Raw genomic sequence first — 60,948 nt, 5'->3', positions numbered from 1 at the left:
CGGGCGTGAGCCCGGGGCGGGAGGGTGCAGGTCTGACTCGGCGGGGGGGGGGGCGGTTGGGGGCCGGGGCCGCTGCGCTGCAGCGTGGGCTGTGCCCTCTGTGCCTGGGGGGGGGCTGCGCCCTCTGTGCCTGGGGGGGGGGCGGGGGGCTGCGCCCTCTGTGCCTGGGGTGGGGGCGGGGGGCTGCGCCCTCTGTGCCTGGGGGGGGGCGGGGGGCTGCGCCCTCTGTGCCTGGGGGGGGGGGGGGGCTGTGCCCTCTGTGCCTGGGGGGGGGGGGGGGGGCTGTGCCCTCTGTGCCTGGGGGGGGGCTGCGCCCTCTGTGCCTGGGGGGGGGGCGGGGGGCTGCGCCCTCTGTGCCTGGGGGGGGGGTGGGGGCTGCGCCCTCTGTGCCTGGGGGGGGGGGGGGGGGCTGCGCCCTCTGTGCCTGGGGGGGGGGGGGGGGGGCTGTGCCCTCTGTGCCTGGGGGGGGGCTGCGCCCTCTGTGCCTGGGGGGGGGGCGGGAGGCTGCGCCCTCTGTGTCTGGGGGGGGGGGTGGGGGCTGCGCCCTCTGTGCCTGGGGGGGGGGGGGGGCTGCGCCCTCTGTGCCTGGGGGGGGGGCGGGGGGCTGCGCCCTCTGTGCCTGGGGGGGGGCGGGGGGCCTGGGGGGGGGGGGCTGCGCCCTCTGTGCCTGGTGGGGGGGGGGGGGGCTGTGCCCTGCCCGAGAGCCCGAGCACCGTCGCGGCCGCGCCGCTTTGGGGAAGCCAAAGCATAGGCTGCAACGACAGCCTGCTGTCCCAGCGTCGCAGGGGAGAGGGCAGGGGCAGGGGTACGGGGGCTGCCTTCCCCAGGGGCACCGGGCAGCGCCGCGGGGGCCGCTTTCCTCACAGCTGAAAGGTGGCCTGCTACCGAGCGGCTACCGAGCGCTCCGTGGAGAGCGGGACGGGACGGGACAGGGAGGGGGGCGGCGAGGGCTGCACCTCCAGGGCGCTGCTCCCGGCGCCTCCTCCGCAACCTCAGGAGCCCCCCGGGCGGCCCCCGGGTACGGGGCCCTGCGGGACGCGGATGCGGCGGGAGAGGCCGCTTCTGCCCTACCCTCGCCCACCCCGTCCCTCGCCCCTTCCTGCGGCGGGAGGCGGGCGCGGCCGGGTGAGTCAGCGCCGCGCCGCGCCGCGGGGGCTGGGGGGGCGCCGGGGCGGGGAGGGCCCGCCCGGCCCTACAAAACCCAGCCCGCGCCGCCGCCCGCCCCAGCCGCCGCCAGAGCCGCCCTGCGCGCCCCGGCCAGGTGAGCCCTCGCCGAACGCGCCGGCCCCGCCAGCGCGGCACGGAGCGGGGGGAGGTGGCGGCCCCGCGGGGCCGGGCCGGGGGTGCGGGCGGGCGGGCGGGTGTCGGGCCGCGGTAGCCGCTTGCGGGGCGGGCGGGAGCGGAGCGCGGCTGCGGAGCGGGGCGGTGGCTGGGCGCGGCCGCCGCCCTCCCGCGCCCCGGGCCCGTCTCCTCTCCTCTCCCGTCGGCGCTACCCGCCCGCTGCTCCGCTGCGCCGGGCTCCACGTGGAACCGGCGGCCTCCACGGGCGAGGCTCCCCCCCGGAGAGCTTCGAGCGCCCCGCACCAACGCTGGGTGTGGCGGCAGCGCTCAGAGAAGAGGAACCGGTGCCAGATTGGGTCAGACTTCCCCAAATACTCATTTCTTTTTCCTCGTTAAGGTACGCAAAGGCGCGGCTGGATTGACGATGACAGCGTAAATTCGCTTTCCGGCCCGGAGCCTCGCAGCGCGGCGGGCTGCGCCGGGCAGGCTGGCCGGCCGCTGAAGGCGGTGCTCGCCCAGCTCTGGCGAGGCTGGAGTGACCCCCGCGGGCGCGGCGGGGCCCGGGGCCCGCCCGAACCGGGCTCGGCCCGGGCAGCGGCCCCTTCCCTTCTCCCCCAGGGCGTGGCCGCGGCTGCGGGCGCCGCCGCAGAGGCAGGCGCTGGCAGGGCAGAGGAGAAGCCCTTGTGCGGGCAGCGTTCGGGTAGCTGATGCTCCCCCGAGGGCTGCCTTTGCTCTCCCCCGCGGCGTGCCGGGGAGCCCTGTGCGGTTCCTTGCTCGCGGAGCCAGGCTTTGGCACGGCTCTCCCACCCTGCCCCGGCCATGAGCGGAATTGCTGGGATCCTGCTGCTGCCTTCTGGACTGTGAGTCCGCTTGGACACCGCTTCCTCCTCCTCGAGTGAGGAGGGGAGGTAGGGCAAAGGAATGTTGCCGTGTGTTCCAACTGGAAGGAAAGTAACGTGATGTCAGGATAGTCATGCAGACTTGAGTTGTGTTCTTACGCGTGGCAGCTTTAATTTTGTTTAATGTTAGTTGTTCTTATGTTCATATTCAAATGCTGTATCCGCACAGAGATGTGCAGACCCCAACACACAGGTCAACAGTGAAACAATCTTTTGGAATCTCTGTGCCTTTGAGTGATCCATCCCTATGTGTGCCTTCTGTTGGTGGAGCTAGTTGTGATAAGCAGCCCTAGCGAGTATAGGTTCTATTGGCTAATGTATAGAATGGTTTGCCTTGATTTAAAAAAAAAAAAAAAAAAAGAGGTTTTCCTGTAAAGTCTCAGAAGTAAGAATAACTTGAATTTGAAGAAATAAAAGTCCCTAATTTTGTATGTGGGTAGTATCTTCCTGAAATGGAACATCTCCTAGGTTATTAGCAGTGTCTGTGGAAGAGAATGGTTAAAGTACGTTTGTGGCAGCATGGTTTAATGGGTTTTGAAATCCTGTTCTTTAAAGCTGATTTTTTTTTTTTTTCCCAGTAGTGGCTTTCAATGATCTGTTAAACCTTATCGGGTGATTTGGGGAGATACAGCCTGGCTTATTTGTACTTGCAGTTAGCACTGTATATAAATGAATGATTTTGAGTCCTTATTTCATTTACATCAGATATTGCAGATCTTCCTCACTCTCCCTCATCTCCTCTGCTGCCAGCCCTTGCCCTAGTTTTTGGAGACCTGACACAAATGTGCTCCAAGTGAAAGAGTTTCCATTCTCTCATTCTGGGGATGCCGTTTCCTTGGCTCAGATGTCTGGGAACACCCTTTGCTCAATCTCTGTCCACAAGAGTATAAGAAGTGCTTCTTAAAATGCTAACTCTGCTTATTGAGCAATGTAGTTGTTTGTGCATACCTGACACTTTTTTTCCATGGATCACGTGGGGTTTTTTCTGCTGTAATGTAGGTGAGCTGCCCCTGGGAATCAAGATATGGGGCTACTTTTAAACACACACTCTTCTGTCACCAAACAGTTACGGGGTAAGGTCCTGAGTATAGACTAGGCCCAATATAAGGACAGATTTGCAAATCAGTGATTACTGTGGGGGTCGAGGTCAAAACAGATGCTATCTCTTTTAGTCGAATAAGATTATGATTCGGGATTACGTAATGTGGATTTAGGAGGAAAACTGGTTGTAGAAACTTGCCTTAAGGTATTCAAGTATTAGTTTACAGCTGGAAGGTAGAAGTTGATTCTTTTCCAGTGTGAGGAAGAACAAGTTAGTGCAAGTATTTACTATTTACATGTTAAAACCCACTCAAAACTTGTCAAAACTACATCAGATAAAATCAGTCCATCGGAGAACGGTGAGAGTCTGTTCTCCGATATGAATGCCTAACAAAGCAGGGTGTGACAAGAGATGTGTTTGTTCTCGGAGTGAAGGACTTTCTCTGCAAAGATTCTTGCAAAAAATCCCATTTTTTTCTTTTGCCAGCTTGCTGCTGATGGGCGGTCGGTTGCTATAGCATTGTTGTGTGCTGATGATATGAACCTCCCAGTTCCAGCTTTACGTGAGGGTGTGTTATTTCTGTTCCCGGACTCTGTTCAAGTTTTTTGTTCCAACAAGCCTGACTCAATGTGGTTTTTTAAGTGATTTAGAAACAGGAGTCTTGCAAAAAGCTGTCCAGTGATTGTTTTGTGAAACTTTATTTGATTATACTGCAGTCGCTTTGCTTTAGCTTTCACTGGTGTTTTTTAGTTCTCTGTGACAAGCAAGACTAAAGGACTTAAGTTGCTCATCTTTGGTCTTGGTTGTAATACTGTCAGATTACAAAGGACCCATTGTTAGGTACTTCATTTTATTAAGAGTAAACATAAGAATATCATAACTCAGTAATATATCGTCCCCCTCTAACCAGCATGGTTAATAGTGCCAGTAGCAGGTAGCTGCTTATTACAACTTCTGCAGCCTATCTTTAAAGGGCTGGTTGGATTTTTGCTCTGAAAAAGATTTATTCTCAAATAAGTTGATGCATGACTGTGTTTTTTGTTCTGTCTTATTTTTCCTCCCCCAGGGTCTTAATTTTTCCTTGAAGTAAAGTTGCTTTCATTACTTATACCTAGGTTGCTTCGGAAGATGAAAGGTTTACTTTCTGTATTGTAAGTGAGGAAAGGTGCGATTACAGCAGTTACGCTACAGAAGGCATGTAATTGCATTTCTGCATTTTATTCTCGTAACACTTGCTATATCTGCTAAAAGTAAGGATTTCTCTGCTTTTCTCTTGATGTACAGGAGGTTTACAAGAGCTAAAACAAAAAATAAACACTTGTTCTAGAGTTCTAACCAGATCTCCGTTATTAAGAAACTATTTCAAACTTTGTGCTGGTTCTCTGAGCTCTTGGTTTCAGATTGATCATTGAGTGGAGAGGAGTTTGGTTTGTCTGGGAAATTTGCCTGGGCGGCTACCGCTGCTTGCCTGAGAAAGCCCCAATACCATCAGAAGAATGACTGATGGGGGATTAAAAAAAAAATCTGAAAACCAGTTGAAAGTTCATACCCAGGACTGGCTGCACAATAGCTGGGAGTTGGCTCAGAGGGCATGGTATCTGGAAGCTGGAGTGGGGGAACCGGTGACAGCGTGGAAGTGAAGGGATTGGTACCCAGTGAGGCTGAAAATTTTGGTTCCAGGCTCAGTTATCAGTTAGTGGCATGTCTTGAGTTGTTGCTGTCCTTTTTCTCCTGCCTCTCGTCAAGCCAACTCTTTTCCCTGTTTGATAATGCTCTCTACAGCTTGATTGTAGAGTTCCTGAGAAACAAGCTTTCATTTCAACAGGCAAAATAATGTTTGCTGCAGGTGCCAACCTGGATGACTAGAAGGCAATGTGAGTGGCAATGTCTGTCCTTTCAGTAGGGGCATTTGAGAGCAGAGTTTTGCGAATGATCAAGCCTCTTATAATAAGCCAGAGGCAATATTTCTTTGGAAAAAACTTCCTCCTTAGTTGAGAGACCCTTCCAGTAAAACAGTAATACAGCTCTGGCAAACTTCCCTGACCAGAAACCAGAGTTGGAAAAAAGCAAGGCATTATAACATAAGCATGTAACGTCAATGTTCATTTCTGCATTGTGTATAATCTATCTCAGGGTTGGGGTTTTCCCTATTTTTCTTTACATATGCTAGCAAGTTGTTACGCAGGCTCTGGCAATGGAGCAACGATACTGGTTATCTCGCCTCAATGGCTCTTACTTTTGGAGCGATCATTTTCAAGAGAGTCCTTGTTAGCTAGCGTCTGACAATCATGTTACTAACTGGTGTTTGTAGCTTGTCCTGTGATTCTTATTACTGGGGAGCCACTACAAAACCATATGGTTTTAGAGGCATTTGTGGCCTGTGTCCAGGATTGAAGATTGAACAGCATTATCATTTTAGAAAATGTCTGCATTAATATAAATAGTTTCAATGCATTCCATGAGTACTTGAGGAATTGAGCATCTGATTTAAATGCTACTACTTGTTGCTGCTTTTTGGTTTTGAGCTGGACCAGGCTATAATGATTCTGCACCATTTTCCTGGCACTGAGCTGTAGCCTGTTTCTAAGGTAGAGATTCTCCAGTTCCTAAGTTTAAGTATTTAAAATGCAGAAGAAATGTTGCTTTTCAAGGAGTAAAGATAAATTTTTATTGTACAATAGAATGAAGACCTCTCACTGTTGCATTATTAATGGTGGTGTGGCTTGGAAACGCTTAAATCTGCGTTCTTGCTTGGGATTAGCAGATTCATTGGACTATGTCACTTCCAGTGGTGCAGTGTTTCAGGACTATATAACATGCTGAGGTAATTGTAAATATATTTAAGTCCGCTTGTGTTTTTTTTTTTTTTCTCTTCCTCCAGCATTCTTTCAAGATGTCTACTGTCCATGAAATTTTAAGCAAGCTCAGCCTTGAAGGAGATGTAAGTATTATTATCTAAACAAGGAAAGTTTGGTTTTTTTATTTAAATGCCACATCTTGTGTCTTTTACAGGACTCTGTACCAACAGTTGTACTGAGCTGCACAGTTTACAAGATTCTACACATCTCTTCTACATAAACTTACATTGATTAAAAACCTAGTCAGCAGTGATCAGTTTTCAGCCGCAAAGCAGCTGTAAACAATAGGACAATTATATGAGGTGACTAGATTTAATGACAGTTCTTCTAACTGGCCAGCAGCATGAGCAGTATGTTGGGCCATATGAACGAGATCGCAGGACAAACTGAATGGCTAGTTTGCATCTGTGGTCCCTCTTTCTTCCAAAGCAACAAGTGACTTAAGGATGATAAGAGAAGATGGAAATGTGTTCAGTTTTGCTGATATCTACTGAGTTTTCTCTTCTTTTTCTTTTTTTCAATTAAAAATGGAGAACATTACTTAATGGGAATTAAAATACTGGGGATCTTATTCCTGTAATGGTTGTCACCAAAACCATACTACCTCTTGAAAAAACTTATTTTCTCAAACTTCTTTTCTCATTTTCTGTTTTGAAAAGCGTAGAGAATCTTGGTTTTGATTGTGTATTTTCCACCACATCTGCACTTGCTTGATAGTTCTATTGAAATACCGGAAAGCCACACTCCCTTTGTTTAATTTCTTATGTTGCAACATTAGATGGTAGGATTACCAGTGTAGTGTCAGGATATCATGCCATGAATTTGTGGTTCTGCGATTGTCACTGAAGAGGAAGTGAATCCTGTCCATGCATTATTTCACCATGTTGCTTATAAACTTGCTGTACTTGTACATTTTATAGCTGGTAACTCCGGATCTGAGCCCAGTACAAGCAAACTTTTTGCCTGCTTTTGTTACTTGTTATGAAATAAATTATACCATATGATCTTTGTGAAAGAGCTGTTGCAAAGAACTGGCTAGTGCACTGTAGGTAAGTAGCAAAGCTGATTTTATACTGCAAAAGCAGTCAGCTCTTCAGATTTCTTGGCTGTGTTTGTTTCAATGGAGAATTACTTTTGGAATAATATTTGAGCAATCTGTTCTCAAGGGCAGAAATGTTTCTTCCATGATGCTTGTGAGTAGTTGCAAAAGTCAAATTTGAGTACTGTTCCATGCCAGCATTTTCATCAGAAATCCTGCCATAGAGAGGAAGAAATATCAAGCAGCTACTTTGTTCTGTAGATCCTAAGTTGGAAGGCAGAATTATTGAGGAGCTAGTTTGCATAAAGAATTTGCCCAGTTCCCCTAAACAATGATTCAGTAAGTTACCTGATGTTAAACACAGTATTTCAACCACCCATTTTTCTCAAAAAAAAGTTTTTAGCCATGAGGGTATAGAATGGTTGCAGCTGAACCCAAGTCCTGTCTTGTGCAATAAGGAATTTCTGTGTTCTGCATCAGTGGTATAGTGAGTGATTTGTTTCAAGACAAACTGGCCCACTTGCTTCAGCGTGGTATTATCTTCACCTTTCTTTAAGGAAAGGAGGGAGTTGAGCTGAAGTTAACTTATGCTTGCAGTTTCTGCATCTGTCCACAAGAGAGTATAGAAAGATTCTGTAACAACGATCTTGCTGTTATGCTTCATCATGTGCTCCACCTTTGCACTGAGAATTGGAAGCCTATATTTTAGTCAAGACTTTATAGGGTACTTGCCAGATGGTGTCAAGTTACTCAGTTTTCAAATGTGACTGATGATTTTTTTGAGGACATGGAATACTGAGATGTAGATATCTTGAAAGGGTCCTGGTGTTGTCTCACAACAACATGTGAGACAACACTGGGGTTTTTTTTAGAAGAAATTAAGCCTCTTCAGCTTTCCTGTTAGTGATATATGCTTCTCCCTCAAGATTGAATTCATCAAGCTTGGAGAAAGTACACCAGTTGGAGGACCTCTGAAGCATGATAGATATGTGGAGGAGCAAAAAAAAAAACCTTTCTCTGCTTTAGTCTGGCCCAGACTGCTTGTGCAGTTACACACTAGCTGGACTTTTACTGCCACATTCCGGAAAATTTTGTATTTAACTAAATGGAAAGTCAGTTGGAAAAACTCTTGTCTGAAAACATACAGTACAGGTACTGTGGCACAGTAGTGTACAAGAGTAATTTGAGACCATGTAGTCTGGAATTTAAGTGGTTGTTTTTCATAGGCAGAATAACCACCCTGAAAAGACTTGTGTCTGTTCCACTGAAGTACTGAAGACAGTCACCTGAGAGAGTAAAGCATAATCTTTGTGGATGCTGAATTTGAAGGTGGTCCATTTACTGGTAGAGTAGCCAGCAGAAGGTTTCTGTCTGTCTTGGGTATAGATACGTACATGGTGCTTCCTGGGTCTTTTCATCAGTGTCAGGGGATCTGAATCCAACTTGTTGCATGCATTGGGTGGAAGGACAGAGGAAAAGATGGCTCCCAAATTGCAAATATGCTATGTATTTTCTCAGTGTATGATACCATCTCACAGTAAAATACTCTGTCCAAATGACTCGGAAAATACTCAGAGCTGGGTGGAAGGAGGGGTACCCAACTCTGCTAAGCTCACCAGGTGACTTGCTTCAGATTATCCAGTAGTGCTGGTTAATTAGATAGAAGTGCCACATGATTGTGTATACTAATGGGCTTTGGTTTAGGAATCTTTCAGGCACACAGATTTCTCTGAGTCTGCATTGCACATCTCCATTTACTGTTTCTGTTAGCAATTTGATCTGCTAACAGGAAAGGCTGTGCTTTGTGGTGTGGCTGTGGGCCAAACTGGGGCCACTTTGCTAGATAGAGCTGGTGGTAAGAGACGAAAGAATGGGTCAGTTTATTGGTGCTTTTTTGATTTCCCATCTGCACAGCATAACACAGACTGTCTGAAGAAGGCACAGGGGTTGTTGCCAGAAGAATCTGTTCAGGACAGTATGACCTCTACAGGATAGAGTCAAATGTAGTCAAAAACCGTGGAATTTTTTAGTTTAAATTTGTCCTCCTTTTAACAATTTGCATGTAAAAAGATCCTCCAGGGATATTAAGATAGCTTAGTCCTGTTTATGAACCTGGCTTTCTGTTGGAGTTATGTACTGAAACAAAAGTTTCTGGTGATCTTTACCAAGAAAGCTTAGTCGTTCATTCACGTAGGAAACAGCTATGGCAATTTCAGTTGTTAGTCACTACACTTTTCTGCCAGAGATTTAGGTTTCTAAATTGAACTAGAATGGGATTTTTGAACTGGTGGGATTTGTGAGTATTTCTCATGTATTTATATGAAAACCTGTGGTTTAGTTTAACCTGCCTATGGGAGGTGATGCAAGCTAAACTGTTAGCTTACACTGAAGCAGCTGAGGAGAGGTGAATCTCTGTTCTGGTGACTTCCTGTTTGAAGCTATAATCCTCAGGAGAGGACAACAATAAACAGCTGATAAAATCTAGTAACTTCTAAAATGTTACCCAAATCTAAAATGTAATCTGAAGTAAAGTATTGGCTTCAAATCTCAAATATGTCAGACTTTCACAGCAGATACTTAAACGTTCTTTGAATTAGCTTTCTGTAGTCAATTTCTTTCAGATCTCACCAGAAAACTCCAGAGTTTAGAAGACTGAGGTTTAGCAAGTAAACTTGGAATGTGTTAGGGTTTTGCTGCAGTAGTATATAATATCTACTTGTATATCTTCTTTATTATAATAAGCATGGCTGTGAGTGGATTTCTGGACAATACACATCAGGAGAACAGAGTTCGGTGGCTCTTAGCGGAATTCCATTTTCACAGATACCCAATGGTAGTTCTTGTATTTAAAAATTTGGCTAAACACCAGTTAACCAAGAGGCATGTGTTTTATTAACTGCAGTGAGGACAGGACTACATGATTTAACTTTGAGATTGTTTTTCTTCTAGCATTCTCTCCCACCAAGTGCATATGCCACAGTTAAGGCCTACTCAAATTTTGATGCTGACCGGGATGCTGCAGCCCTAGAAACAGCCATCAAGACCAAAGGTGAGGAACGTGGGCTGTGGCTTTGATTCTACTTGTCAAATAGAATGCTGGTGTGGAAAAAAAAAAAAAAAAAAAAAAAAAAAAATACTGTGTCTCAAGACCAATGTTTTAATATCCTTAATCTAGGATACCTATTTTAGGAAGCGTTGAATTTCTCAGACCTCGCTGATGAAATCTTGACTGAGTTAGATTTTGAACTCTGTAAATGCATGCTTTGAATATGCTTTTGAAGTTTGTAGCCAAGAGTTGCTGAGGTTATCACTGAAAATGTCCACTTTTTTTATCTTGACTCATCAGTACTTCAAATTCTACTACTTTTCTGCCACTGAGAATGAAGTGTCAACTTCTGTGGCAGTGATTTGGGACCAAGCTCTGAATCATGAATTTCTACTGGATTATTGGATTGGACATTTCTTCTACCTTTCAGCTCTCCAGACAGCTGAATAGGGATGGTTTGAACACTTTTCTCCTGGGTTTTCAAGTAAATGCTCATGTATCTTGTATTAGTTTGGGGTCAAAGAAAGTCCTAGAAAGAACAGAATCCGTTTTCTGAAATGATGTTGCAGTATTTCAGGAGCAGGGCAATGTGAGAGTCCACTGCTTCTCTGAGCCAGGCTCTCAGGTAGGCTTCCATCTCCTTATATCAGTGCCAGGATCCACCACTTCCACTGACTGGTAGGAGACCATGATGCAGCAGGGGAGAGATGCAGCTGAATGGAGAAGCCTGGTATATTGAAACAATTGGGATTACAGGGAATACGAACTACAACTCTGGAGTAACACCTTGGTGGTACTCCCAAGGCAGTGATCCTCTGCCCTTGTCCTGCTCTAACAAAGAAAGGATGTGCCACACTTTCCAGACTTCCTGCAGGCCAGGGAAGCAACAGCTGGGCGTAGCTGGAACTGCCAAGTCTTCTGCCTACGTGTTAGGAGAGGGAGAAATTTAAAAGCCAAACAGTTTCTCATCAGAAAGAAATGCAGAGTCGTCCATCACAGCCAACAAAGCATGTTTGACTTGCTGTAAAATGTAAAGTATTGCCCCTCCCTAACAAGCATGAGGCTTCTTTTCTCCAGATTTCTTAATTTAACTGGAGAAATCCCTTGTCTGCTCATTAAAGTAGGTTCAGTGCTGATTTTGAATCATTTTGAGGTTTGTTCTTATTTTAAAAAATCCTCTTGCAAGAGAGGAGTAAGTGTCATCGTGTTTGGCAGAAGATGCTTTGTGTGTATGTAGAGTTTTGTCTAGACTTAATAATTTTTTACAGCTCTGATTATAGGGCAAATCTAAACATGTCAAATATACCGTCAGACTTTCAGGATAGGTACAAATTTACACATTTTAACACTCAACCTGTTAATTAATGCAAAAGTAAATTGCAATATCCTAGGCAGTACAAAAGCTTTTCCAGTCAGGAAAGTCAAGCTCATGCCATTTTTTTCACTTTCTTCCAGCAAAGATAAGCAGTTTGCTGAGTTTGGTTTTGGAAACATTTTGTCAGAGAGATGATTCCCGACCCTCTGAACAAATAACAGGGAAACTTAATCATGGACCTGCATGTTTATGGGATTGATCTTATCTCTGCTTATTAGCTTGTTATCCAGGAGCTTTTTTGGGAAGGTGGCTTTAAAGGGGAGAATCACTACAGTTTTAATACTGAATCTTCCACCATAAAGACTCTCTCAAAGGAACTGTTCCTGGGAGAAATAAAGAACAAGAGTGTTAGGACCCTTCTTCCAGGTACTGTTTCCTTGCACTTTGAATGCTTGGTTACAGTATATTTTCATTTGCTAAAATGTGAACTCTCTAAAACATACATGGGTTTTTTCCAAATGAGAAGTCTGAATCAGCCAGACAAGAACTGGTTTTCTACAAATAGCGATGTAAACAGCTACACAGGGAAATTACATTTAAAAATATTTCTGGGAAACATCTTCATAGGTTTTGAGCTAAAAATATAACACTCACAATGAACAAACAGTACATACCTACAGCAGCTACCCTTTTCCTAGGAATTATCACATTTTCTGGCAATTAGTTTGCATTGTATGCAGAAGGTAGAAAAAAGCAATGTAAGTTATCACAGAATTGTAAAGAGTAATATGACATGTTCATCTTGTTTTAAGACAGTGAGAAAGATAAAACAGGTTATAAATACATACGCAAGCATTTTTTGTGGTTGAGGTGGTCAGTTTCAAAAAAACACGGACATAAGAACCAAGCATTTGGGGGGCTTTTTACAGGATAAAGGACTCCTGGTAACTGAAACCCATGCCTTCTATTTGTTTTGAAAAATCTAGGTCTTTACATGCTATAATGGGCCTGTATTTCACAATCATCAAAGTACTCTTTCAAATTGTATCCTTTATAGCAGGACTATGGAAATTATGTCCTCTGGAGTCTTATCTCTGGGAAAAATCATTTGGGTATACCTTCTGCATTTTTATATAAACAATATGCAAGTATGGTATTTGCGGTCCGGGTGAGCCAATTTTGAAAAGTTACCATCTAATTAATTATCCAGCTGTTTCCCAGTAATGCAAACTCCCTGAATCAGAGTTGTGAATCTTTGTTTTGGTGATTGTAAAATGGGTAAAAATTATTTTACTGGCTACAAAACAGCCATATATTCATTTTAGGGCAAAGATCTGGGGTAGAGTGTCTGACTCTTCTGCTCTATATAATACGTAAATATTCCAGCATTCATTCACACTCTTCAGGGTAATTTCTCAGAGGTTAGCCATGTATTTACCTACTGGGGGATCTGTGAGAAATACTGTGATGTGTTTATTGGGGCTTAGATCTATCTGCAAAAACTACTGCACAAATGTATTGCCCAGCCCTTTGCTGGGCTTTGAGTGGAGTTGAATTAAATGCAGGGGGATTATTTATATCCAACAGCCTAGAAAGGGACATGTACAGAAATGGCTCTATATGATATAAAACCAGTTTGTAGTTAGCGGTAGTTCAACCTAGACTTTGCATAATGCAAATAGGTTGTTACAGTTCTGACTTGCTCCTTTTATAATAAATGTCATTGCTATGCCAGTTTCATTTTTCTGCTATTTAGTTTTTCTGTAGCAAGTTCATCTAGTGCCTTAGCATGTCCTTTGTAAAGGTTGGCTTTTTGCTGTATAGGACAAGAGGCTGTTTAATTTCTGTATAATGCTTCATTGTGCCCTGTGTATAGATTAGTTCAAGTATATGAGCCTAACTAGAAGAAACTAACTAACTAGAAGAGTACTAACAGAGCATACGTTAGGTTTCCTTTTAATCCTTTGTAGGAAGGAAGCCTGCTGAAGTGTCTGTTTTCTGTTCCAGAGTTATTCCCTAGCATTGTGACTTCATGAGTCTCAAATTCTTTGTTAATAATTTTATTGTCAGACTAGGTTGTGAATAGTTAATTACTTGCAACCTAAACTGCAACCTTTTATTGAGGTCTCATGGTATACTTTTTTATTCCATGACTGGCAGAATTCAAACACAGGTTTGTTGTAGGAAAGTGCTTAGAACATATATCTATCATAAATTCATTATATCCAGAAACTGCTAAAACGGTGATGAGGTGTAAACCGTAACAGGGGTCTTCTGTAAGATTGAATTCACTGTTTATATAGTATATCCAACATGCCCATACCTTTTAACAGAGTTTTTAATGTTATGAAGTAAAAGTTCAGAGGAAATCTGCTGGCATGCTGCTGGGGGAGGATAGTGTCTGAAATCCACCAAACTGCACCAGTCGCATATTCTGAATATTAATAGTATCAGTAGACAAATATTTCATTGCAACATGGTCTGGGTTTGGTGAAATCTTGCTAAGCAAAATAGCAGAGCTGAAATTATGGCCTTATTTTATCCAGTTTTTTCCCTTTGACTCCACTGGGGTCAGGGTTTTATCCAAGGAAAATAAGACACTGCAGGTCATGAGCTCAGTCAAATAGTCCTGGGACTGTGTTGTTACCAGATACACAATGGTCTTGAAGTTTCACAAGGGGTAATCATGTACATCTCCCACTAATAATATGAGGCCAGCTGCAATCCCACTTCATTCATTCATGTAGACTGATGATCTCTGTAGTACCTAAATGCTGTTAGGACAGAAATAGCTTCTGGTATTCTGTCCATGCTGTCTTTGAAAATGAAGTTTAAGAGAACAGACTTCCAGTAAATGATCTGAATGAATGTATGCCAGGTCTTGCAAAATGAAAGTACATTAGCTCTGTTCTCACCTTGTCCTAGAAAGTTAAGTGACTGTCCATATCATCCATTTCGTTCAGGACAATGCTGGTGCTGTTGTTTTGGCCCATGGCTTTTAAACTAAAAAATTAAAAACTCTTTAAGTGATCATTTTGGTTATATCAATTTCCTCTTTTTTTGCTGATTGAGCCGTAACACTGTGATCTTACCAATGCAACAGATTGCCTCTTTTAGAATGAGAGTTGTCATTAATCAGAGGGGTTTGGTTTTTTTTTTTAAGATCTACTTCCCCCACCCCACCCCCGCCATCAAATACATTTCCATCTGCAAGGAATTTTTTTGTTTTTAAAAAAATTGTGAGCCACAATGTCTAATTTTCAGTTGCCCATTGATAGAAATGCACTGATAAAATCTGCTCAGCCAGAATAAATTTGGAAGTAAACTTTTGTTTTGTTACCCTGAAACTTCCAGAGATTTTAGTGAACAGCAAAGAAAAATGTTTGAGCTGCTCTCCTGCTCCACCCCACCTCAGCAGATGTGAGTCAGCATCCTGTCCATGCAGCATGATTCCCAAGTGTGAAGTACAAGCACTTATTTTCCATTAAATGCCAGAGCAATGAGTTAACTTCATATTTCCATCCACAAAGCATATGAATAAGAAATTTGGATGCAGTAATTTCTGGGCTACTAATCTATCACAATTGTGATAATACTTGAAAATGTCATTTGCCATTTTTGAATGCCAAGAATGGTTTAAATTTAGAATTTATTAGAAAGCTTAAGACATTGGCTTATGCTATGGCCCTGCATCGGCCGAAAGGCCCGATGTCTGCATGTCTGTCTGTGGCCGTTTCTGGACTGGGAGAATTTGTTTTCTTTTGTAAAATGGGAATGCTTTAAAATGTGCAGGAGTAGATTATGGCTGAAATGTACATCCAGCACGTTTTCAAACCAAAATTTGTAACTAAGACATATGGTGCTTTCCAGGGCCTTTTGACATTTGCAGGCCAGGCTTGTGTGAATAATAGCACTGATGTAGGTCTGCCTCAGCGTGAGCTAAGGACATGAGGCTATCAAGTACAGTATTGCATCATGAAAAATGTGGTGAAGAAGGAGAAAGGAATTTTGGATTTGACTCATCATTTTAGATTCTGTATCTAAGGGCTAAAAGGTCTTTTGAAATGTTCACACTTCCTATGGTTAATATTGTAGTATCTGTTGCAGTCCTTCATTTCAAGTTGCTGTGAGATTGCTTTGGGTAATAAGGAAAATAAATGTAGGTGGATTCTGGCAGGGATCTGAGTCCTGCTGGTAGCTGCCGATTCAGTCCTTACTTTCTGGTTTTTTTATCAAAAAATGATCATTTACACTGGTGTGTGTGCAAATGTGAAGGAAGCTATTCATAATACTTGTAGTAAACGGGAAGACCTGAGTTGAAACTCTGGGCTTGTTTTGACCTCTAGATTAGAGCCACCTATTTGCTTCAAGACCTGGCATGCAACTCACCAGAAAAAATAACTAGTTATACATTATCTTTCTGTTGCAGAAGATTATGCACTGTATTAGATGTGCATTATTTAGAAATAGTTTTGCCTCTTCCAAGCTTCATCCAGTCAGTCTGGAAATAGTCCAAAACAAATGGTTACACAGCATAGCTATAGGTTAGCTTGATATTTGAGCATAACAATGAGAGCTGTTCTAGCTGTCTCCTCTGTCCATCCATTTATAAGCTATGAGGACTTTATTATCTGAACATTACTTCCAGCTGTGCTGTTATTCTCCACCCGTGCTTGAATGGCATGTCTAGACGGCTTTGGTTAACCAACAATGCACATGAAATACAAATGGACGTTTTACCTAGGGGCTGAATTCAGTGATACAGACACAAATGTGCATTGGAGAATTGGGGAAGGGGGCTCAAATTCTTTCACTTGTGTCTTTTTACAAAGCATTCTAAAAAGAGATTATAATTGTCCTACAAAAAACATAGTTGTGTTTGCTATCTTAAACAGAGAGAGAAAATTAAATTAAAAATGAAATTTTACTTGAGCACACTAATGTGTCCTCACCCAGGCCTTTGGAAATTTCAACCACCTACCATTTGATTAAGTACACCTGGCCTGACCTTTTCAGTTCTGTTTAGATACATTCAGTGTCAGTGTGCCACACTGTTTTTCCTATTTGTTGCTCCAACTCTCTTGTTTTGTTTGTTTGTTTTTTTCTTTCCCCTGGCCACTCTGTATCTGTTACTAACAGTTCTTCTGTTTTACCTTGTGGCAGGGGGGCTTGCATTTCTGAACATTTTCCTTTGAGTTGTGGAGACTGGCTTCTTGCAAGGGCACTTTCTATAAGCTCTCATAGTAAGAGGAAGTACTTAATATAACTTTAATGCTTAATTAAGGGAGTATAAATACAGCTTGTTTGGCTTTTTTCTGTTGATGTGGGTGAACAAAGAGTAGTTGTCCTTGCAGAGAGTGCTTTGAGAGGCATGGATGTTTGCAGGGCATGGTAATTGTATGTCCATTGGGCTAGAGCCCTATCACAGGATACTGAGATAAGTCAGATGCTCCGGGTTCATCTCAAGAAGCTCAAGAGCCTCCAGTCCAACCGGGTTCTGGGATATCTTTTGAGTTGCCAAGACCAACTGCAGATGAGAATTGTGATCAGGAGAAGAAAGAATGCAAGTTCAGGAGAATCCAGTTTGAAAGCAGCAAGTGGGGAAAACGAGAGGGAATCTGAAGTGCAAGTTAGTAGCAGGAGGCAGGAGCAAGTGGAAAAGTCACAAGATGCTGCCTGCATTGGAAAAACAGAGTAGCAAGTAGCTGTGTCTAGGAAATAACATCTGGAAATCCTGCTTCCTGTACAACCTAAAAGCTTTTTCTCTATATGCACTGACCTGCATTGATGACCCCTACAGGATCTAAAGCTGTGGCGTACATTAGGTTCTATTGACAGCCAGAGTATCTGACCCTAGGTGAATGCTTTGGCTTTTAACTTTAAATAAGTCTTAACGATCTCCTTGCATTCAGCCTGCACTTGCATTTAAGTGCATGGATTTGGAAAACTTCACTTAAAACTAAACTTTTACTGATATGTAGTTCACTTACTTAAAAGATAGGTAGGGTGTTTGAGCATCCATGTCCTCTAGGCATGCTAGTTAAAACACAGCATGGATCTTCGAGTGATGATTTCAAAAAAAGTGGCACATACATAGTTCTTCCAGTGTCAAAAAACCCTTCTGTCTTCTGAGCCTCCGAGCTGCTGAGAGAATGAAATATACTGCTTTGTTTTCCCATTTTTATGTTTGGAGTGATTGTTAAGTGAATGTGGGTTAAATAGAAAAATATACCTGCTTTATTAAGAAGGCTTAATTGAAAACACTCTACTGAAGTGACAGGGCAGGCTTTAGTAAGTACAAGTTCAAGTCAGTTTTAAAGCCTGTGTTCTTGAGCAACTTTTTGCAGAATACTGAGTGACTGAACAGAAGTACACAGACACACAAGTGAAGCAGAAAACAGAAGTAGCAAAGCTGGTCACACACTAGACTTTGTTGAGGTGTGTACATGCTTGTGTACACAAAGGTCTGCATCACATCAAAAATTTGGGCTGTAATTTGTTGCCCTTTCTCCAAGGCCAGGACATGACATATACTAACTAATGAGAGCTGTTGAGGTCTGCTCCAGCCAGCACATACACTATGTTTTGGGTGTTGGAGAACATATTAATACAAAGAGAACAGTAACAAGAAAGCCTCTTTAACTCTTTGTCTTATGTCTTTGTAGGTGTGGATGAAGTCACCATCATCAACATCCTGACAAACCGCAGCAATGAACAGAGGCAGGATATTGCTTTCGCCTATCAGAGAAGAACTAAAAAGGTAGCAAAATATGAAGAAATACCAAGTATTGAATATTTTTCTTGCGGATAGTTAGATTTTTCAGGGCTTGTGTGTTTCACAGTTAACTGGGTGTAAACTGGAGATACATATTGTTTGGTTTATTTTTTCACTGAAATTAAAGATGCATCTACTTTGTCCACGCTGTCACAGTTTAGGACTGGCGGGACTTCCAAATTTGTTGAGTATGCACAACTGGGACTGAAATCTGTTGGAGATGGTGGTTTCCTAGCACCTCCAGAAATCATGATGGGTAACATGCCAGCCAGCCAGCCACAGGATTCCCTGGTGAAATACGCTAAACAATAGCAAAGAGCCATTGACATGAAATGCCTCAGTTTGAAGGAAAAGATGAAAGGCAGATGCTTTAGGGGACTGGTTTTGGTTTGGGTTTGGCTTTTTTTTTTTTAAGACAGCTCAGCATAAGGAAAGTATTCTGTTTCTGTTCACAGAGCTAGCTTAAATGAGAAAAGGCTGCAGTCCGTTGTGCTACGAATGGTGCAGATATGGAACAAAGTGATATAAGAGTTGAATTATCACTAGATATTATCCTGTCAGAAATACCTTAGGTACTGATCTATTGATGGAGAGAAGTCTGTAAAATGTGTGCAGAATTCTGCATAATGGGTCTTGCTATCTGGAAAGCAAGAGCTGTTCTTTTGACTTTTGAAGTTTTCAGAATCTTACCATAATTGAAGTATTATGCCCATGAAAAAGAGGAAACTTGTATAGAGTTAGGAATGATGAATGTATCTCTTTCAGGTTTGCCAGACCCCAAATGGTAGTCCTCCAATAGCAGCCCAGAATGCTCATCTGAAACCAAATGTAAATCTAGAGTTAAATTTTGGAAATTCACCAACTTTTATGCATGGCTAATATAGGCACATGCATAAGCATGCACAAGTTGGATGCATACATGTGTGCACACGTCTGCACCCTGGCAGTCACGCCCTGTGGGCACTGGGAGAATTGTGCATATAAGTGGACCATAGTAGTGAAATGTGTCACTTAAAGCTTTGTTAAAAGTTTTGCATGACCACAAAAAAAGCACAGTCAAGAAAATCTGCGACTTTGTTTCTCTTTCACCTTTTTTCCTTGCTGTGACCCAAGAGCAAACTGAATTTATCAAGTGTAACAAGTGCCAAAGAGTAAAACAGTCTGTAGAAACCACGCAGTGAAACAAGTGAATGGCAGGAGATGAGGAAGTGGGATATGAAAAGATGTGTAGGTATGCCTTCTAGGGACAGTATCTCATGATTTTCTTTGGCAATGGGTTGTGCAGATTTCTTTGGCTGTGTGTTGTGTTGTATTAGACTACTTGTTTTGTGTGTTGCAGGATTTCTCAGTAGATCATTATAATTTTAAAAAGTCACAGATCTACCTCTATTTTCATTCCTTTGAGTTGAGCTGTGTCTAATGGAAACTCTTGGTAATCTTGAGGAATGGTGTTTGATCCATGCAATCTTTCCCCATCACCAGTATTAATGGAGCTACCAATGAATACTGGGGGTTCTGCATGTGTGTCTTCATATGTGTCTGTCAGTCATAACTGCCACCAATAATCTCTAACTTTGAAATGAACTGATAATATCCAGATGTTCATTTGGAACACTTACTAAAACCTTTTCTCTTTGCTATTTATAAATTAATGATATCTGTCAGTTATCTGCCTCCCACTTCTCTCTTAGAGCACTCCTAGCCATGGCAAAGAATGGTGGAGGGGAGACCCTGCTTTTCTGGCAGGGGGAGAAGACCTCATTTCTCCAGAAGCCTGCTAATATGAGGGCAGGTGCTTGGTGCAGTTTGAAGTGTTTTGTTGGAGTTATTTTGGTAAATCCTGCTGTATTGATTTATATTTCCTTCAGCCTTCACACCAAAGTGCAAAGATCACAAACGCTTCACTCAGCTAATTGGAATTCATGTTGTCTTAAAATTTATTATAGAGATATGCAGTATCTTTGCTGTTTCAGCTGATGTCTGAAGAACCTGTTTTTCACACAAATAAATGATGGAACATTGTATCCAAAACTGAGTTATTGTACTAAAATGTTCCTTAAACTAAAGCAGTTAACTGCCTAAAACCCCCATTCACTATGTTCGTCAATCCATGCAGTAAGTGCATACAGTATTAGCATATATTAGTGCCCTGGGTTAAATGGGACTCTGGAAACGAACTAAGTGTCTTGGCACTTTACCTCTCTGCTACAAACTTCTCTGCAATTTTACTGAGGTCACTTTATCTACCCCCTTTTCCCCTGTCCCTCAAGCTCACAAATTGTTAGTGTAGAAAGCAGCAACTGAAATGCAGCGATTCTCTTCTGAATGCTACAGACTTAACTTCAGCTTAGGGAATACGTTGATCTGCGTGAACACTGGGCTTGATCCCAGGGATTTCAACTTTGTAACTACACTACAAGGAAGCTCATAATTAGCATTGTTCACGTTGCATCTGAAACCCGTAAAAGAGGACATGCCTCTGACTTTATTTGCTACAGATTTGCATGCATCCTGTGAATGGAACATACCTAACAGTTTCTTTCTCTAGGATTGATTGACAATTATCAATAGAGACTTTGGTACACTCTCCTGATAGTTTCCTTGAAGACAGGGATGATTTTTCTGTGCTCAGGGATGATTTTTTTCTCTTCCACTAGCTGTTTGGGAACTGGGCCTGTACAGTGGAATAACTGTGCAGTCAATTTTCCAGTGTCTCAGCTAGTAAAGGGCTGGGATAATAGGAAAAACACAAATAATACAGTGCTACTGGGAAAACTGTGGGAGTATGATGTAGAAGCACTGACCGCAGGGAGTCAAACTCAGATCCATCTGTGCTTATTAGCTCCAATAAAGTGTCAGTGCTTCAGGACTGGAGTGGAGCTGTTCAGATGCGTCTGCACTATGCTTCCCAGCACTTTGTCAGCCACCAGTGGATTTCTTATTTTCAAAGGATGAGAAAAAATTCCTTTGCCCTAATTTCTTTCTTAGGCTTTCGCAAAAGAAGAGCGCTTTATGTTCTGTTTCCTTGTCAATTGTGTAAGAAACACTTGCAGGCTTGGAGGCTTAAAGCACAACAGGCTAAATTCTCTGGAGACCAGAAGTGAGCTTTAATTTTTCCTATTCCATCATCCCTCTTTTTTTACAGGAACTTTCTGCAGCACTCAAGTCTGCTTTATCGGGTCATTTGGAGGCAGTGATCTTGGGCTTGCTGAAGACACCAGCACAGTATGATGCCTCTGAATTGAAAGCTGCCATGAAGGTAAACAAGCTTTGAAATTTAAGTATGTTAGTCTGATGTTGCTGTCTCAAGAATGAGTATGGACTTCATATCCAAAGCCACAGTTTTCAAATGTGTCCACTGATGATTATATTTTTTTTTAGTACTACAATTTAAGTATCCAGCTGCTAGGCATCCAAAATGAGAGAAATTCTGGAACCATGTGATTTTTCAACTGTTAATTAAATCTTCTCTTTAAGGAAAAAAAATTTTCATCAGGTCAGGAATAACTGATAGGCTACTCTGGCTGGTTGCTGCTTTGCTGACTGCTCTTAAAAACAATATACAGGTTCATAGTGCAAGAAAACATTAAGAGAGCAGCTGTTAGGTGGAGCCATTAAATCCTTTGCTAGCATTTATAGGCTCAAACAGTAGTTTCCAGTTACTGGGTCATATCACTGATCTCGAAAGAGCATCTTGTACCAGACCTGCCTCCGTGTAGAACACGAGGAGCAGGAGGAGGAAGATGGGGTGTCAAAAGCAGTCTTTGGAGACACAGCGCAGCATTGAGTCACTGTGTTCAGTCCCCTACAATCACAGGCAAGGATGGAACAGATTGCTGGTTTAGAAATAACCACTCTGCAGGCCGCTGAAACAAGACTGAGAGGTGCTCATGCCACCTTTCTAAGCAAACTAAGGTTTGGGAATTTGTATTTATAATCATTGCTTAAATTCTGAATGTTCTTGATCTTTTGGGTTGTTGGGGTTTTTTTAATAATTAAAAAAACAAGTGTTAAAATATGTCTGTTGAAATTCAGAACAAAACAAACAAACAAAAAATTAATTAATTTCTCCAGACTATGAAAAAGGAGTTAAAAAACAAACAAGTGAACAAAACCACCCCTTCCATTCCCCTCACCCCCCCCCAAAAAGACCTCAAATCCCCAAACCCAAAAAAACCCAACAGTATGGAGGTGGTAACTCTTCAATTATCGGCCAAATCCCTTCTTTGACTAATCAGATGCTGCCCTCTTCTGGTTTAAGTAGAGGCTATCCATAATTTACTGTGAACCAGATTACTTTGATTTGGATTTTTTTGTTGGATTTGGTTTGTTTTGGTTTTTTTTTTTTTTTTTTTTTAAAATGTCTTACATCTTATGTATTTAGGATGACCATATACTTATAATAGCATTTATGCTGTATTGACAGCCCAAAGACCAAGCCATTACCTCAGAGTAGCCACAAATGTAGAATATTCTATTCTTTTCATAGGTCAGCTATTCCCAACTCCCAAGCACCTAGACTAATGTTCTGAATTTGCCAGAGCTTAAGTTTGACTTGATACATAGAGTGTAGTAAGCTATGACATGAGAATCAAAGCTGGGTAAAGCGAAGTTATCATTGAGGAGTTAATTATTTTTCTGGTACACATTCTTATGAAATACTTAAAAAATATTTAGAAAATCTTAAATTTTTTTAGGCTTCATTTCTTCCCCAGATACCTGTTAGAATCATTCTGTGGAAAGCTTTCCTAATTCTCTTAGCTGTGAGCTGTTTTTATAAAATTGCTTGGTTTTAGTCCTCTTTCTTTTTTTCCTTCAGTAGAGATGCTTTTTCCAAGAGGGTAGTTCTCTACATAATTACCTCCATTTTCCACATGTGAAAGACTGCAGCATGAGAAGTTTTCCCGAGATGTTACCCAGCAGACTCCTCTTGGAGTCCTGTGGAAACCATGCCCATTTTTGCCACATACAAAATGACATTCTGTTACAGATGGGCTTAACAAACAGCATCCTAACAGGAGGCATAAGAGGGTTTTTTCTGTCTGCTGGTGATGCTGGAAGATGAGGGTAATGAGATTAGCATGAACATACTTCATTGGTAGGTAAGAAACAAAACAGAATGAAAAAATCACCAGTGGAGTCTATTTCTTAAAAAGTTTCTTTTCAAATTATGGAGGCATCTGGCTGCCAGATGGCTTTACCAACTAGTAACACAGACATCCTTAGTACTCACTGGAGAGAGAGGCATCCTCAGCTCATCCAAGTTAGTCTTCTGAGCATGCCCTTCAATTTCTTGTCTTTCTCCAGGAGCAAGAATATTGCAGTGTTGTTAGCAATTTTTAGTATTTTCTTTTTAATTTGGCTGTTTATCTATACAAAATAATTGAACAAGGCTTAGAGCACATTGATCAAGCCACATTATTTTCGAGTATCTGAGTTACTCTAAGGTTTAACTAATAGCTGATACATTTTGATGTAGTTTGCAATTTTGTTATAGTGCTATTACTTTTTAAGCAGTAGTAATGCAGCTTAGTTCAAAGTATTGATTATTCATTGACCTTGATCACAAAAGTGGCTTTGAAATATTATATGAGACCTCTCAATTCATTCAGCTTGTTAAAAATATAAAATCTGAATATTTAGTTTATCGTACTACATACATTTTTATTTCTTAATATTAACATAGCTGATAGTAATATTGCTTCATGTGTATTTGTGCATTGTGAAGTACCTGGAAAATATGGACAATTCAAGAGGGGCTATTCATTAGCTGGAAATTGAGAACATGCTTAAATCTTTGCTGACTTGGAGACAAGGCCAAAGCTAATGACGGTGTCATACTTGGCTTTGCATTTACAGTGGAGGAGTTGTATGGAGGGAGGTGGGGAAGAAAAGCAGGGAAGAACAAGTTGATTGTCGCCCATTTGCATGCGAAGAATCGGGTTTTCTTCTTGTGCTCTCAATGGACAGAAAACAGTCACACATGGGCCAGGATAAGTTGATCTCATCCAGTTATGCTGGTGGGGAGGCCACTGAGTGTTACAGACACAGCAAATTGCACATTGCCCGGAGATATTATCTACAGGATTCAAAGCTATTGGAGAAGTATTTGGCATGTTCTGTCTGGGTTTTCTCAGACGCAGTTAGCAAAAAATATCCCTGAATGATTGTGAAACTGATAGAGTGGGAGAAAGGAAATGCCTGTAAAATATTCTTAAACCATTCAAGCATGCATGTTCATTTCTGGTGCCTAACTGAATCGTGTATGTGTTGCAGGGTCTGGGAACTGATGAAGATACGCTCATTGAAATCATCTGCTCACGAACAAATCAGGAGCTTAGTGAAATTAACAGAGTCTACAGGGAAAGTAAGTTTACTTCGAAAGTTTCAACTTAGTATGTTTTTACATTAAGTTACTTGGAAAAGTTCCCCTCAGTCTGAATTTGATTATTAGAGTCACTTACACAACATCTGCTTTGATTCTCTGGCAGTTGGACCTAAGATACTATTTTGTACTGGTGTCCTGAATAATTTGTGTGTGTTTATGTAATTTCATCTTGTTGCTTGTCAGCAAACAAATTGGAGAACATTTACTACTCATGTAAGTTGTGTCTTAAGTAGTAAGTAGGTGAATCTGACATGTACTGAAGCATGCTTGTAAGTTTGTTTGGTAGACCTGCCAGAAAAGACATGTTATCTGATGGAAGCTATAATTCTTAGATGATTATAAGTAGATATTGGCCATTCTGGTTGGGATTATCGCAATTCAGTAGTGCAGCTGTCCAGCGCCTGTTTGTTTCCCTGAGCTTCAGAGTTGAACTTTGCCACAAATAGACTGAAATGTAGAAAATTGCTGAATGCTTAATAGTTGTCAAGCAATTCTAGTAAGGTGCTAGCTAAGTCAAAAAGGACAAGCAAAACCAATGTAGTCTTCATGGCCGGTAAGGAAAAAAAATACTATGTATCAGCAAAGAGGTTGTTGCTGAAAAGAAGAGAATGTGATTTTGTAGCAATATAGAGTGTGACCACTTGGAAAGCAATTAAAATGTTTAGACACCAGACCAGAATCACACACAGCATTCCTTTGATTTATCACAACAGCTTTTGTCTTTTGCATTAAACTTGCAATTGCAGTTGTCCAGTTATAAATCCATGAGTGGAGAAGGCCTAAATGCTATGTTTATCAAACAAGCAAACATTCATTGGTAGCTAAGAATGATTTAAGAGGATATTGAGCTTAAACCAATATTCCCTTTCATTTAATAGTCTCAGGCTTTCCTGTTAACTTTCCATGACAGACTTTGATTGCATGGTAACTCTCATGACTAGCTGGTAGCAATGTTGTTTTTGTTGTATGCAAGCATGCATTTGCTTTCTTTGTCTTCCACATGTGACTTAGATTGTAGCTGTTTGTTTATGTGCATAAAACACAGTAATTTGCAGCTGTTCTTCTTGTAAAGGAGTATTTGTAGGACACTGTTTACTTGAAGAGAATTTTTTGTTTTCTAGTGTACAAGACAGAACTGGAAAAGGACATTATATCAGACACATCTGGTGACTTCCGCAAGCTAATGGTTGCCCTGGCCAAGGTAGGTCTGTTCATATTTTTCCACTTTTTCCTAATGTGCCTGCCCTTTGGTACCTGACTGATGGCTGCCAGTAAACCAATTGGATTTCTGATTCATTTTTAAATTTCCTTGTATTTTCACTATCTTTCGGGGGAAAAAAATACTCGAATGTCAAATGTGCATATAGCAAACTGCTTACTAAACCTCTTCTAAATACTGCTATCCTTGTTTGAAGGGCAAAAGGTGTGAAGATACCTCTGTGATTGATTATGAGCTGATTGACCAAGATGCTAGGGTAAGTGCTGGTAATGACCATTAAATGTCTTAAGTTGATCAAGGTTTTGGGGATATTGAAAGTACAAATACTGAGAAGTGAGAAGCACTTACGAAAGTAGGTGTGTATATTTCAGGTTGTCTTGCAGTCATGTTTGCATGCTGTCAAGGTATCTGCCACTTGCAGTCCTGATGCCTTCAGTTATCAGTTTTCACAGGCTACTTACCCTCTAGTACCTATACAGAAGCTCTCTGGTATTTCCCTTGGGTATACTGAGAAAGAGAGGCTTTAACAAAAGGAAACACATACCTTGCGAAGACTGGTTGCAACCAAGTAATTATGTAAGATTGAGAGAAGTATCATTGAACTTAGTGGCTGCTAATGCTTGTTTATTACATCTGTATCTGTCTTATTACATCTTTATCTGTCAAGAGCAGTTCTGCTGAGGTAAACAGAGCTAAATACAGAGTAAAACCTGTAGATAGAGGTAAATACAAAGTAATTACTCTTAGTTTCAGATTAGATCCGTAGATCTTGTCCCGGTGGTCTGCCCAACCATATGTCCTTTTGTGTTTCTCCCACTGAGACAGTTCCAATAGTGCTTGTTTTCCAGTAAGGAAATTGTATATATTTGTGATGGTTTCTTGTGTAACTCCTGATTTTCATGATTTTGCTTTTCATTCTAACCCCAGGAGCTCTATGATGCTGGTGTGAAGAGAAAGGGAACTGATGTCCCCAAGTGGATCAACATTATGACTGAAAGAAGTGTCCCCCACCTGCAGAAAGGTACTATTCAAGCAACAGGGGTTTTTTTTCCTATAAGAGAAAATTCTACCAAAGTGGTAATTATTTTGTCACAGATATGATTGAAATGAGTGTGAAAAGCACTCATGAAACATAGGGAGATCTTGTAAATCTTAATTCGTGTCCAAGCTGTTAATTTTTTTCAAAAAACATAGTTATTTCTGTGGATGTGTTAATCTCACATTTTGAATGTGTGTAAAGCTCTTTTTTACACAGGTGTAACAATGCTCAATTATATGTCGCATACACTGAGAACAAGAATGTTACAAATGTAGAAAACATGGCTAGAGGAGACCTTGAGAAGTCCTTCAGCTTTTCCCTCTGTCCTAGGGTAGCTTAGCTATATCACATGTTTAAATCTGACAGTGAAGACTCAAAAGCAGCCTTGATATTGCTGTAAGAAGCACATGGGAAAGCCATTTGAAGACTCTTCAGGGCCCAAATCACTGTTGTTTCGAAAACTACTCGTACAGGATTAAGATGGTATTTTACCAGATTATGGAGGTGTTCAAGGAAAACAAAAAGGCCATAGCATGGGAAGTTTACTAGCAGCTGACAAACTTAGGCTGTACTTAAGATAAATTTCTCAGAAGGACTTGGACAGATATTTGTTTAATCATGTGTATCTGCATTACTGTGTGTGTGTGATTTGGGTAGTTACTTTTACCAGTTCTTGGTCTGGTTTTGATTCACCTGTTTTCTTTCTTGCGATAGTGTTTGAGAGGTACAAGAGCTACAGCCCATATGATATGTTGGAGAGCATCAAGAAGGAAGTTAAAGGAGATTTGGAGAATGCCTTCCTTAATCTTGGTGAGTTACCCTGAAGTAAAGACTATCTTTAGATAGGATCTTTTCAATGCTCTTGCAGTGTGTCATGATAACGGTAGGGCCCAGCTTCCTCTGTGTTGCTGGACGAGAAATACACTGGACGTGCTGGCATTATTGGATCCACTAGTGTATTTTAGGATATTGCAGGTATTGAGAAGTAGTATGTATTTGTCCTCTGCAAAACATAAACCTTGCTTTCTAGATGAAAATAAAAATGCCTGTGTTTTGTGATCTGTTGTTAGTTCCACTGTTGTTTGATACAGAGGCTTAGTGTTTGTTTCCCCAAACAAATAAAAAGTTTCAAACTGTAGCTGAACACATTAAGTATTCAATATAGACGTAGGCTGGAGAGAGAACAGTGTGTGTGTGTGAGAGAGAAGCTGGGCAGTGGAGGATGCTAGAGGCTAATAAAAGAGCTGATTTGGCACTGAATTCTCTGAAATGGGGAGGCAGGGTGTAAGGCTGGTACTGTGGCATAAGATTAAGATGATAAGGATTTCACCAAGTTTAAGAGGAAATTTTTTAAGAGGAAAATCCATTTCAGACTACGGATGAACTGAGACCTCTGGAATGCAAATGGAGAATAAACAGAGCTCAGCCTTGAAAGGGAGACTTCTCATGGATTAGCATACAATGCGTGTTTTCAGAAAAGCTTTTGCTTATAGATGTGGAAGGATGAATTGTGTGTGGGGAGGAGGGCTAGCATTCTGAAATTATACTAGCGACAGAGGGAAATGCTTTCTCAGATTGTAAGCATTTGTGGTTCAATCACAGGCTTAGCCAAACAACTTCTAAGTAACAGCTCGGGTAAAAATAATTCCTCTATGTCCCCTTTTGGAGAAACTTTCTCTGAAAACCTTATTTTGACTACTTATCAAGGTTTTGAAAATGACTCCCAAGATTCTGTGTTCTGCCATGTATAGGCAGGATGTTTAACTGTCCTTATCTGTCTCTTCAGTCCAGTGCATTCAGAACAAGCAGCTGTATTTTGCGGACAGACTGTATGATTCCATGAAGGTGAGGAAGAGTGCTCTTTCTTTCTACTCATTTTTTTTTTTTCTTGCCATTGTTTCATCAAATTCTGATTCCTTAGGCACTTTTATTCGTATGATGTGTGACTGGCATGTGAATAAATTAACAATGACTTAGTATTGTTCAAAAGCACTCTTTAACAGTTATGAGCCTAGACCGTTTATTCAGATGCATCTGGTATAGGGAAATACAGGGAAGGGTCTCATAATAATGATCTGTATTAGATCAGTTGATTATAATTAACAAAGTTAGACACATATTTTGCAGGTAACGAAGAGCTGATAGCAGAAAAAGCTGTTTATTGAAGTGTCAAAATAAGATACTAAATTTGCTTCAAAACATTTTCTCAAGAAAAGGGATGAGAGAAACACCTGGTGACAGGCATTAGGCAATACCAGGAAGACTTCCTGGTGAAGCAGAACTGCTGCTTACAGTCTAAGTAGCTAGATTTGTGACTGGAAGTTGGTCAAACACTGCTGATGAGAAAGGTGTGTTCATGCTGAAATTCCTGGATCATAATAATGACCTTAGTTAGAAGATTTAATTCATTGTATCTTTTATTGCTACATTTCAGTTGCCTGTAGTTTGCCATCTCACTGATAGGTACAGTGGCCTTTTATACATTTCAGCTATTGGAGTTATAAATGTGTATCTGCTTGTAGGGCAAGGGAACCCGCGACAAGGTTCTGATCAGGATTATGGTCTCCCGCTGCGAGGTTGACATGCTGAAAATTAAGAGTGAATTCAAGAGGAAATACGGAAAATCTCTCTATTATTTCATCCAGGTAAGTTTTTCAGCTTTCTTTTTATATCAATTGTATGGACCTTTGTAGCAGTCTTCATTGGATTATGTGTATCATTAGGATTCATGGGAGGTGTTTTAGAGGCTGCAGTGAAAACAGTATGTTACTGTCCATGCACTATTGAAAAATCCACCTTTAACATTACAGTCTACATCTGGTACAACTGCTGGCAGCCATTTGACGGTATATGCAGGCTTTGTGCAATCAGCTGATGTATTATAAAGGAAAATTCTGTTCACCTGTTCCTATTCTCAGACCAGAAGAAACAACAGGATTGCTGAATGAAAATAGAGCATCTAAATTGCTGCTCCCTTTAATTTCAGTGCCCAGGGAGTAGGCTTTTTAGCTACAGTGGTTTTTGTCCTTTCCTGTAATTGGGCAGAAGCTATAGGTGCTAGGTTTTATTTAACTGGGGGCATAGGTAAAGAGCTTGTGCATCTGTTAAAAAACTAGTCTTCTACCCACCCTCACAACAGCGTATGGTACCTTATTCCTTGTGTAGATGAGTCAAAATCTTAAGCCAGTCTTTTCCTGAAGACGGCAATTTTAGATTATAAGCAAATTTTCAAAATAGTGAACTTGATGCATGATTTTGCAGTGATCAGTGAGAAGGAACAGAATAGAGTCCTTCAGCTTTCCTTTTTTGTGTTAATCTTTTTCATACCAAAATTTCCCTTCTTGGCCTTGCATTTGTATTGCAAGAATGATAAATAATTTCAGTTCACACATAAGTAAAACTCAGCCTAGATAGTCTCTTCCAGGCTGACAAGGCTTCAACTGTGAAACGTAGTCTGTCCCACAGGTTTAGAATACAATGCATATACTTTCATATTTTGTGACTGTTTCCTCATATGTCTATTGTGTTTTCTTCCCTTGCTTTACAGCAAGACACAAAAGGGGATTACCAGAGGGCACTGCTGAACCTGTGTGGTGGAGAGGACTGAAAACTGAGATGGAAGAAACCCAAATCCAGAGACATGCCTTTTTTGCTCATCATTTTACTGTAATCCTAGAAAAAATTGACTTGCCTAGCTAACCTTGACTTGCCTTTGTATCTGCAAGACCACTGATGTAGTATGCTTTCTGGTGCTGCGTGCACTTCTCTCGGCAGCGGTGCTCTGCTTGGCCCTGCCAAAGGTCCTAACAGCGTATAGACAGCGAAACTAACCTTCCAAAGATAAACCAGGTTACGAGTGCTTGTGAAAGACTGTGCCTCTCTGTGCGATGTTTCTAAGAAAAACATAAATAAAACTGAAGTTTTACATTCAGAAGACGGGTCTCTTTCAGACCTTTAATTTGAAAACTGTGTGAGCAATTGACACGTATTTAGCCTTTGCCATCCATTTTGTGTTGGTTTTTGCCTCCCAGGGTTCACTACTTGTGGCTGAAACCTTATCTTCTTCCTCCCTCGAAGCCCTCCCCCTGTTTAATGATTCAATTTCTCAGCAGAAGCAAAACCATTCTCTTGATTTCCACCCCCCTGCCCCAAATAAGTGACACTAAAACCTGAGGCCCACCTTTCTCTGCCTGTGTGTGAGGGGCAAACACTTTTGAAACCCTCTTAAACATTTAAAAGTTCTCTGTGCCTGTGTGCGAGGGGTGAATAGTTTTGAATCCCTCGTAAACGTTCAAAACGGCCTGTCAGTAACGGCAGGGATTCCTTCAGAAGCGCCGGCGCTGCGTAGGTGTGTCAGGCCGGGCGGCGAAGCAAGGACGAACAAAGTGGGCGCTGCTCATTTTAATGAGGAGGGAGTTTCCCGCCCTTTCTCCTTCCCTCCCTCCCACGCCGCTGAGAGCATGGGTGCGGAGGCAGGGGCCTGCTTCGCTCCCCGCCTGGCCAGCGGGGCCGGAGCCAGGGGCCCGGCCAGGGTGTCCCCAGCTGCGGCGCTGGGCGGCTGCCTGAGGGGTGGCGGTGGGGCTGCGGTGGCCTGCGGAAGGCGGTGGCCGGCTGCCGCGCCGATGCGGTCAGGCCTCTGCGGCCGTGCGGGCTCGTGTCCAGCTGAGGGGACTTGGGAGCATCCGCGGCGCAGTGAAGAGCTGTTAACGGGCTTGCCGGCGCTCGCTGTGCCCCTGCAGTTGCGCTGGGCGCTCGGGGCCCCTGGTTCACCCGTGCGGGGGCGGGTGTTCCAGTCTTTGGTCGTAGCGGCGGTGAAGCAAGTTCACCCGCTAGGATGAATGCACTTTTCTTGTCTTCCTGCAACGTCATCTCCTACTACTGTATGAAAGTCACGTCCAAATGTTAGGAACAAGGTGTAAAGAGCAAAGCTTTCTCTCCAGCTGCGAGTGGTGGCGTTTGGACCCTCAGGCGTGAAGGCTGAGGGGAGCAGCCATCTTGGTGCAAGGGCCAAGCCCGAGCCTTCTTTGAGTGCTTGTGTATCCACATGCTGCCTAGCACAGAGGCCTTGGGTACAACTGTAATATAAATACTCAATAATTGTCATAGGAGAAAATAATTTCTTCCGTTCCCAGCTGTTGTTCCTTTGGAAATACAAAACCGCCAGCAAGATACCGCCTATTTTCCCTCAGGCATTACCTGGATTGTAGCCCTGTTTCAAAGGCTGATATACTCCTCGGAGATAATTTTGAGATTTTTTTAAAATCAACCTTTAAGAAAAGACATGAGAAGCACACAGTAGCCTGTTTCATGCTGCTGTTAAAAAGGTGAGAGATCTTGCTGAAATACCGTTACACCGCAAGGAATATTTGGTGTAAAAACACTGCAGTTGATAAAATATTGGTAACTTAAATGCACAAATGATACTATTTTTCAGGAGCAGCTCCAATTTAATGCCTGATGGAGCAGTGTCATTCACACCTGTTTACAAAATGCCTCTGTCTAGATTTGTACATTTAAAAACTATTGCTGAGATAGCAAATCACTCTTTGAATCTAATTAGGTAAGTCATCTCTATAAACTTTGCTTGCTCAAATGTGGCCCTATAAAAGAAATCAAACGGCAGGCATTTTTCCAGTCAGTGGAATGAACAACTAGAATTTGATGGCTAGCATGCTCTGCCTCACTGCTACAGGATGTTCAAAATTGCAGGCAGTCTTTCTTTGGGAGCAAGGCAATGTTAAATAAACCGGCATGATTTCAAAGGCCAGGACCATTTTCACTGACTGTAGACTAGAAAGTAAATTAGTCTTCTGTGACATCTAGAAGCTTTCTAGAATGTAATTAAAGTTGTTTGTTGGCATTGTTGATGATTTTTTTTTTTTAAACTTTCTTGGGTTTTACTGGCTTACTGATCTTCCAGATAGGAACAAATTTGCAAGCTCTGGTGTTGATCCTGTCATCTGGTTGCAGGCTCACCAATATGCAAGGTACCTACCTCCTGTCCATGGAGATGTATTCAAGTCTTCGGGACTTTGAAAGTTGGGAATACCTTGAAAAATGGTGCTTGGCAGTGTTGCAACGTTTTACTAATAATTCCCCACCTGGCAAATTGAACAAATGATTAAAAAAAATAAAATCAAACTTTCAGTTGCCGATGATATAGACGGTTACTCTAAGATCTATTTATGTTCAGAAGAAAAAAAAAACATATAGTTAAAATTTGCCTCCAGATCTTTGCTGTCCCAAGAATGTGTGAAGAAAGGATCCAGTTTCAGTTCTTTTCAGGTCAGATCTTGATTTAGCTTATTGTGTTTGCTCTTTGGAGTTCCCATTCCAATAACACATGCAACAACAAAAAGTTTTCCTTTGATATTTTACACTTCATTGGTACTTCATTTGGCTATCCCAAATTACACAACAAAATAGTGGTAGTAGGATTTAATTGGATTTGTACTAGTCTCTTATCAGACCAGCTGTGTAACACAGACATTGGAATATAGGGCTGAAGAAGTGTACCTTTGGGCAAGTATCTACTTAAACACCTACTGAGACAGTAATGATGTTTCTAGCATAGCTGTAGGTGGTTACCTTGGCGTGGTTTTCAGTCTTATGCATAAGGGTGACTTTTACTGTTCCTTATACAGAATTCCCTTCCTCAGATTTCAGAGGAATTCATCCAAGTTGGAGTCTAGACAGTCTAATACAGAGCAAGGTAAAGTCACAAAATGCTTGCAGATTTGGGATAACTGTCAGGCCTGTACTAGGCTGTGCTAGTTCCTTGGTGGAAAAATCCTTGTTTCTGCAATTTGTAACTCTGTTTGTACAGCATCTAAGCATCTTATTAAAAAAAAGCAGTTTATTATTGCAGTGCATTGATAAGGAGTAATGCAAGATGTTTTACAAGTGAGAAACAGATTTAGAATGGTTTAATTAAAATAAATTGTAGTTCAGGCAAAACTGAAGCCAATGTTTACATCCTGGTAAAAAAAAAAAGAAAGTTCCTTGCAAGTTCCTTGCTTTCTTTAAGTGCTTGCTTTTAAATACCTTTTTCATTAATATTAAAAAGGTATGTATCATTTGACTTCTAAAATGGGTAACGCTTGCTCTCTGAACACTGCTATGACTATTTATAAGGATTGTTCCTCAAGTGTAATTTTTCTCACTGCAATGAGGGGTGGTGAGCTCTCCAGAAGCATGAGATAGAGAAGCAGATTTTGGGTTTTCATTGGGGGGGTGGGGTGTCTTTCTATTTATATCCTGTTTCTTCTAGGGAACGATAACTGTATATGGATAAAATCTTTGGAACGAAACATTTCTATTTGCAAGGTCCTTTGGGGCATGATGCGTTAAGAAACAAGTAACTTAATATGAAATTGCAACTCATACGTTATTCAAGTCCTGCTGGTGGTGATGCTTTTGGTGCACTGTCAGTAACTGCTCACGAGAGGGAGCTCAGAGAGAGTATTTGAGTGCAAGTATTCCTGCAGTCAAAACAAAACAAAACAAAACAAAAAATCCTAATATATGTCCCTATATATTATGAACTCTGCTCTCTCCAAACATTTACATTCCCTGACTCTAAGCCTTCATGTCAAAAATTCAGTTTCATCTTCCAGTATTTTTTCTGTATCTAGAAATTGGCTATGTTCTCTGGAATACTTAACCAAATTTTATAATTGCTCTCTTTTAGGCATAGGCAACCCAAATGATTTCTTATATTCTAATCATGTTATGAATTTTCAAAATGGAAAGATTTTTCTGTAAATAACCTTTCAAAGAATGGATTAATAACGACAATACCTGTAAAGGAATTTTCTCCCCCTTCTTTAACTGGAAGTGGTTTTGATCTTGAAATTATCTGAGGCTTCCTGATTTAAAACAGGTACTCATTCTTATTTTGTCTGTAGAAAATTAAATACATCACCACATCTTTTGCTATATTCATATTAGCACTTCAGAATTTAATTGCTAGCAATTGCACACTCTGCATTTTCACTATCTTTACTAATAATAAAATACATGTGCCATTAAAGTAGCTTTTCTAAAGGAAATACTTCCATTTATTCACGTGTATTAATCTTCCTTTCTTTCTCACTCTGACTGATGTGTTCACACCAGGGAATGTTTTTAAAATTTTAACACAGAATTTGTTCAATTATGTGAGGTGACTTTGTTTATGTTCGGCTTATGCATTTTTAGTGCCTTAAGAAAAGAAGGTATTCATTGAATGTCTTTTTTTAGTATGGCTTATTTAAGGTCCTGTTTAATGCTTAATAGAAAAAAAATTATATCTTGCTATTTAAGAAGGTTGATTGGAAGGCATATATGCAGGTATGTTAGTTGTAGAACAGAGTATGTTGCTTGTGAATTCCTGATTGAATAGCTACTAAGTAATTTGGCCACTATTCTTCTCTCCTCTGCTAAGTGTCCTTATCTGGCTGGTTTATACCTAGTTATTTTCACATAACGGTTTACTTGCAAGGTGAAAACAAGCTTTAAGACTTGTGGAGGCTATTTCTAAGCGCACACAGAACTTATCTGAAAATCTGCTTATTATTATTATTATTATTATTGAAAGAATACTCATTAAATCTGTTTTATCACTTACGTGTAGAAATCAGGATGAATTATCTGATCCAAAATGGTCATCTTATGAAATGTTGAATTTCTTAAATGTTTTGAAATTATGTTCCATGGAAGAGAAAAGTTTATTTAAAGTAGCTTTAGTACTATTTGATTTTAAAATAAATGCAACAAAAAAATCTTTCTGAAATCTTTTAGATTTATGAATCTCTAAAGATGGGTAAATATTTTGGAAAAATATTTTTTAAAGATTTTATAATAAAAACATTAAATTAGTATGATTTTTAGGCTTTCTATGATTATATAATAAATTAAATTTTGTTTCTGAGAAGGTACTGCAATTAACTTATTACAGATATATTAATAATGAGGTACTTAAATGCATCAGTAAAGCAACAGTTGGCATTGTACAATAAATACATTAATAATAGGGGATATAAATTCTTTCCCACTTCTATTTTTTCCTCCCCATTCAAAAAAAATTGGTGTTTGGAGCTCTTTAGGTGTGTTTTAGGTTTTACTGTGAACTTATACTTCTGAATTTCCTTTCTCATTGCAGGAAGAGCAGAAAGTAAGTAGGAAAGCAGAAAACGGATTGTACTATATAGTGGTTCTGGACTGTGACTCCATCATAGTGCTGTTATTGCAAATGATGGATTACAGGAGGATTTTTTTTTTCTGGTCTCTTGCAAATTTGTGTATTGCAAATGCACTCAACATTTCAACGTTTGTTTTTAAACCCTTTATATTAATGGATTTTATTTAGTAAATCTTTGGGGTAAATCAAGGTGAGAAGAGGCTGATGTAAGTTATAATTGCATCTGGGACAGAGGCAGACTGTTTTTTTTTCCTTTTTTTTTAATGGAGAAAGTCTTACTAAAGCAACTGCTTTTTATTTTCTGATTATGTTCAGGTCTCACATGCTACATGTTTCATGTGGGTAGATGGGACAATTTTCCTCCTTTTTGTGTTCCTTGTCTTGGGCTAATTTATTTTACTTTGAGAGAACAGGTTTGGCCTGTCAGTTCAAAATCTGCCTGGATATGAGCTGTATGAGTTTGTGTGTGTCATGTAGAAGAAAATAAAAAACCAATAAGGTGGGATTTGACTTTTTCAGTTATTTCCTCCCTCCACCTTTTATTGCCATACACAGAAGACAGGATTGTGGGGAGAAATCAGAAGCGCAGTTATTTCAAAAATAAGCTGCTGTATCTGTAATTGGTGATGATGCTAACACAGTGTTTTAAAACAAGTAATTGGAACTGGGTAGGAGCCAAAAGGCTCAAAATAATGAACTTCAGTAGGGTAACTGATGAACTGACAAAATATTCAGAGGCTGACCATGTGTACATGAGTCGAGCTCAGACTCAGCAGCACAGAACCTAGGAAGAGAAGCTGCAATCTACTTTTCTCTTTTGTTTTAATGAATTGTGTTGCATACATTTTGCATTAGTGTAGGTCATAGCTCAGAAAACACCTTGACGTTGGATGAATAAGCTGCAGAGATGCCTCTCTTGGTTGCGTGTGTAAGAAATGTATTTTAAAAGTACATGAAGTTGGGCAAGTAGCAGATAATTCACATATACAGACTGATTTGCTCTGATTAAATATTAGAAAGAAAATAAGGGAATGTTGCACGTAATTTATCAAACAAAACCCATGAGAAGGGAAAGTAATACTGTGATCCCTGGTGTGATGTGGCTTTTAAGCTGTAAGAGCCTGCCTGAGCTGTCCAAGTGAAAGGCTCAGCTTGAGTCTTGAGTCATCTATAAATTCAGGTCTGTATCTTCAGTCTTCAATGCAGAGTATTAGGCACCCCAATGTCTTTGAAGATCTAGACCTGTCATTTTTAGCAATGGGAGTTAGGTGTCTACATACCTTTCAGTGTCTGAATCTCGTATTTTATGACTGCCTCCTAATATCAGATATTTACCAGGTTTTGAAGTGTTGCGGGCCTTTCAGCCAGGACAGTGCTTCATTGTTCAGAGTTTCTCTTAAACAGGGCAGATATTGGGCTTGCAGATATCCTGGCTGTTTGATCCCAGATTTTCTTTGTCTCTTAGCTTAATCTTCATCATCACATATTCTTACGCCACTAGAAAATCTCATTGTTTTAGAAAAAATCATAACTGAAAGGATCATATGAGTCATCACCAATTATAAATAGACATGAATTGGGTGGTGAAAATGCTCTGGATTCAGGATTAATACAGTAGTTAGTGTTTTATAAGTATAGTTGTCCTCTTCTGTCCTCTTCTCCCCCTAAACAAGATGCTAGCTAACATTTTCTACATTTTCCCAGTGTAGTCATGACTGCGTATTTTAAAACAGACTTACTAAGGTATACTGTTCTCTGTTTAATTAGTGTGGCATCAGTTTGGACTCAGTGATAGAAGAAAAAAAGAAACACTGTGTGGGACAATTATCTGATCGCAGTTCCCCTGTTGTTCTTCATCTATTGTGTGACATTATCCAAGTCATTTAGCTTATCTGTGCCTCAGTTTCCCTTTTAAATCAGAGATTAATTTCTTCTTTTTTAATTAAAAAAAAATCTTAAGTAATTCCTGATATAGCGAACTTACTACAACAGGTGATGAGCTGTTTGCATTAATATTTTCAACTCCCAAGTTCAATTCTTCAGGACTGATGACCATTAATGATTGTGTTTCAACTCAAATGTTGTCTGGGAAATGTGTTTTGAAGCTTTGAGCCAATTTGCATAGCCTATGTATCTCAGCTTATTTTCCCAGGTGGGCAAGTACTTTCACAGTTGTCTGAGCTGCAGGTCTTGGTCTTACATTGTACTAGGACAATGGTGAATCTCTGAAAACTTGGGACCAGGCATGTGAGATGAGGATGCACAGTTCAATACAATGCTTCATGGAATAAACAGAACAGCTGGTGACTGAGTGAACCCTTTAGACTGAAACATTTGGGGAAAGTTTGTGTTGTGATAGGAGAACTGTTGTGTCGTCCTTCAATGTCTGTCTTGCCAGTGCTCTTTGTCCTATCTTCAGTCTTTTGGAAGTCTGCTGATCAGTGGTTCGGACTGGGTTTTTTATGTATCCAGTTCAAAACAACTGCATGCTCTGCCATTCTCTCCCAAATTGATGTACCATAAAATGTGTATAGTTTTTCATACCCATTTTCCACTCTGCCTTGTCTTTCGTACACGTACAGTCCACGTAAGTGGAGTACTCAGCTTTGCAGTGGATTAAAGATTTAGTCTGCTCCCTTCCTGATCCTTCTGAAGTCCCTTCATCTCTCTTCTTTGTTTTTCCCCCCTGCAAGTCTTTCCCTCTTAACTCATGTGGAAGAAAAGCCAGGACAAGTCTAGACCCTTGATCTAAAGCTCAGGGAGATCAGCTAAGAAGGTGTATGCTGATTTTGGTATTTGGGGATGTTCAAAAGGGCAGGATGAGGGAAGGAATTCTACTTTCCACAGTAAATACTATACCAGATCATTGGAAAAGAGCTCAGCTTTGTATTAGTGTATAGATTTGCCATTAAATCATTAAGAGGGTCATTAGACTGATTCAAATTCAGTGTCAGATTTTCCAGATGGGCTTTCTTGGTATTAGTGGCGCTAGTGTATTCAGAGTGAATTGCAGGAAGAGTGTCAAACAACTGTCAGGATAGCTGCTGCTGAAACCTCTGCTTGGCTCAACTTGGAATTTATTGTCATTTAGTGAAAATATTGGTGAGAACATAACCTTTTGTAATGTTTAATGTTTTATTGGCTATAAAAGATAAAATATAGAGTAAAGGGAAGTAAAATAGTATTTTGTTAGGTCAGGAGCTAGATTTATGCTTCTACTTACTGATAGAATAATCAGTGGGTCATAAAGATCAGGCCGCCTGCCTCCTATCTCTTCCTTTTTTTATGTGTGTATTCAACAATCCCTCCTTTGTGATAGTTAGGCCCATGGGAGCTTACCAAAACACCAGGCCCCTTTTGTCCAAGGGTATTAAATTAGCTGTTTAGATCAAGAAGAATGTAGTGGATGCTTCTGTTTCAGACATTAAGCAGTTGGGATAGGACTAAATAGACTAGGATGCTTGACGTGTGCAAATGGAGCACTTGCTCACAAGGGACACTCAGCTGCATTGTGAGCTAATTCAGCACACAAAAACTAGGCATTAAATAAATTGTGCATTAACATTTGGTGGGGAGTAATAAGCAAAGAGATCTCAACTCTTCAGCTTAAAAGGAGTGATAGTGCATGTTTCACACTGTTTCACAATATGTCTAGTGTGCTCTTATTCAAAGATTAAGAGTGGAAATAGTGTTTGAAGGTTTCTCTGAAAAATGGCAACACATTGAGATTTTTCATTAGGTTGATAATCCCTATGCTGTGATGAAATTGATAAGATCTCGCAACCAGTCTTAGAGGAAGCAAAGACTGAGTGGCACCATGAGGGAATTCTCTTTGGTAAAGCAGGATGCTGTGGCAGAGTGTGAGGGCAGTATCTTTGTCACAGTGTAATAGTCCAGTAGAGGTACAGAGAATTTCATACTCTATAGAAATGATAGAGGAGCTTCCCCTTCCCCCCGCGCCTCCCTCTCCCCCCCCCATAAGTAGCAGATTGAGGTGGGCTTGCATAAGTTACTGTAAAAACTTCGGTAATTCCATTAGTGTCTTTTGGAAAGGGCTGCTCAGGACACATGATGTTTTGTTGGATTAAGACTTCATTCCCAATTGTCCTGTTAAACCAGCTTTCTCAGAGGGTAGAATTAATCCCAAAGATTTATTCCGAATAACTTAATCTGGTAAAGCCTGCAAGAAAATGCTAGTCACAGTAACGCCTAGCGTAGACAGTGCTTGGTATCAGGGCTATGCATTTTTTGTTAATTATGTGGTTTGCAAGAACCATGAACCTGCTTTTCCTCTTGAAACAAGGGGTTCAGTTTTGCTTCTGATCACTTTTCCCCTCTTCCTTTTTCTACTTAGCCCCTTCTTTCTACCCCTCACTGGGAAAAACAAAAAAAAAAAGTCTCCTTTTCCCCCCTACAAAATGCCTAGCATGGTGCAATTCAACATATGAAGTGAGAAAACCTGGAACATGTGTGTCATTCTTTCCATATGTATATGGTAGTGCATTCTTACATCTCTAGGAATGCAGAAAGAGATTTTTTTTTTTATTCAAGGCTTATACTCCTGCTTACCTGCACTGAAATAATCCCTTCAAGGAAAACCAGCTGAAATCCTTGCAGTAGCAAGACAATACTGGTTATGCACATTTCACTAAATCCTTTATGCTCCAAAGGAAGGTCTAGCTGAGTTCTCAGCCACTAGTGTGGACAGTGACACAGACTCAGGATCACACTTGATCTGGGCTGTGAAATGTGACTGTTCTTCAGGGCTTTCCTTTAAAACCAAGGAGTGCCCTGTGTGCGTAGCTCACAAGACTGGCAGTATGGGGAAAATATATGAAGAACAATACTTTACATATTTCTATTCTGGCTTTTATCCCAAGAGATGCCAGAGAGCTTCAATAACTACTGTGGAACCTGCCTTTAGTGAAGAGGAGTGACAGGCCTCAATTGTTTCAGCACATTTCCATGAGGGTTTTTTCCCCTCACTCGGTGATTCATTTTTCTGTCTCTGATGTCAAGGTGGAGGGAAGATAGCTGTGTTTGGGGAGGTTTATATCTTTGCAAATCTGCTGGTATCCCCATGAGATAGAAGTAAAGGATTTTTTGTCTGTAGCTTCAGGATAGTAGCACACAAGAAGCATGCTCACTGCGGCTGTGCTGTTCTGAAAGGACTTTATCTCTGCAAAACTTCCTTACTTCTGCAGGGGTGATGTGACCTGCTACTGCTCTTAGTGTGAAGTTCATTTGCTCCTGGTGTAGTGAATTGTCTTTGATAGTTCATGCAGACATACACTCTGCTGAAATTCAGTTGTCAGCATAGTGGAACAAAGCACCCTGTGCCTCATAGTGGAAGGGGGAAAATGAAGTTCTCTTTATACATGTGGTCTGATGAGGCAGGCGACCTAAATGGCCATCTCTCCCTGTCACCTGTCTGTTTGCTTCTAAATAAAATATAAAGAGATCTCTCTCTAATAGTCTTCCTAGGCCAGGTCAATTATGGGTTTCCCTGCAGCATTAACTCCTTGGCTTGCGGAGCATCTTGACTCTAATCTGCATAGAAACAGAACTGGTTAAATGAGAAGCTGGGTCACAGGAAAGACAAGCGATCTTAGAACTGAACCAGCCAAATGCTGCTCTGCCTGGCTCTCAACACTTCCAGTTGCTGCTAAGGAGCACAAGATCCTTTTTAAAGCCCAGTTCTACTAATAAAATACAACACTTCTATTAAATATGTAAAACCACTCAATTGTCAAGTACATACAATGTACAGTGAGGACAGCTGAGCAGTACTGCTTGGCTGCAGGCAGGGATTTGCAAAGTCTGCAAAAAAATCCCGCAAGGAATGGTGACAGTCTGCATTGCAATACACCGACTCCTGCAGAAGTGTACTGTACTTTTCATCTTCCTTTATTGTACCTACATGAAAGGATCATCTGGAGGGACAGATGTTGGCCTCACACCAATTCTAAATAATGGATGGTACCAGCATTTGTATTCTTCTTTTGTGGAGCCAGTTTCCGTGTCATTTTACTGGCTCCTAGAGCCCAAGGAAATATGATTTGGAGCCAACTCTGGTTCCATTGCACTGGTTTGCCTAGCTCAGGAAAAAGCCAGGGCTGTTTCAGATAGGCCATCTGGCTCTCTTGAATGGGCTTATTAGTAATAGTGGAGGTGGGTCTATTAGCTTGGGACAGGAACTCAGAAACAGATGCTTTGTTTATGTGTAAAATATGGCTTCAAGCCAAAGCGCTAATCATGATTGCCTCTGAAGTGGTTCTAATCATCTGTATGAGACTGCATCGGCTCTTGTGTTGTTTGTACAAGCTGGTAGTTTAGAGGTGTTGTGTACAAGATATTTGTAGTCATAATTTCTCTAAACAGGTTAAGGCAAACATTATGAGAATCAGCATATTAATGTGCTGTGTTTCAAATTAGAATTATAAACACACTTTCCTCATTGGAGGACTAATCTGCTAGGAAGAAGCCAGATGTTTACTGATGACACCATTATTTAGAAGGACCTATCAAACTAAAACAAATTATTGTTGTTTAACTGGAGGAAAGCCTAGTTTTATGTATCAACCTAGTAAAACAGCTCTGTGCTGAGACTGACTGAAGTAGTTTTTGTTCTTCAGGCATGAGGCCAAACATGAATCCCAGCGGATTTGCAGGTGCCCCTTCTGGCCTTAGGGAAGAAAGACGAGGTGTGTCTACGTGTCAATAGCCTACATGAAATAAGTGAAAACAGGAAATGAATGGTCCTGACTTATTTTTACCACAAAATGATTCTGAGGCTGAGCAACAGACTAAATGACTTTTTAAGATTTCAGTTATCATTAAAAAAGAGTAAAATAAAGGTAGAAAATTTCATGAAAAGTGGAAAACTTAGACACATTCTGTTTAGTTATCTCCTTTTTTTTCTTTTCCTGTTTCTAATTTGGATGCATTTCTGAGAAGAGAAAATTATAACTGGCTAATGCACATGAATGGTTAAAATCAAGGTTTTATTCATAAATTCTTTCATGTGTTTTGAAGTGGTACTTTGTGATTGAAAAAATGTGACAGTTTCAGGCAGGGTGGCTTTATCCACTCTTTTTTTTTTTTTCCCTTTCAAATGCCTGATTCCATACCTGCTTTCCTCACAGAAATTTGAAATAAAGGCAACTATCTGAATCTGTCTCACGATCTTCAGTAAATTTTTGTTTCAGTTAGTCTCTCGATATATTCTCATCTTGTATAGCATTACATCAAAGCAGCTTTGCTTTTTTCTTTCATTAGTCTCTCCCATTTTGATAAGCTGAAAAACTGACACTGTACGTCAGTCTTGCCTGTAACACCAGATTCTAAAAAATCATGTAAGCACATGCTTATAATACAATGCTTTTATATTATCATGAAGTTTACTTTTTTGCTAAAGCGTCTGAGCTTCAGAATATGCTTAAAACTTAAGCCAAAATGTTGCTCTGCCAAATACAAGTCTTCACTCTATACAAGGAAAAAAGTAAGGTAATACATGGATTGCCTCATGATCCTAGTCCTCTGAAGATGTGCTGGAATATTCAAGATAGGTGCCACACTTGTATAATTTATATCATACTGTCTGTGGATACATAAATTGACACCTTTGGTGTAGTCTGCTGGACTTGCAGAATTATCAAATGAAAACTACCATTGTGGAATCCTGTGTGCATGTGTGTGACTGAATTGTCAATCTACAAAGTGGGGTATTCATAATACTGTGAAATACAGACTCAAAATTAGTTTACTCCATTGTTTCCTGAATTGATGTTTCCTGAAGCAACCGTATGGTAGAGGTACCCAAAATACCACAGTTATTTGCATGTAGAAGAGATACAAACAGTGCCTTTGATTTAAAAAAAAAAAAAAAAAAAGTGGTAATCTGAAAGCTCTGGTTTAGCTATAGATATTAACAGACCATGAGTTGCAGCTTCTTGGGATGCTAGGTGGCACATAGGATAATATAGTAAGTGTGCAGTGGAACAAAATCTGTCATCATCTAGCTGTATCTGTTGTTAATTAAACCTTGTAATCCTTTTTTTTTTTTTTTTTTTTTTGCTTTTCTCCTTGATTGCAAAAATGTAAAGGTTGGGAAGGTAAAAGCACTCCTATCATCCTTTTGATAGTATTATAGAACTGACCATTCTCAGTTCTCTCACTGAAATCATCTTAGAGGTTTGGACTTGCAAGAAAGCATGATAGCTCTGAGCAAAGCCTGTAACACTGCTCTTAATGTAGCCCTTTTGTGGCTAGACACTGCAGCCCATGATACGTGCAAAAATAACTTATGGTTCAAAAAACACCTCTCCCCCCCCAGAGTGTAGAAGCTTAATTGGTAGAAATCCCTGCTGGACCTATCACTCTCCTATCTGTAATCTTACTGGGCATGGTTCTCAAAGCATAGAGACAAAATGAAAAGTTGTTTAATTTCTCTTCTGTGCGTCAGAACTTCCTGAGTGCACATAAGCCCATAAAATAAATAGTCATTCCTTTTTTAATTAGCCAGTTCCTCATTTTTGCAGCTACTTTCTTTGACAAGCACATCATTGGTTTCCCTTGATTTTCAAACTGAGGACAATGATACAGGGGTATCAAAGCGGGGATCTTTTGCATGCACTAAGAGGCAGCTTTCGTGTTCCTGGCATTGACTAGACTGTGAGTTCTGTGGTTTCTATGAGGAGTTTTATTAATAGCTATATGGAGTTCTCTGTGTATTAATGGCTGCCGTGAGTTCTCTGTGTATTTGGTTCATAAGGAGTTCAATGACATTTATGTCTCCATAATGGAATGAGTATGTAAAATATTCCTTTGCTTAGCAATAGCATCAAACAGAAGGTAGTTGAAAAATTAAAAATATAATTGAGGCCTTTATTAAGACTACTTCAAAACTGCAATCTCAATAGCATGTGCTCTTTAGTTAGATATTTGGTTAGGTGGTATATCTTTTGTTCAGAGTGAAGAGAATATCAGGAAGTAACTGTGAGGCCAGATTCAATGGTCCTTCCCAGAGAAAAGCTCCCACTGACTCATGTTCAATAGCGACCACAGAATTTGTCCGAGAAGGAAGGAATTTTACCTTCGTAGGCTCAAAATGTCTAATTAAGAGCCCAAGTGGGTTTTCTTTGAAGTCAGTTGGGGCTACTCATGGAGGGAGCAACCGTTCAGCATAAGTAAAGGTGTCTGGCCCAAAAAACTTTTAACAAATGTTGCGCTGTGTTAAAACAATCTAAGAATCAAACACAGAACAAATGTAACATTTCAGTTAATGAGTCTATTATGCCATGTTTCCCTAGGAAACTTGTAATTATAATTAATTACCTCCAATCTGCTGCTAATCCATTTGAGCTTAGAGAAGACATGAATTCTAAAAAAGTTAATTTTCTGCTGCTATGTTACTGTCTTTGAACATTTGAATATTTGAGGTAGCATTAGAAGTGAATGACTTTGATTTTACATATATCTTCAAATTCTCCTCAAGCTCTCCCAATCCTACATTCAGCTGCTGTTGAGCAACTGCTTGTAAAAATATATTGGGGGCAGGAAGAAACAGGGAGACTGTGTATTTGCATTAGCTCAAAAATAATACTTTTAATTATATTTTCAAACTGCATTAAACAGTTATAAAGTTCCTGTATTTTTATACACTTAAGGGGCATATGGAAGCAAAAATGGTACCACTTCACGAATTCTTGAACAGATATTTTTGGACTGACTTTTAGAACCTCCAGCTGTCATGTCAGTTTTCTATCCAACTTCTTGCTTGCAGGTCTAGGTGATATAATGTTTTTAAGAGCACTTGACCAAAAAAAAGGAATATTATAGCAAACAATTTATTATACCAAATCCAGGAATGGTGTACATCTGTGTGACTGCAGAGCATATTGATTTACATTAGCTGAAAAGATGTCCATTTTGGTCTAACAGCGTGACCAATTACTTGACTTGCTTTCATTGAGAAGAGTGGTGTTTAGTTTAGGAACTGGTATTTAAAAGATATAAGAGAATTGACCAATCCTAGCAATTACAAGCTGTACAGGAAGAAATCTGTTCAGTATTGAAAACACAGGGGAAAGAACTGACCAAGATTAATTAGCCTGAACAGAGAGTTATCGTAAGACTTAACTTTGCCTATTGTGTGTGCTCTTTCGTAGCTAGTGGAGTTAGTGTAGCTTTCTAGCAACTTTTTCAAAAGGATCTTTAATGATTAAGAAGCCATAGTTCCATTTTCATAAAGGCTCTGAAAAAAAAAGAAGAATTAGTATTTCTGAAGGTATACCCTATGACATATAATTGACTGCAGTGGTAGTCAGCAGCCCCATTTTCAAAGAAAACTTAAATTTTATAGTTGATTGTTTTGCATAGTTTCGCATAGCTGCTAAACTACTGATTGCCTTAATCACTGCAGGTTGCCCCTGGCCACGAAGGCTGAAATAATTGTTGTCACCTTCCTTGAAGGAGTGGCTGGAAAAGCTGCAACAGTGACCCTCGTAGCAAACCAAGGAAGGTATTGCCTATACATAGTCGTTCAGGACTTATGTTCCCCTACAGCTTCTTCTCTAGCTCAGATTTCCTGGAAAGGAAGCAATCCACTGATAAAGGTCTGGGCTATAGAATCAACTATTCTGAAAGTTAACCATAGTAAATGGAAACAAAACCAGTGAGATCTCATTATTAGACTTATAAACTCTGGTTTGTTTTAATTTATAGCAAGAACTGGGTTACTTGCAACTGAGCCAAATTGCCTCTAAATATTGTCTGTTTTGTGACAGCGTACTTCCAAAGGTATATCGCTTGTGGCATTTGCGCAATTTTACCATCTGGCACTATGATCTAGTCTTTATCCAAAATGCATGCTAAGTTTTTGAGGAGCAAGTGTGATATGTCTGTGCTCTTTTCTTATCTTTTTCCTGCAGAACAACCTGACGTGAGAGTTGAATATTCTTGTCGAAGATTCACTGCTGATTTTTTTTTCTCTGCCATTTAAAATTAGTCTTTTAATAACTGGAAGGTCATAATACTTATGAAATGGATGGAATAAGAATAGAGCTTAGACCTTTCCTGGATGACCTAGAAGATACTTTGAAGTAATTTCATAGGTTTAAAAAACCAGTTATGATAGTGATATGAATTTTAGTTTTGCTGCTCTTGAATGCATTGTAGGATTGCAAAGTAGTGCCCTTGTTAGATTTTAATTTCTACCTTGCCCTCCGACTAGTTATAGGAGCTACAGGGCATGTACTGCACTTCTAACAACTGCTATCCTGAAGACAGGAAAGAGATTAGGGGAATCCAGTCTGGGCACCCAGGGAGGAATCTCACTTCAGTCACACCAATTCTGTGGAGCTTCTAAGAGAGAACAGGTTAATTTTAATGCTGTATTAATCGTTAATATGCCATGTGAGAAATGCCATTATGAGAAGAAATGTGGTGTTGTATAAATAGGTGAGGACAAGCTTGAGCTGGCTGAAGTTTCTACACTGTTCTGCTGTGGTTTCTCATCCTCTTGCATACGTGCATCTGCCAGCCTTTAACTCTTTGTGGCAACAGGCAATGGAAAGGTCAGAGAAGGTAGCTCTGCTGATTTACTTGCTACTAGCCAATGTGTCACACAGAAAAATTCTCATCTTATGTTGACAATAATATTTGTGGCAGTACTAATATTTCTCTGTGTATAGGGAACCATGGAAATTGTGTGCCAGGCTTTGAATACCTATGACTTTTGTTTTGATGAATCTCTGAGTATTTGGTGGTAGTTTTCTTTCTTTTCTTCAGCTTCTGTCCCAGGTGGATTAGTGATTTTGAGACGCTCTTAGGGGGTTTGTTTGGTCTGGGGGTGGGGGTATTTTTAATACATTCCTTCAGAACTCCTGTCATAGAGAAATACTTGAAAAATGTGGCCTAACACTTTATTAAACCCCAACATCCAAAATGCAGATAAAAAGAAGCAGATGTGTTTGTTTTTCTTAAAAAAAAAACCAAAACAAAACCAAAACTGAAATTGATTTGGGGATTGGCTCACATAACTCTACTGCCCTAGCTTTTGAATTGTAGTGCATGCCTTGTTCTTCAACAGATCCTGTTTTCACCACGTAACCTGTGGCCTTTAATTTTAATCTGTTTATTTTGTTATTGTTAAGGGTAAAATCTAGCTCTGGAAATTTGGGATCACCACCTATGTGCAAAGTTTATATATTAAAATAAAGCTCATATTCTGTTAGTATGTTGCAGAGAAGTAGCGATGTATGGTAAGTGACGTACTGAAGTAAAATCTAGTGTATCAAATGCAGAGACTGTTTAGTGTGATACTTTTAATTTGGGGTAGTTCCTGAAGGGGGAGAGAGCTGGGCATAATTGCTTCAGATTCTCTGTGTGCATTATTTATGTCTATTTACGTCTGAAAAATAATTGTGTACAGAGAAAGCACAAGGAAGATGGCTTGCATTCCCTCTAGAACTGAAAATAATCAGGGCACACTGGCTCATTGGGTTGAACCAAAAGACTAGAACTAAAAGCATAACTGTTCTTACGGTCTAGATCTTAGCACACTCTTTATACTTAAAGGCCTTGTATATATTAGGAAACAAAGTGTATTTGGCTTCTAGAAGCTGATTTTTCCAGCTTGTTCCAAGTATTCTGAAAGTGCAATATTCTCCTTTAGATGTAGCAACATGCATTAACAACTCACTTAAAATTTTTTTGAAATGGATTTTGTACCTATCTAATACTATTTAGCTCAAATGTGGAAGCCATTGCCAGTGTGACTAGTACTGTGATTTCATTATGTATGCAATGTTTGCAGCTGAGCACACCAGAATGGTGTAAGTGGAGACATGTTCTAGATGTCAGGAAGTGGTCAACACCCATGAAACCTGCACTTGAACTGCCGGATTTCTAAATCCATGAGAAATGTTGACAGCATGGGTAAAGATATTAAATTCAGATTTCACTTTAGCAAATTTAAATTCCTCACTTTCTTTGGAAAAGATGTATAAATAAATTAATAAATAAATTAATGGAATATAAATTCTATAATGTACAGTATGGATATGACTAGGTCTAATGGTTTCTATGAAGTGTTTAATTTCTGATGCTACTGATAAATGTTCAGGAAAATTAGTTACATCCACAACCATTCTTCTCAAACCAAACAAATCACAGGTTAAAAGCTTTAGGCTCAGTACTTTGATTTTTTTATTTGCTGAAACAAAATTTGGCTTCATATATTACTTTTTGCTAAGTACTGTTCTGTAGCATTCTGCCTCATGGTATGTTGTGAGAGATTTTTTTTTGTTTGTCTTTGGGCAGTTGAGTAGGGTTTCAGGTCTAGCTAAGATAGCTGTTGATAATATTCATTAGATTAAGAACTAATTATGGTACACAATATCTTTTGTTGAAGTCAAGATATTTTTAAGTATGGATAATCGACAAGAATCAGGACCTTAGGCTCTTTGGGCTGTGTATGAATGTGGAATGAACTTCTGCTATCTTTATTCATGTTTAATAGCTCCTTGATTTGCTAGAGTAATCCTATGCCATTATAGGTGTCAACTTTTTGCGTTAAGAATTGCTTTTGTGAGGAAGTATGGAAAAATCAAGTCCAAAAGTAGCTGTGTGTTAGATTAAAGCAAGTGTGTGTGTGAAAATGGGTTATATGGCAGAAGAAGAGATTGGCAGCTAATTAGCTGGTAATTCTTGTTAGGCAATAAAAGTACTGAATGTATACACTCTCTCCATAGCATTGTGTATGTCACATACATATTCTCAATAAAAGGTTAGCTTTAACTTAAATATATTTGTATTAATTGTGATTTTCCTGAGAGCATTTCTAAAAGTAATTTCTGTAGTCACTACGTTGACATTGTGTGATCCATTAATTCCGGTATTATATCTGTAGGAAGGCAAGCATGGTGATTAGGGATTGACTGGACTGGAACCTTACCCCCTACCAGTGGCATTTCTCCAGTATTTCCAAATAGTAGGTATTAATGGTAGAGTCAATGCATAATGTACCCACCATGGTGGCTTTATATCTGTGTCTTTGGATTATTTTTTTTATCTATCACCAAACTGTAGTTAAGGTACAAGACTGCTGGGAAAGCAACCCACCCTGTTTTGCAGGCTGGCTACTCCATCGTCCTTGATTCCTGTGTGCAGAGAAGTAGTGTTGTATTAAGATATAGACAGATACAGCATGGGTGCCAATCTGAAGTTCTTGTGCCAAGTTGCTGTCCGTGAAGTTTCTTTAAGAAGGATATTTGGAAATTCTATTATGTATAAAATGTCTTTTTTTTCAAGAAAGAAATTCTTGAATGGGAGTTTTTTCCCTTCCACAAAGTTTTGTGATTTTTTTTTTTTTTTTTAGTAGTTACTTGGATCTTTTTCGGAGTTTCCTTATTTTGCTTCACTCCCTGATGTGTTCTTGTGGAAAAAAAATCAGACTCCAAATGCCTTCTCTGCCTCGGGTGGCCTTGGATATGCAAATCTGTCTTGAATAGCAGAGGAGTTGATAACTCTGGCCTACAGCTCTCACACAAAGGAGACAGATTTGTCTTCTTTACCCCCTGTTTGTCTCCTCAGGAACTCTGTTCTTGGTTGACAATATAAAGCAAAATGAAGAAAAAAATGAAAAGCCTGCTCTAAGCAAAGTAAGAGAAAGGGGAGCTGGGAAAGAAAAAGCACTGCTTGTGTTTCAACCAAATAAATTGCTTACTGCAATTTTTTGATAGGTGTCTCTCTTACTGTTTTATTCTCATTAGTGGAAACAAGGAATAAAGTAATTCTGTCAGATTTCCCACATTTCCCCATTATCATTGGATTTGTCACAATGTGTCACTTTGCAGAACAAATGCTTTAGAGGGGCCCTGAACCACTGTTACTGGAAAAAGGTATGAATTGTGTTGTCTACAATAAAATCAGTATGTTAAAGAAAAGGGAAACACTTCTGTGAATGTCGTTGGAAGGAAAGGTGGCTGTTGTAAACATATAAAAAGAAAAACAAATCTATCATGTTTATCAGAGATGTTTTGTTAATGGCAGCCTATTATTAGTAATTTAGAGTTAGTTTGCTATTTAAAGGTTTAAATGTTCAATTAGTGGGTTAATCCTTCTTGTAGGTTTTTACCCTTCATTTGTTGGTAATTGAGGTATTTGTTTATCTTAATTTTCTTAAAGTATGTAGTTAAAAGAAATTAGTATCAACGCTTTGAATAGCAATTGAAGATCAAAGCTTTTGCAGGGTGGTTTGTCACAGAAGGTGCTATAATACACATTTCACAGCAATATACCTAGAAACAATTGCTAAGCTGGTTATTGACCAGCTATTGCACATCTTTTATGTATCACTGGGTAAATGCAGTAGCTAGTAAAACAACCAACAGCTATAAATTACTACTTTTTTTTTTTTTTTTAAATCTGATTAGGTTTACAGTACAAATGAGAACTGCAATACCATAATTAGGAAACCGTGAAATTGGAAAGGACTGGTGCTTGTCTAACACAAAAACCTCTACAAAAGTTCAGCAGAGGGAATTTTTGATGTAGCAGGAGTGTTAACAGCTGCTCTAAATTAGAAGCTGCCTATGGAATCCATAATAAAACAGACAGCGAAGCTTCAAACAGAATTTCCATGACTGAGTATGCCTATGTTCCAGACCCATCTCGGGTTTTTTGCTTTATAACCTTCACTCTTTCCAATTTTCTTTTTCTGAGTTTGTGTTTTAATAAACAGTAATGCAATAAAAGAGTTCTCTGATGTTAATGATGTATATGCATTGCTCAACAATAAGGGCTTTTTAAAATTAATTAATAGCTTAGTAGGAAAAGTGAATTAATTGCTGCAGCAGGAGGCCAGTGAGTCTGTAGGAGTTTTGGACTTACCCAGAAAATTGATGAATTGTGAGCAGCAGAAATAAAGTTTCATTATGCTGCCCTACATAGGTGCTTCAGATGTGATTCCAGGGAGTGCCCACTGGACAGAATGTACCTCATTTCATTCCAGTAGCTCTTTTGTATCTAAAAAGCAATTCTCTGGGCTTAAAGAAAATGTTCAGAGTGAAGTTTCCATTTTGTATGTGTGTTAGTTCAGTATTTCCTACTTGCGTAGAGAACTTGTCACCAGGGTTCGTACACTATTTTCACAGTCTCTTCCTTTTGGCGCTTTTTTTGGTGTCTTTCACCAGACTCCTGCCAACTCTTTGTCAGAAGTCTATTGTCTTTGATCGAGGCCAGATGTGGCTGAAGTGTTATTTTTATTTCTGTAAAATTTATTCCTAGGGACTGCAATTTTCTTTACTTATTGAATGTCACCTCCCTTTCTGCTTATCTCATTGGTGTGTACCTTTTCAGCAGAGGCATGTATGTTCTTTATTGACGCATAAATAAGTATGTAATCACACACATTCCTTTTCCATCCAAAGTTACAGTTCTGAGAGCCTCAACTCAGCTGCTATCAACTCCACAGCCACTTTTCCACTTGCTGCCTCCTTCTTAGAGTTTCCAAATAGCCTTATATTAAATAGTAGACTCGAACAATCCCAAGAACAGCGACAGGAGCACAGCCTTGCTGCCTGTGGAAACCAGCTGCCTGGGACCCTGTCTGCACTGAAGAATGGAGTATGGCAGAAAGAGCCCTCCTCTGTGTCCGAGAGTCAGGAGCAGCAGAGCTGTGAAGGATGATGTGCTGCCACCAAGCAAATGAGGCTCTAAGAAGGATTTCTTGAAAGGCTTGAGATTTCTTCTTGAAAATTTCTTGAATCTTTTCAAGAAAAAGATTGCTATTCAAAGGTTTGGTGCTGTGACTTCAGACACAGGGAGAACAACATTGCTCAGAAAAATTGAGGCAAGCAAACAGGAGCTTTAATTGTCTTCAGAATGTATTTCACTTGGATTTAATAGGATGTGTATTTTATGTTAGCCGAATGCTAATTTTTTAGATAAACATTTATTGCTGTTTAACAGCTTTGTAATAGATATGTGAGTATCTAACAGAGATGCGTTACATAGCTGTTATTTCTTAATAAATATATTTTAGGTAATCAATGAGTACTTAATGTGCAATTACTGTCTTATTAAATCTAAATTGAATGTGTGGTTTAGGAAGTGGAGAGCTGGCTCCTCCAGTCACATACATCTGCATGTTTTGCTGCAGATGCTATAAAGCTAAGTTTACCAACACTGACTTGCCAGGAAATTAATGATTTTGAAAAAGCTACTTCATTTCCCCACTGAAGATTGCCATGAGTTTCTTGCTCTGTCCTTAGCTACTAGTGAGAGTTTGATTAAATGTTCTAGGTAGTCAGATGCAATGAAGTGCTACTGTCTTGGTAGAATGGGAAATTCCAATGTGATGATTCATGGGCACTCTTGCAAAAATGTTGCTGCTTTGCTGGAATGTTGAAGGCAGGTAATAACTCCTGACAGCTGGGACAAGGAGCTCGTGAGGAGAAAAGTTAAATGTTTTTTATGGTGATGGTGGTGTGGGGAAGGTTGCTTACATGATTCTTCCTTCTCTGCCCACCCCCCCGTTTCTTTAAGGTATAGCGTTTTTACAGAGAAGGCTGTGTACCAAGGAGAGAGATTGAGCAAGATTTGCCTATGGAAATATTTCAGCACAAGGTCATTGTGATAGTGTTACTTTAAATTTGTTGTCCTACTAGATGTGTTGTTGAACATAGTGAACAAAGACATAAGTTGCAGATGAGTTTGGTTCACAAGCTCTAGAACTCCGAAAAGACGGACTGAAGGTGCCATATACTTCCTAGGGTGCATGAACTTCCCTTGTGTGCCTTTAGTAACCTGCAAACTGGTTTTGAGTGTATAGATATTATCCTTTCTGTCTTCAAGCTCTAGACAGAGCAGAGACCAAGCAGCTAGGGTGTGAATGTTATACTGAAAAAACACCAAATAGGAATGACTATCTATTCAAATACAAACCACCTGGAAAAACCCCTGATGCCTGTTCAACAAAGGCAGTTCCTGCTTTCACTGGATAGTGCCTTATTAAGGACCCTCCTGATAAAAGCAGTGGAAAGCTGTAAAAGAGCAAGAGATTTGTAAGTTTATTTCATAAATGGAAGTTGGGCTTCTGGATCGTCCTATGGAAAAGCAACCTAGGGTAAAGGGTAACTTCCAGGTAATTATATTTTTTAAAGTTTTATTATTTCTTATGTTTAAAAACTTGGGCAAGGATGAAGTGCTTACATCTACCATGAGTCTCCTAAAAAGCTCATTTGTCAACTGAAAGCTCATGACTGAAGATTTTGTGGAGGGCTGTTGTGGGCTACTGAGGGAGCCTAAAGAGTCAGGAGAGCTAGGCCACAAGTTCATAACTGCACTACAGTAGGGGTGCCTCAGAAAGCAAAAAGAGGTTTTCTTAGTGTTGTCATCTCTATCTGGGCTGCAGAGACTTAAAATAGTGAATAGATTCAGGTAGCAGTGTGGTGAATGGCTAGTGGACTAGTGAGGTATACTATAAAATTGATGTGCAGTATGCTACAATGGCTAGAAAGGTAAGGCTGACTTGTTCCAAGATATGTGACTATTTTGGTTAATTACTCCTCTCTGACTGTATTGTGCTTATCTTCTTGTTCTGTATCATCTCCCTATTAATTCTGGTTTCATAATTAGGTTGCTGCCTATTCTTATGTGTTCAGATTAAAGCTCTCATGTAGTGTAGTATCATTCTTGACCTTTTAAATGACCTCTTTTAACAATTTGGTAGTGAATGAGTAAACAGTAATGAGTTTGCTGTGCTTCTTTCCTCGCGCTCAACTTCATCTGATGCACTGTGGCATAGTCAAGAAGGCCAATTATTTTTGAAATCATGCTAATTAGTAAAAAGGCTATGCCCTCATGGCTAGTGAGCTGAGTCAGGTATTGTTCGTCATCTCCCTCATCACTCCATGCACTGCCGTCTTGCTAGAGATGTGAGATGTATCATGAATACTGGGCTAAACACGTTCCTGGTAGAATTACACTGAGGTCATTGGGGTGGCAGTTGAGATGAATGTGTCCTGTTATGTTTCCAGGTGTCAAAGATGTATGAATAAAATTGAGCAGAGGTAACTCTTCTGGAGGACAGTGACATTGTAAATACATGCACATCACTGAGTAATGACACAGCTGTTTAGCTAGCTAGACGAAGGTCCATAACTCCTGCAGAAACTGCTGTGTCCGACCCTTGTAATTCAAGAAAAACTGTTGAAAAGATACAACAGCTGGGAATTTTGAAATGGGTCATTTTGATCCTTGAACAGAAATTTTTTCATTTGGAAGATGTGTAATTGAGATGCTCCACCAGTTTCTAAGCTCTTATGGACTTCTCAGTGCTCAAGTTGTTCCTCCAGTCATTTAGATCAGGTTAGCATGGTTGTGGTAGAAAAAGTATCTTATTGAAAATGAATTACTAGTTTTTATCTTCCTATATATGTAGGGGAGTCAACAGGGAGAATTTGAAAGGCTGAAATTAGATACCTGCAACATTTCAAAGGCACAAATCTTTCAAATGTATTGGAGACAAAGTCAGTTTGTTTCTGACACATTTGCAAACAATGAATTAAGTGACCAAGATTTCAAAGGAAGGTTCTGTTTGACCTTTCTGCAATGCTGGCTTACATATCCCAATAGAGAATATGCCCTCTGTGGGTAAACTAACCACAGTAGCATCCTTCTCCTTGTGTGATTTACAGTAAATCAAAGCAGCACAATGCTGGTGTAAAGGCAAAACTGCTGAGTTCCAGAGACAGTACTATGACTTTCCTGTCATCTGAGGTGGGATAACCTGAGCTATAAGGGTAACAGAAAACCTAGTCTAGGCTGAGGTACTCTGAAATTTTACCCATCTTTTCTCTTTCTAACAAAAGACAGTCAGGGGTACGCATGTGTGTTGGCAAAATCAGTTGAGATAGGCCTTGCCCATTTCCTTTCATAGCATAGAGGAATCTCACAAAAAGGAAAATGTCTGCAGTTGCACTGAGAAAGCGGGTCCTTTGTTGCTGCTGTTGAGAAGGACTATTGCAGTCTTCCCAGAAAGACTATTCCAGTCTACAGAAGTTGTTATGGATAATGTAAATTTATTAATGAAAGTGTTTTTTCAGTCTGTCTAGAATTATATAGAGAGCATACAAGGTTGCTACAAGTTTTAACTCAGCTTAATTTGTCGCTGCTATCTGTTTTATTGATTTATAAATCTCAGATGCTTTTCTCAGCAATGCGTAAACTGGGTCATGGTAACTTGTATATTCTGCCACACCTACTGGGATGACATGTCTGTACATAGATAATTACTTTAGATTATCTGTAAGTATAGCCTGTCTTTACTGAGTGGGGTAGCTGGTCTTCAATGCTCTGAAAGAATCACAGAATCATAGAATCGTTTAGGTTGGAAAAGACCTTTAAGATCATCCAGTCCAACCATTAACCAACATTACCAAGTCCACCACTAAACCAATTAAGGGTAGAGTAGCAATTTCATGTTTCCTGGCTTGGTGGCTGGATTATTTTTTAATGAAAGTAAAAACTAGGAATAATTAAGATCGGAAAGGATCTCTAAGATCATCATTCCAATCATCAACCCAACACCACCATGCCCACTAAACCATGTCCCCAAGTGCCACGTCTACCCATTTTTTGAACACCTCCAGGGATGGTGACTCCACCACCTCTCTGGGCAGCTTGTTCCAGTGCTTGACTACCCTTTCCATGAAGAAATTTTTCCTAATGTCCAATCTAAACCTCCCCTGGCGCAGCTTGAGCCCATTTCCTCTTGTCCTATCACTAACTGCTTGGGAGAAGAGACCAACACCCACCTCACTACAACCTCCTTTCAGGTAGTTGTAGAGAGCGATAAGGTCTCCCCTCAGCCTCCTCTTCTCCAGGCTAAACAACCCCAGTTTCCTCAGCCGCTCCTCATAAGGCCTGTGCTCCAGACCCTTCACCAGCTTCATTGCCCTTCTCTGGACACGCTCCAGCACCTCAATGTCTTTCTTGTATTAGGGGCCCAAAATTGGACACAGTATTGCAGGTGCGGCCTCACCAGTGCCGAGTACAGGGGGACAATCACCTCCCTGCTCCTGCTGGCCACACTATTCCTGACACAAGCCAGGATGCTGTTGGCCTTGGGGAACACCGCTCGTGACTGGCCGCCAACTGGACTTAACTCCATTCACCACTACTCTCTGGGCTTGGCCACACAACCAGCTTTCTACCCAGCGAAGAGTACGCCCGTCCAAGCCATGAGCTGCCAGCTTCCTAAGGAGAATGCCATGGGAAATGGTGTCAAAGGCTTTGCTGAAGTCCAGGTAGATGACGTACACAGCCTTTCCTTCATCCACCAGGTGGGTCACCAGGTCATAGAAGGAGATCAGGCTGGTCAAGCAGGACCTGCCTTTCATGAACCCATGCTGGCTGGGCCTGATCCCCTGGTTGACCTGCATAGAATGCTTTGGGTTGGAAGGGACCTTTAGAGGTCATCTAGCCCAACCCCCCTGCAACGAGCAGGGACAGATTTGACTAGATCAGGTTGCTCAGAACCTCATCCAACCTGACCTGGAATGTTGCCAGGGATGGGGCCTCCACTACCTCTCTGGGCAAACCCGTTCCAGTGCTTCACCACCCTCATTGTAATAAATTTCTTCCTTATATGCAGTCTAAATCTACCCTCCTTTAGTTTAAAACCATTACTCCTTGTCCTGTCACAACAGGCCTTGCTAAAAAGATTCTCCCCATCTTTCCTATAGGCCCCCTTTAAGTACTGAAAGGCTGCAATAAGGTCTCCCCGCAGCCTTCTCTTCTCCAGGCTGAACAACCCCAACTCTCTCAGCCTTTCCTTGTAGGAGAGGTGCTCCAGCCCTCAGATCATTTTTGTGGCCCTCCTCTGGACCCACTCCAACAGGTCCATGTCCTTCTTGTGCTGAGGGCTCCAGAGCTGGATGCAGTACTCAGGTGAGGTCTCACCAGAGCAGAGTAGAGGGGCAGAATCACCTCCCTCAACCTGCTGGCCATGCTTCTTTTGATGCAACCCAGGATTCGGTTGGCTTTCTGGGCTGCAAGCGCACATTGCCGGCTCATGTCCAGCTTGTCATCCACCAGTACCCCCAAGTCCTTCTCCACAGGGCTGCTCTCAATCTCTTCATCCCCCAGCCTGTATTGATATCGGGGGATTGCCCCGTCCCAGGTGCAGGACCTTGCACTTGGCCTTGTTGAACCTCATGAGGTTCACACAGGCCCACCTCTCCAGCTTGTCCAGGTCCCTTTGGATGACATCTCGCCCTTCTGGTGTGTCAACCGCACTGCTCAGCTTGGTGTCATCTGCAAACTTGCTGAGGGTGCACTCAATCCCACTGTCTATGTCATTGATGAAGATATTAAACAGCACTGGTCCCAGTACGGACCCCTGAGGGAGACCACTTGTCACTGGTCTCCATGTGGACATCGAGCCATTGACCACTACCCTCTGGATGCGACCATCCAGCCAATTCCTTATCCTCCAAACAGTCCACCCATCAAATCCATATCTCCCCAATTTAGAGAGAAGGACACATGGCTTTACAGAAGTCCAGATAGATGACATCCATTGCTTTTCCCTTGTCCACTGATGCAGTCGCTCCTTCACAGAAAGTCACTAGGTTGGTCAGACAGGACTTGCCCTTGGTGAATCCATGCTGGCTGTCTTGAATCACCTTCCTGTCTTTATGTCCTATGTGCTTTAGCATAGCTTCTAGGAGGATCGGTTGCATGATCTTCCCAGGCACAGAGGTGAGGCTGACAGGTCAGTAGTTCCCAGGGTCCTCCTTTCTTGGATCAGTTGTCTCCCTATTGCCTTTTGTGTAAGATTTTGGTCATCTTGTATGCTGAACTAGCTATGCTACTTCTGTGTCACTGCTTTTTAAAGGGTTGTCTTGTGCCTGTGAGATTTAAAAAAAAAATGCTAGTAGAGTAGTGGATTTGCCACTGTAACAGCTGTTTTAAAATGTTACTGCTTAATATATTTTTCCTTCTGCTTCATTGTTTCCATGTTGTTCACATTTTAATATGGTTTTGAAGGTCTCTTGAAAGTGCTATCCTGCTAATATAAAAATAGTTTGTTCCCGGCGTCTATGACTATTCCAGTCTATGAAAGTGAGGTGAAGGAAAGTCCACTTTTATTAAAGATGGAATAAAATAAATTTTGTTCCCTTTTACTATTTACAGGTACACTGTCTATAGCAGTTGCAGACAGAGAGATTGGACAGGTGTAGTCCACTGGACTCACTTTCAAGAGACATGTCATCTCAGATGTTGATAACTTGTGGCTCTGCTACCCAGGTGAGGCTGTCAGCAGTTCTGATGTATGTATGTTGGCAGCTTGTGACTTCTGAACCCTGGAGCCATTCTGTCATGGAAGTAAATATCATTAAGGGAGCTCTGGAGAGAGGATCCCATGTCAGTTCCTCCAATTTAGAAAGTTCATCCCAGCATCTTGCTCAAACTCTGTATTGAATGATTCTGCACTTTATTATTCCTGTCTCAAAATGCCCCTGTATCTTTCTTGAGATACAGTATTTGTTGTTATTGCTTCCTGTCTTAAGCAAGTTGCTGTGTGCAGTCAAACAGCTTCATGATTCTTCTCAGGAGGTGGTAGCTTATAAGATTCTTGTATCTCTTTTGACTAGACAGGCCTCTCAAAATATGAGCCAAGGCTGTAGTGTTAGTCAGCCTCAGGAAAGGACCAGAGAAGCATCTTATATTTCTGCAACTAGCTGGCTGCTTGGACTCCTTCCTCTTGTCTTCCTTCTTGCCCACTTGCTTGTCCTGGGCAGGTGACCCCTACCTTTTCCAGCAGTCAGTCATAATGTAAGCAAGGCAGAACAGAGGGACAAAGAAGGCCTTGTTTTCTTTTAGTCCCCTATCTGATTAAGAAAAATCTATGAGTCTAGCCCCAAGCCCCTATTGTTTGTCAAGTGCTCGGAGATGCATCAAAGCTCTACAGCAGGCAAATCTAGCTCATGGTCCTGTTGTAAGCCCGGTTTCCTGTTTGAAGGTATTTCCCACATTTATGTGTGTTTTAAATACCAATAAAGGCCCCAAAGTGAAACAGTAAGCCAGAATTGTTTGCTGGGTCAGTCTTACCCCTTGTTCTAGATTCCTCCTGAGTTGAAGTTCAATGACCTAGAAGTTACATTGCTCACAATCTCTCATCATTCCAGCTCCAAAATGTGATTTAAGTTTTGTGGTGTATATTATACCTTGATGCAGCAGTCAGGAGATGAAACAGATGCTTCTTAGGACATGCTGAAATGTAAATGAACAGGAGTATGGGAGGGGGCGAAATCTAAGTTCTTGCCTCTTTAAATTTTTATTATTTCCCATCCAAGCTTACTGTTTTTGTTTAATCTTGCCATTCCTTTTCTTCTTCATTGTGTGCTCTTGTTCTTAGGGATATGCAAACTTTATTAGTCAGCTCAGCTTTCAAGCTCTGTGTGCTTTTGTGTTTGAGAATTGGGAATCAGGTACTTTTACAGTTAGCCTAAGGGGAGAGCTGGGCAGGAGGAGCCTTTGTGAATAATCAGGGTTGACATCTCCAACGTTGTTCCTTCATTATAAATATTGTTAAAGGAGCTGTGACCACCATGGGCTGAAACAGAACAGAGCATGGAGGGGAAGAAAAAGACAGCCTTTGATATCTGCTCTTTACTAGTTATCACTCCACTGATGACACTGGCATTGACAGGTCTCTTAGATTTGGCTGCCTTTTTTTTGGAAAGTTTTTCTTCTATTAGCATAATTATTCTGTCTGTTGAGGGCTGAGTTCATTGTACAAATTGTAAAGGCTGGGAACACTAGTTAATGTTGGTGCTTGTAAATTTTCTTAA

The 60,948-nt window shown here is 40.6% G+C and overlaps 1 protein-coding gene across 1 annotated transcript; it reads left to right on the top strand.

Annotated features, from left to right (window-relative positions):
- Positions 1–1,233: 1,233 nt before the first annotated feature.
- On the top strand, positions 1,234–30,782 carry ANXA2 (annexin A2). Its single transcript, XM_075713511.1, has 13 exons — positions 1,234–1,261; positions 6,104–6,163; positions 10,069–10,168; positions 18,146–18,240; positions 21,401–21,514; positions 24,532–24,622; positions 25,765–25,844; positions 26,059–26,118; positions 26,790–26,883; positions 27,616–27,711; positions 28,688–28,746; positions 29,424–29,546; positions 30,449–30,782. The coding sequence occupies exons 2-13, from the start codon at positions 6,116–6,118 to the stop codon at positions 30,506–30,508; spliced, it is 1,020 nt and encodes a 339-aa protein (XP_075569626.1). The 5' UTR covers positions 1,234–1,261; positions 6,104–6,115; the 3' UTR covers positions 30,509–30,782.
- The last annotated feature ends 30,166 nt before the right edge of the window (positions 30,783–60,948 follow it).

Source organism: Pelecanus crispus, chromosome 7, assembly GCF_030463565.1.
Source record: "Pelecanus crispus isolate bPelCri1 chromosome 7, bPelCri1.pri, whole genome shotgun sequence".
Taxonomy (NCBI): domain Eukaryota; kingdom Metazoa; phylum Chordata; class Aves; order Pelecaniformes; family Pelecanidae; genus Pelecanus; species Pelecanus crispus.
The sequence above is the reverse complement of the archived record's forward strand: the minus strand, read 5'-3'. Positions and strand labels throughout refer to the sequence as shown.

What these genes read in the sequence shown, in the direction of transcription:
- ANXA2 (XM_075713511.1), top strand. Translation starts at nt 6,116, where the DNA reads ATGTCTACTGTCCATGAAATTTTAAGCAAGCTCAGCCTTGAAGGAGAT. An exon ending in ATCAGAGAAGAACTAAAAAG is followed by an intron (nt 18,241 to 21,400) that starts GTAGCAAAATAT and finishes CTTTTTTTACAG; the next exon opens with GAACTTTCTGCAGCACTCAA. An exon ending in GACTGTATGATTCCATGAAG is followed by an intron (nt 28,747 to 29,423) that starts GTGAGGAAGAGT and finishes ATCTGCTTGTAG; the next exon opens with GGCAAGGGAACCCGCGACAA.